The sequence below is a fragment of the Manis javanica genome, chromosome 8 (assembly GCF_040802235.1).
Source record: "Manis javanica isolate MJ-LG chromosome 8, MJ_LKY, whole genome shotgun sequence".
Lineage (NCBI taxonomy): Eukaryota > Metazoa > Chordata > Mammalia > Pholidota > Manidae > Manis > Manis javanica.
Genome location: NC_133163.1, coordinates 121,234,734 through 121,302,475, shown reverse-complemented (window position 1 = coordinate 121,302,475; position 67,742 = coordinate 121,234,734). Strand labels below are relative to the sequence as shown.

The 67,742-nt window shown below is 55.2% G+C and overlaps 1 protein-coding gene across 1 annotated transcript; it reads left to right on the top strand.

The window, feature by feature from the left end:
- Window positions 1-22,500: 22,500 nt before the first annotated feature.
- Window positions 22,501-67,327, top strand: HCN4 (hyperpolarization activated cyclic nucleotide gated potassium channel 4). Its single transcript, XM_037009941.2, has 8 exons — window positions 22,501-24,726; window positions 47,939-48,362; window positions 56,646-56,807; window positions 58,778-58,996; window positions 62,230-62,376; window positions 62,480-62,720; window positions 63,017-63,181; window positions 63,288-67,327. Exons 1-8 carry the CDS (start codon window positions 23,948-23,950, stop codon window positions 64,709-64,711), a joined length of 3,561 nt encoding a protein of 1,186 aa, XP_036865836.2. The 5' UTR covers window positions 22,501-23,947; the 3' UTR covers window positions 64,712-67,327.
- Window positions 67,328-67,742: the final 415 nt, after the last annotated feature.

Here is a 67,742-nt window from a genome sequence, read left to right as displayed (position 1 = left end):
GACCCCAGCTCTGGGCTGCAGAGCCCTGGGTAGAAGCCAATCTTCTGGGCCAGGCTGGCTTCAGGTACCCAAAGCAGAAGCCCAAGAGGTTGGGCTTAGAGGTGGCTGCTCTAAAATTGTCATCACTCAGATGCCCAAGCCAAAAATAATGCCTTTCCTCTGATGTGGGTAGCAGAGCTGATTTTCGGGGAATCACAATGGAGCTCACTGGGCTTTCCTTGGGAGTCCCGGGCCTGGTCAGATCCCTCTGGAACCCGTCAGCCAGACACCCCTCAGGGCCAGCATGGAAGGAATGATGGAAGGGAGAGGTTCAGGGTGGAGAGGGAGACGAGAAAGTGGTACCCTGGGAGAGGCGAAGAGAAGGGAGACAGTGCAGAGGGAGATGCAGAAAAATCCATCTTTTCTTTTGTCAGCAGCTCTCAAGAGATGCTCCCCCCTTTCCTCCTTCCAGCAGACACCGTAGACTTGATTCCCCTTTCAAGAAAGAGGCTTTCTGCTCAGCTGCCAGGAGTTATCAGGAGTATGACGCTGGGCAGCCAGGCTCTGCAATGCTCCTGTGCAGCCCCTCTGGGTCTCAGCTACTCCCCAGGGGCTTCTGGGTCCCAGGAAGGGAATCTAGAGGATGCCCACTTTAGGACAGAAAGAGCTGGAACCTGAGACTCTGCAGCTGGCCTTCCTGTTCATACTGGAGACAGAACTGAATGTTCTGGCCTCAGTATACAGCCTGTGAAATGGGGATGCTATGTAACTGAATATGGTCCCACTGCTGTTATGCTGAGATTCTCTTATTGAGGGTTCAGGGCAGGAGAGAAGACCGTGCCCTGCCAGCTTCTGCACATCCATTACCTCACCCCAGTCTCCTTCTGGCTTACAGTGGACCTTCCCTTGTGTCATGACATGGGAGCATCACCGAAGTCCCCAGGGGAAGGCCAAACAGTAGCTAGCATCCCCGCTTGCCTGGAAACATAAGCAGCCGGAGTAGGAGGCTTACTTGTCAGAACAGCTCAGCACATCCCATAAAACTCTGCTTTGCCCACTGAGCTATTCTGCCTTCTCCCGCGGCCTTGTTCCCACCTCTGGGCCTCCCTGCTACATGGCGCTGCCCACCTGGGCACACATCTTTCACTGAGCACTTCCAGCTTTTGCATTGGGCTAACTTTTTACGTGTTATGTTCAGCCTCTTTGACTACGGTGACCTAGCAGAGGTCTGAGGCTGTGCTTGCCCTCTCTCTGTGCCACTGTCTCTCTGTGCCCCCACCCCTTGCCCTGTCCCATCTGGGGTGGCCCCTGCCTTAGCACCCAGTGGAACTCCAAAATATCAGGGGAAAGGCAGGCTGACTGGTGGGGCTTGAGGTGCTGTGGGAAGCTGCTTGGACCCCACTCTAGCCCCTCTCACTTTCCAGACACTTCTGAGGGCTCTTCAAAGCAGACCAAAAGCTGGTTAGCCCCCAAGGTGCTCGGGAAGTTGGGAGCATAGAAGAGGCTGTTCATTAAAATTCACATAAAAATAAATAACTAATCAGAAGCCATTTGTTGCTTAATTGATTTGGAACTTCAGGAAGATTCCTCATCAGCCTAGGGGTGACCTCTGCAGAGCAGCCCAACTGGGAAAGGGAGAATGGCAGGAGGGCAGAAGAACCCCCTCCCCCAGCTTGCCTCCCCCTCCCCACTTGGACAATCAGAGACCGTCCTGTGCCTGCGGCAAGCTCCCCAGGCAGTCTCCAGCTTTGCAATCCTTCTCTTCCTTCGAGGCCCCCTCTTGCAGGATGCCCCCCCTGATCACTCAGGGAATGGCCCCCAGCCCTGAGTTCCTCCTGCATGTAATCTGTGCCACACGAGCTGGGTACCCTTGAAAGTATTTGATTGTGCTTTCCACCCGGGAACTTCTAGAGAGCTGAAGTTTTCTCCCCTCTGTCCTCGTGCCTCTTTGTCCCCTTGTCTCTTTCCGTACTTCCTCTGCCCCCACTCCTCCTCCCATCTGTCCCTCTGTCTCCTCTTTCCTCTTCATCCCCTCCTCCCATCCACAACCTCCTCTTTTCTTGTTCTCGCTCCTAGTCAACTGCCTTACGTGGCTGAAGGAACCACCAGGTTAGTGACCAGCACCACCGCGTACTAAAGCCCCCCCCATTGTTTTCATCAGCATCCCAACAGATACTTCTCAAGTCTGGTCCCCAGTCCACCTTCCCCCAGATTTCTGCCCTCTGCCCAGGGGTACAGGAGGAAGAGGGCTGGAAACCCATAGGACTCAGAGAGATGGAGGAAGTAGAACAAACTGGCTTGGAGGAAAGAAGGTTGGGGAGGTCATGATGACTGTATTCAGGAGGGGTTAGCTCGGTAGAGCGAACAGCCAGAGGGCAGAGCTAGGGCGCATGCTGGGCTGAAGGCTGCCGGGTGAACAGGGACCCAGATCCAGCATAAGGAAGATGTGTAGTGAACATCCACTGGCTTTCCACAGGCTTCTAGAAACAGCATCCCTCCCTTTGGGGATCCTACACTCTCACGCTCCCTATGGCTCCAATCAGAGTCGCCCATCCTCAGGTCATGTGACAAGGCCTGGCCAATCATAACTGCCCGTGGCCCTGCCCGGAGTGATTGGCATAGGATGGGTATGCGACCCATGACTGGCCAGTCTCGATCCTTCCCTGGGGATTCATGGACGGTCCCGGGAGAAAGAAGCTCTCTCTTCTTTTTCACTAAGATGCGGTAATGTACGCTGAAGAGCTGTCGGCTGCCTTCCCCCCGGTCACAGGAGAGACAGAGCCGACCTGGTGGAGAAGGAAAGCCCTGATAATATTGTTTGGGTCTCTGGAGCCCTGAGGTCGCCTCCCCTCGTGTCCTTCCCAATGTCTTAGACCAGTAAATTCCCTTTTTTGGTGAACCATCTGAGTTGAATTTCTGTCACTTCCACTCAAACAGTTCCTGACTGACGCAAGGACTTTCCCACAGTCAGAGCTGTCCAAACAGAGGCTGGGCCGCTGCAGGAAGCAGCAGCTCCCTAGGCAGAGCTGGACAACCTCCTGCCAGGAGCACTGTAGGGAAAATTTCTGGATCCGGTTGTGCCAGATAACAGCTAGCATTTATCGAGTGCCTGGTGCTTTATAACCATTACTTCAGTTAATCCTCACAACACCCCTGTTGGGAGACATTATTTCCCCCATTTTATAGATGAGGAAGCAGAGGCTCATTAACGTGTCAAGATCCAGGGTGAAGTGTAAATCTTTTCAACAGATCCAGGGCGAAGTGCAAATCTTTTCAACTTAAGGACTCATGCTCCCATCTGCAAGCCCAGAGATTCAAATCTTGGCCACCTCTGGAAGGGACAGATGCAGTCCCTGTCTCTGCAGTCAGCTCAGCAGCTCCTAAATAGGGCAGTCGATAGAGATGTGGCATTGTGTCCAGGTGAGCAGAGAAACACATGACTCCAGGGACAGGAGGCCTATAGAACTACAGGAATGGAAAATACCCAGAGAAGGGGAGGGGGGCCTCAGAGGAGGGACAGGAAAGCAGGAGACATTTCTTCCTCCAAAGATCTGGATGAGGGGCTCTGCACCTTCTTGCATGTCACAGATGCCTTTGGGAATCTGATTGAATCTGAGGACCTTCTCCTAGAAAGGAAGACACATGTGCAAGTTCACGTATTTTGCACAGAATTTCAGGGCCTTCAGAGGCCCCGTCCCTTCCACCTCTTCCCCAGGGCATGCATGGAACCTCAGTAGCCTAGTTAAGAGCTTCTGGTCAAGAAGCATGAAAAGTGCTCTGGGGCCTGCCGCAGGCCAAGTAGCAGTAGCAATGCAATCTCAGAAGCAGACGTACCACTGCCGATTATTTTAACCAGCTGTCTGACTGGAGTAGGTGACCAATCGTCTTTGTCCCGTTTCTTTAGGCTCCTTCCTTCCAGCATCTTGCTGACTCACAGGTCTCCTACCTCCATGGTTGCTCCTCCCCAGGTGAGTGTGGACAGATGTACCTGATGAGCTTCCTCAGTCTGAGATGGGGAGGGCACCCCCCATGTGAATGTCCCCACATTTCCTCAGTCCATGTCTACCCTGACCTTGTCAATCCACCTTCCCCAAAGTTTTGTGAACTTCAGAGTGAGGCCAGCAGCACTTCTCCCCTCTAGGATCCAACAGCCAAAGACCCACAGAGTAAGGCCTAGACCGACGTGGTCCATAGAGTAGCCACATGTGGCCACTAAATTTAAATGAACTCAAGTTAAATGAAGTTTAAAACACATTTCCTCAGTCAGTCACACTAGCCTCATTTCAGGTGCTCACATGGCCGGGTGTGGCTCGCAGGTACTGCCCTGGGCAGTGCAGATATAGAAAGTTCCTGTCACTGCAGAAAGTTCTGTCAGAGAGCCCTGGTTTAGACGGGCAGATTCTGAACAGAGACACAGACAGAACCACAGCCCTGGAGTCAAGCCGCCTTGGTTCAGACAGAACATTCTTTACGATTCACTAGTTGGTGATCAGGGTAAGTTCCTTGAGTTCTCTGAGCTTCAGATTCCTTCTCTCTAAAATGGGGATAGTAATAATATCTGGCTCCAGGGGGTTGCCATGGTTCTTAAACGAGATGACCCATGGCACCCCGCACCTAGTCAGAGGAGCCGGATATCTTCAGTTGACCCCCTCAGATGCTCTCTGCTCTTCTCCACCCATGCTGTGCCTAAGTGGACCTTTATGGGCTGCACCAATGGGTTTCCTTGCCCTCTGGCTTCTGGTTGGACTTGGCCAATGGAAGGCACCACAGAAGATCAGAGGACAGGAATAGAGAGATGTTGGGGTATTTGCTCTGTGGCCTTCTCCTTGCCAGGTCACTGTAGGCGGCCTCTGTTACCCTGTGAGAAGCACAGCTTCTGTCAGGTGGTCCTTTCTGGAGAGCACCTTACTCCAGGTTCCAGTGACTGCTCCTTCCATGTGCCTCGAAGTCAGAGGTGGCAGTGCTTCCCACACTTCCTTGAGGGGGTACTGCACTGTCTCTTGTTGGGTTCCCCTTATAGGTGCTCTTTATTAAGCCCTCCTCCACGATCCAGTGTGAAGACACCTTCCCTGTTCCACGGGGCCCAACTGGTGCAGAGACTCCATCTAGGTCAGTACTACCGCAGCAGTAGGTGCTGGAGGAGAAGGTGGGGAAGCACGGGTATACCTCTCTCTGCAGCTCTGCCTCCGACTCCCAATGTCTCCAAGAGAGACTGGATTTCAGGAGCTACACAAGTGAAGAAGGATGGAAGAAATGATGGCTGATTAGGCAGGAGCATGAGTTGTTAATGAAGAGGAGAGTCGGTAAGTCAGAGGAGGGTGGTGGAGGAGGGGACCAGACAGTCAAGGAGTCGTCCTCTAGGGCCTCCTAGCGAAGCTTTGGCTCCAAAACAAGACAGACTCAAGGTTGAAAAGCAGAACCCACTTTGATTGCCTGTGGGTGAGAAGACCTGCTGAGAGGGTCCTGGAGCTCCGGCCTCTGTCACGGCGTCCACGCCATCCCCCGGGGACCTCTCAACAGGCAGCAATTCCTGTCCTCCCCAAGGCCTCCCATCTGGAGCCTGACACCCCTGTCTGAGGCCTCCCTCATCTGAGCAGCCTGCCTGCTTATCTGTCCCCTTAGCCTCCCAAGTGTGACTCTTATCTGGGTGCCCGAGCCCCTGGAGCCGGTGCTCTCAGGCGAGCAGGAGACAGAGTGGCGTGGGAATGACAGGAGGATGCCCCTGGCGAGGCTCAGAGGAATGTGTGCAGGTTCTGCTCCCCACCCGACACTGCCCCCACCCAACCCTCCCTCCCAGTCTGGACTCCCAAAGCCAGGCACACTTTTCTTACTTAATTGCCTGCCTCCTCTCTTGTTAAGGCACCATCCAGTCCACTGGTGTGTCACCAGCACCTAGCTTGGCACCCAGTAGATTTGCAGCATCTAGTAGGTGCCCAAGCAATATTAAATGGCCCCTGTACCCCAGAGCAGAAGGCTCCAACCGTGCTGGAGAAGAGCCCTGAAGGGCGGGAAGACAAGAGGCTTGAATTATGCTTTGATTTCACCGGCTTGGTGGGTTTGGACACTCCCTTCTCTTTTGGGACCTTAGTTTTCTTATCTGAAACTTGGACATGGTTTGACTTGATAATCTGTGGTTGCAGAGCCAAGGAGAGGCTTTTTTAAGTATCATGATTAATACATAAAAATGATTAATACATAACAATTTTGAATCACAGTTACAAACCTTGGCATCTTAAGCTTTTCTTTTTCATGGCCAAGCACTGTGGGTATTTTTATCTACATGTCCCTAGTCTAAAAAGAGTCTACTTCTCACCCAACCATGTAAGGCTTCTTTGCCCACAAAATTAGGTAATTGATTAATTCCCTCCCTCACTCGTTTGTTCATTCAACAAATATTTATGGAATATCTATCATGAGTCAGAGATGAACCATGTATTTCCTTTACCATCTTCGTGGGAAGCTCAGAGTGAGTTAGTAGGTACCAGAAGTGGCATGGGATCTTCAAGACATGGCCATGCAGGTGGGTCAGGGGAGGCCCCTCTCTCCTCACCTGGCCCGCTTCATTCGCGCTGTTCGGCAAAGGAGACTGGGGGAGATGCCCTGATGCCCTGAGCAGAGAGGCCTGGCTGCCTCAGGCTTCCCTCGGGGCAGGAAGTGACGTTGGATTCAGGGATCAGAAGCTCAAGGGTCTGGAAAGAGTAGGAGGCCAGGAAGAGGCCCCGACCTTTCCACATGGCCCAGTGGAGACCCACTCATACCCACCGACTATGTCCCTACACACACCAGCCACATACCAGTAGGAAGTATCATTAGGCTCTTCTCTAATGGGGCTGACCTGGAGCAAGGCCTGAGCATCGGCCCCTGTTTCAAGGGCTTTTCCTGAGTCAAACCCTCATCCATGGAGGATAGACCAACAGCCCAGGCCTGGAGGAGTGTGCTCACCATTCACTTCAAAGCTGAATATCCTACAGGACTCATCAAGGACTCTGGTTAGAGTTGAGAAGGCCTCCTTCCGAGGGCGGCATTCTGGTCTTGCAATGTGCTTTTTCCCCTTGGTCTGGGTAAAAATAGACTCTCGATAGTTGTCAGCAGGATCAAGAGAAGGGGGAAAATTTCACCTATGTGTCTGGATAGAAGACACAGGCTCGAGGATGGTGGGCTGTATTCAGAGTCCTGGGTGGGGAATGTAGGGCAGCTGCACCCAGATGTGTCCCGTGGGTGACCTCTGAGTGGCACTGGACTAGGTGCATTGCTAAATTGGGCCACATTGTTCTCCCTCCGGAAAAGGAAGATGCTGAGTGTAGCTGGAGAGAGTGCACACAACCTCTTGGATCGTTCCCTGTGCAAATACCCTCTTCAGGCTCAGGTGGGGTCCCATTGCTGCTTGGCAAGTTATTTAACAGACTAAAAAAGCAGTACCAGAACATCTTAGAAAATTTAGAAAAATGAAGGTAAATAAAGAGAAAAATCAACCTTAATTCCACATTCTACCACCCAGAAAGAGCCACTGCTAACTGGCATATATCCTTACAGTCTTATATCTGTCCATATAGAGATACAGTATATATTCTTTTTAAAAAAATCAGATTATCCAGGCACACACCTGATCATCTACATTTACTCTCTTACAGCACTAAACTGTGTTTTCTACCTTTATCTTGTATCTACCTACCACTTCAGCATTTTATTAAAAATAATAATAAAGAGAGAAATGTGGTATCCACATATAAATCAAGTATAAAAATCAAATGAATATTCATATTTGAACTGACTGTTTATAGTTCATAATGCGTGATCAAAACCAAAAGTTTCTGTGATGACTGCCCTTGTACTGTTCACCATGTAACTTATTCACTATGTAAGAATTTGTTCTCCATGTAAGAACTTGTTCGTTATGCTTCAGAAGATTGGAGACTGACGAGAATTAGGCTTGGGGTGGATTAATGATTGTGCATTGAGCATTGACCCCCCTATACAGAATTTTATTGTGGTCAACAACCATTTGATCAATAAATATGAGAGATGCCCTCACGAAAAAAAAAAAAGTACACACTTCCAATTGTAAAATAAATAAGTAACCGGGATGTAATGTATAGGATAAGGAATATAGTCAAAATATTGTAACAACTTGGTATGGTGATAGCTGGTACCTAGAATTATCATGTATATAAATGTTGAATCACTGTGTTGTACACCTGAAACTAATGTAATACTGTCTGTCAACTACCCTTCAATAAAAAATACTTATCTTAAAAAAAAATCAGATTATCATGTTTATACTAGTTTTTCAATTAATATGTCCTGAATATTTTTCATGTCATCAAATTTATTTGTTTTACTTTCCAGTGGTTGCATACCACTCTCTTAAATGACTTTGCTTTATCAAGCTGAGGTATAAATAAGATAAATATTTTATAAATATTCATATTAGCCACTTATACCCATCTGAAGTATCTCTCTCTTGGGCTCATCTGCCCTGAATTGTTGAAGCATTCCAAGGACTTCCTCAAACAGGCTGGTCCCTCCAAAGCCAGGTGACAGATGAGAGCGCTGGAGGCTCTGATTAGCTGTGGCATCTGTGGGCATCCCAGGGTATCCCTGGAGGGCCTGGCCATGCAGACTCAGCATCTTTGTCCTGTCCTCATTAGTCCAGATTTCTAAGGGGTTTCTCTAAGGTAGTTGTTGCCCGGTGGAGGAAGACCCCAACATTCCAAAGTGCCTAGAATAGGAGAGGTTTCCAGCCCCAGACACATGCCAGCCAGAAACCTGTCCACTTTAGGGCCTGGCACTGAGCTTGGACAGTCCAGACCTCATGCAGAACCATCTCAATCCATCAGAGAGGGTGTAACCATGTTGACCCCCAAAGGAAAGTGGCCAGGTGTTTCCAATCCTTTCCTTTTGGGGGCTCTTTGCCCCTTATGGATTTGCCCATCTCCTTCTCAGCAACCATCTTGAGTAGTTACATGAGTTGCCTCAAATTCCTTTCCTGCACCTCATTTGTTTTCAGTTTGTCATGCATCCTATCAGGAGCCCTCCTTCCTTCTCTCCCGCTAGTCTCCTGTCTTCCGTAGTCTACAGATTCTGCTCACTTCCCCTCCTACATCTCCTCTCTTTCCTAATTTTTCCTTCTATATCCTGCATCTTTAATCTTCCCCCTCTACTAAGTCTTTCTTCCCCCCAGCCAGACAAATCTCTCAAGCCTAGAAAAACAACCAAGCCTGTAAACCCTCCACCAGCCTTAATTTCTATCCAGCTTTGACCCAACTCTCCCCTTACATTTCTGGCCAAACCTCTAAAGGAACAATCGACTCTCACTGTCTTGACTCCTCAACCCACGTAACTGGGGCACCTCGGCCATCATCCTCTGAGAACATTTTCTCAGAGGTCCCAGTTTGCCAGGAATAATCCTGATTTATCCCTATTGTCCTGGAGTCTTCTCCACACATCCCGGTTTAAACATAAGGTGCTTAAACATAAGCCACCGTCCTGACCATCCGCAACCAACACAACGCATGGCCCATCACAGCCGTTCTCCACAATCTCCCAGCAGCACTGGCCTCTACTGAGTACCGTTCTTGCAATGTCCTCCTCCTCTGGCCTAGCTGTCACCTCTCTGCTGCTTTCTCACCTCTCCCTTTGGTGTGCTCTCATCCGTACCCACCGAGTTCACCCCCCCCAGAAATGCTGACGCTTGGCAAGGTTGTGTTCCTTTCATTTAGCATTTAAACTCCTTCTGAATTTCACCCACAACCACAGCTTCAGCTCCTCATCCCCGCCTTCACCCTCAATTCAGTGCAAATCTAAAGACTTCTGGGAATCATGGTGGCTTAAATGCAGGTTTACAAATCTACCCTCCCCAAACTTGACAAATGAACAAAAAGAAACAAAAATGAGAGAAAAGGCTGCACCAGGGCTGAAACCATGGCTTGATCTCCAGACACAAAAGAAGCTCTAAATAGAGACAGACCTTCCCCTCGGAGGGGGAGACGCCATGATTTAAAGACATCTATTGCTCCTGAATTCATTTGTAAATCCAGAATAATCCTAATTGAAATATCAAAATGATTTTTAACAAGACCAGATAATTTTATACTTACTCTGGTAATAAATAACTAGGAGAATTCTGAAAGAGATAAGCAGTGGAAGAGAGAGATTCTTTGTCTTTTCTTTTTTTAAAGAACAGTACATTACAGTAATTGGGTTTGGGGGGAGGAGTGGTTTGGGAACAGGAAGAGAGAAGCAAAACATGAAACAGATATAAAATCCAAAAATATATATCTATAAACACATAGAAATATTGTATATGAGAAAAGAGGAATTGCTAATTAACAGGGAAAAGATGGATTATAAATGTATATGAAAGTGTATTTATAGACAAGAAAATGTAAGTGAATATTTCTTAAGGTAGGGAAGAGCTCTTTAAATGTGATATCTAGGTCAGAGATCATAAAAGGAAATGCTGGTAGGCTTCAGTACATTAAAATGAAAAATTTTGCATCCCAAACACTCCATGACAAAAGTTAAATAACAAATGGGATGGGGGCGTGGGGAGTGGGGGGTGGGAGATGAGTATTTGCAGCAATAAATGACAGAAAAGGGAATACTCTCCTCAGTATAGAAAGTGCTCTTTCAACTCCAGAAGAAAAAGATAAAAACTGAATGGAAATGGGGAATGGGGATGAAAAGAGTTTGGAATCATTATTTGCTCAACCAGCCACATTGTGAAAAGGGAAGCAGTTGTCGGTTAGAAGAGCAGAGGAACGCAAATGTTATCAGACCCTCCCAGTCTGGGACTATAAATAAAGTTCCATTAACATCCATTACCCATTGTTCCTGCTATTTGTCTTCTTGCACCTACAGGACCTCTGCCCTCTTTCTCCTCTGCCACAAGTATTTCTGGGCATTCCAAAAAGGGAGCCCACATACGCTAAGGCGTCACCCCACCAGCCACTATCCCCATATGGCTTTTCTGGAATTCTCCCTCTCCAGTCCTAGTTCAGCGCCCGTGAAGCCACTCCAACAGTGACCCGTGTGTGACTGCCACTCCAAAGAACGGGTCCCACAGCCTCCATTCCCTGGAACTAGGGGGCACTGGGCCCCAAGCAGAGGTGAGGAGGATGGCCTTCCCGACCACCCAGCATCTGGCCTCCCTGCTAACATCAAGGCGATAAACCAGGTCAAGAGCAAGACAGAGGACTGGAGAGGTAGGATGACGAGGGACTGTATCAGCTCCTGTTGCTGTCGTGACAAGTGACCACACACCCGTTGGCTTAGAACAATACACCTGTATTATCTCACAGGTCCGGAGGCCAGAGTCAGAAATCAGGATCACTTGCTGAAACCCAAGTGTTGGCAGGGCCACCCTCCCTCCGTACGCTCTCAGAGAGAATGCGCTTCCTGCCTTCGCCAGCTTCTAGGGCTGCGTTCGTTGTGTTCCTTGGCTCATGGCCCCTTCATCCATCTTCAGGCCGGCAGCAGTCATGCTTCAGTGGTCACACTGCCGTCTTGTTCTGTGTCAAATCTCTCTCTGCCTCTCTCTTAGAAGGACACTAATGATTGCCTTGAGGGCCTGCCCACATAATCCAAAATTATCTCCCCATTTCCAAGACCCTTAATCCCATCTGCAAAGCCTCTTTGGTCATGGAAGGTAACATTCACAGGTTCCAAGGATTAGGACTTGATTTTCTTTGGGGACTATTACTCAGACTGCCACAGAGGCAGATGCCTTTTCATCCTCCTCCAAACAGCTCATCTCCTCTCTTCCTAGCTCCCAACCCTCTCCCCCAGTTTAGGAAAATAACCCTCATGCATATTTATAGATGTAAATCAACATTGGTACTTGGGAGGGATCTTGTCTCAGCCCTAGTCTGGCAAGCCAAGTGCCCACTCTGGGGGTTAGGCCACCTGGACATACATGGAGAGTGGGTGGCAGGTCAGTACCACAGAACTAAGCCTCCGAGAAGGCCAAGCACTCCATCAGCTGATCACCAAGAGAGGCACCTGCAAAGAGAGGGCTTGGGGCACCAGCCGGCCGGGGCCGCTCTTCCGCGGTGCTGTCGCCAGCTGTGTGCGCCTCCCCACCGGGTGCTGGAAGCAGCAGCATCTTCACACTGATCGCCTTGTCCCTCCAGCATCGCCACCATTGCCGCTGATTCACCAACATGCTGAGCGCAACTCAAGGCCGGGAAGGGATGAATACTGGACACAGGTTTGGGCTGATATCCAAGAGTCCACATGGGAAGATGGCCTGGGCCCTGAGCGGAGAGCCCGAAAACAAATCCCAGTGGAGATGGTCGGGAGATGGACTTGCCCAGTCAGCCCTCCAGGAGCCAGGAGCCAGGGAGCACTGCGGGATGGGGTCTGCCTCCAAAGGCTGCCTTCAAAATGTGGTGGGCAGTGTTTTAAAGTTACCACCGTATCATCACCATCTCCATAATCACCACCACAGCCATTAACAAGTGTCAGCAGCCCGGCAAACAGAAAGCCTATGAAAGTCCATAGGTGTTGAATGCCAGAGTAAGGCAGGAGCTGGTGAGAGGGAAAGCTGAGGAAAGTAATGGCAGCCAGGCCACAGAGCCGCTTATTTGCCCGGCTAAGGAGCTTGGGCTCTATCCTAAGTCTAGGTGCAAGTCTTAAGCAGACATGGCCAGATTTACATGTTAGAAAACCACTCTGGCAGCATGATGGATAAGAATCCTAGTAAGGCAGGCAGGAGGCAGGGAGCCCAGTTAGGAGGCTGTAACTGTAGCCTAGGCAAGAAATAATCTGGGGTTGTATCAGTGGACATGGTAAGAAGTAGACATAGATAAGAGATTTTTATGAAGGAGAAACAGCAAGACTTTTGAATTGATTGGTTGTGGTGGGCGTAGGAAGAAGGGGTCAGGCACGATGCCATGCTTCTGCCTTCAGCCACTGGAAGGATGGTGGTGTCATTCACTGAGCGAGAAGAACAAGGGGTCCTTGGAGAAGAGCATGTGCAGCGTAAGGTGTTTGCAAGCTATCCAAGAGGCCACTGAACAAATAGGTCTGGAGGCCAGGGACAAGGTCTTGGCTGAGGGCATGGATGGGAACCAAAGCTGAGGGCCTGGGCTAGATGACATGAGAAGAGAAAGGGCGTGTGGCAGAGTCAGGCATGATGCCAAGAGGTGGGGAGCCAGCAGGGGAGGCTCTCCGCCTCACAGGAGGGACACTGAGGACTGGCCAGAGATGTCAGAAGAAAAAAGAGGAGTATGTATTCCTGAAGTCAAGGAAGAGGGTGTTGAAGAAGGGGGACATGGTCCGCAGCATCACGTGATGCTCAGAGGCCCAGTAAGGAATGAAAGGTGGGTCTGGTTTTGCTGAAGAAACGGCTGTGGGCTAAGGAGTGAGCGGGAGTTGAGAAAGGAAGGCAAGCCCGCCCTTCCAAGCGATTAGCTGTGACAGGAGGGAGAGAAAGGGACAGTGGGCTTCAAGGAGGATCCGTTTTGGATAGAAGAGATTTGATTAGGTTTAAATGCTTATGGGAAGGACCCTGTAGGAAGAGGTTGACAATTTGGGAGAAGTGGTAACTGATAGAATGGGATGAAGACAAGACAGAGAGGAAGGTACGATGGGATCGCCAGTCAGCTTGAGACACGCTGGACACATGAACTTGAGGGAGTGCAGCTCTCGGCAGCCGTATAGTTTTTTTTCTTGGGCTATCCAGCTGGTGAACCTTGGAGAGAGGTGCTGGTTGGACTGATCCAGGGCTGGAGTTTCCAGGTTGACAAACAAAAAGGACCACAAGGCCAAAACAGGGGCATAGAGGATCCTAGAAATGAAGGTTGAGGTGGTGGATCTTGGAGTCTAAGCTGAAGAAAGAAGGGATTGAGGTCGGGGGCAGGTGTACAGAGCTTGCTGTACCCTTGAAGAGCAGGGGTAAAACGAAAGCCCAAAGAGGGGAGGAAGGAGTGGAGGCTGGGGTCAGACTGGGAGCCCAAATTTCGGATTATTGGGGTAGAGCAGTTCTAGGTGGTAGCCACGGGAATGGGTGGCTGAAGTTGAGAAAAAAATCTGTGAAAACCGGGAGTCAAGGCCAAGGATCACGTGGAGCCCTCTTTGAGAGTTAAGTGGGAAGGAAGCTGGGTAGGAACCATCCCTGGGTGACAGCGATGAAGTGACTGGCTGTGGGAGCCTCAGAGGAACAGGTAGGTATGGGTGGCAGCGGAGCGAAGGTGGGAGAAGCCCTAGGGAGTAACTACCTCTCTTCCTGACCAGGGGCATTCTGGGAAAATGAGATTCCATCCCTCAGGGACAGCGGAGCAGGGTGTCTTCTATGAAGGGGCTGAAAGGCCCTGTCTTCTCAAGAAGCCTGGTAGAGAATGGCCCCTCTGAACATGACTTGAGAAGGGTGTTGAGTCAAGTGGCTGAGGCCAGGGGAGGAGCCTGCAGATTAGCACAGGAGAGAGGAAGACAATGACCACGTGCGTGGCCCGCGATGGTTGGTGGGAGCCTGACCAAAAGGTGAAATGACAGCCATAGCTCTTGTTACAGCCATTCTGTGTTCACAGCCAACCCTCAGTCCCCAACCTGAGGCCTGGGACAGGGGGCAGAGAGGAGAAGAGTTTCAAAAATTCCCACTGACTGAAGGAATACATCCCAGAGGGTCCTAGACAATTCAAGTGTGAGGACCTCTTTTTCACTGAAAAAAGTTTCTGACATCAAAGCTTCAAAAGATATCTGACATGATAGCAGTTGTGATGGAGAAATCTGCCAACAGTGGGTGAGGCGGAGAGACTGGGTCCGACACAACCGCCGGCACACACTGGCTCTTCTTCTGACTGTGGGGTCCTGGGCAGTGAGGCAACCTCTTTGTCCTCAGTGTAATCGTCTGTAAAACGGGGATAATACGACTAGCTGAGAGGGTTGGCAGGGATGAGACGAGCTACCCCGTGGTTCGCACTTGGCATGGTGCCTGGCTCAGAGCTGGTTCTCCATAAAGGTTAGTTATAATGACTGATTCAGTTATACTTCAAAAGAAATCATTGTTTTATTCATCACCCTGGGGGACATGGTTGCTCATGTACATGGAAGGTGCTCGGTCCACATCTGTGTCTCACTCTGTGGTCTGACCTGTCCCCAGGGCAGGCCTATGGAGGAAACCGAGGCACAGTAGCTTGGCGTGGACATACCGGAATGCGTGGCTGAACCGGGCGGGAACCGGCCCCACTCACGTGCTTGCGTCTCTGGAGCAGCTTCAGCCTGTGGTGTTTCCACGAATGCCTGGGCCTGGCTAGGCCTGTGTGTTTGCTGTGTTGCTGCTGTCACCGCCAACTGCTCTGTCGGCCGTGGGAGTGTGGGCCTGGGCTCAGGAGCTGTTGGCCCAACTCTGACTGAGGATCCAGACTTAGTCACATTTCTGTCCCAGTCCCTCTCCCAGCCCTGTCACAGCCCCTGTCAAAACCCCATCACAGCTCATCACAGTCTCTGTCACAGCCCATCACAGCCCCATCCCAGTCCCTCTCCAAGCCCTGTCACAGCCCCTGTCACAGTCTCTGTCACAGCCCATCACAGTCTCTGTCACAGCCCATCACAGCCCCATCCCAGTTCCTCTCCAAGCCCTGTCACAGCCCCTGTCACAGTCTCTGTCACAGCCTGTCACAACCCATCACAGCCCCTGTCACAGTCTCTGTTACAGCCCCTGTCACAGTCCATCACAGTCTCTGTCACAGCCCATCACAGCCCCATCCCAGTCCCTCACCCAGCCCTGTCACAGCCCCTGTCAAAACCCCATCACAACCCCTCTCACAGTCTCTGTCACAGCCCTGTCACAGTCTCTGTCACAGGCTGTCACAACCCATCACAGCCTGTCACAGCCTCTGTTACAAACCCTGTCATAGTCTCTGTCACAGCCCATGTCACAGTCTGTCATAGCCCCATCACAGCACCTGTCACAGTCTGTCACAGCCCATCACAACCCGTCACAGTCTGTCACAGCCCATCACAACCCGTCACAGTCCCTGTCACAGCCCCGACACAGTCTCTGTCACAGGCCCATCACAGTCTCTGTTGCAGCTTATCTAAACCCGTCGCATCCCATCACAGTCTCTGTCACAACCCCTGTCACAGCCCCATTACAGCCCCTGTCACAACCCATCACAGCCTGTCAGTCTCTATCACAGCCCCTGTCACAGTCCCTGTCACAGCTCCTTTCACAACTTCCGTCGCATTGTCCATCACAGTCATCAGTCTCTGTCACAGCTTCTGCCATAAGCCCTGTCACAGTGTGTCACAGCCCGTCAGAGCCTGTGTTGCCCTCTCCCTGACTCTCTCTCTGCTCTGGACCCTGCAGGGTGGCCTGTGGGCACAGCTCTCATTACACAGCAGAACTGTCTCTCCCTGGAAGGCGTCCAGCGGAAGGCTCATGTAATAGCAGGTTGTCCTGATGTGCAGGGCTTGTGGGAGGGAGGCTGGGCGATGGGGCCCATACAAAAGATGTGCTCTGCAGAGAGCTGGAGAATGGATCCCCCAAACCAGCTGCCCGGCCTTGGCCACGGCTCACTCTGTGCCCACAGAGTCCCGGTCCCTGCCTCTGACAGAGTGACTGAATGGTTTTGTGGCATTACGTTAACCTCCTTGGGCACAAGTGAGCTTCCAAGGGCAGGGACTGTGTCTTCTCCTCCTGTCCCCTCACTGACGAGCTGAGCCCAGGGCCGCGCTCCCAGGCCACAACTCAGTGGTTGCCCCTAAAGCCCTGGCTCGCCCTAGATGGGTCCAGCCGCTCACACTGCCTCCAGAACCAAGCTGCCGCTGGGTCCCTGTGCTCACTATCCCCCAGCCCCCTGGCTGCAGTCTGGGGGGGGGGCATGGGCCCCACTTTGCTGCTCTTCTGCTGACGCCGCGCCCTCAGCCTGCCCTGCAGTTCCCGCCTCTGCTTCTCTGAATCCCATATGCCTTCGGCAAAGGCCGATTCAAGCGTGGCTGCCTTCGCCCACTCCCCTCCTCTTCCTTCTCCTTCCTCTGCTCCCCGGCGTCCTGTCCGCGCCCCATGACCCTTGTCTCTGGCTTCTCGATGAGAGTTTCTGCATCTGTCTTCTTGCTACAGCCTGAGGTTCCTGAGGATCAGGGACTGGATCTCATAGCATCATATAACAGGGACTTCACAAGTTGGCTGAGTAAATAAATGGGTGAATGATTGAGCAAATAAAAGGAATGCTGTGAAATTGGGGGAAAGGAATGTAGGGGAGGGGACAGGAGGCATGGCCGGAAGGACAGCGTGAGCAAGGTTTGGCAGAAGGGAGGAGCCCTGTCTGAGGGGCTGTGGGCTCCGGGTTCCTGGGTAAGGCTCTGCCCCCTCCTCCTCCCTCCGTTGCCCACCGTCCCCCTGGCCCTGTTCGCCAAGCTCCTCTCCTCTCCCAGGGTGTCTGTCTCTCCCTTTCCCTCCCTAACACCTCCAGCCCCGGGGCCCCTGTCTGAACTCACTTCGGCCCTGATACAGGGTGAATTCCAGACTTGGGACAGAGGAGTCCCTGGTCCTTACTTCTGGCAGCTCAGCTCAGTCAGCACCTCGGGGGCCCTCCCCCACCCCAAGTGCCTTGCTCTCCAGTCTGGCTCCGAGTCCAGGCGGTCCAGACGTCCTGGAGCCCCAGCGGGACACAGAGACACAGTCCAGGCCCAGCTGGGCTGTCAGCACATCTTTCTTCTGCCTCCCCGAGAGGAGAGGGGCATGGTGCCCCAACAGCGCCCTGGCAGCGTCCCAAGGGAAGAGCCAGGAGCGCAGGCAGGGGAGAGCGCAGAGATCAAGGGCAGTGGAGCGGGGCTGGCCTGCAGATGGAAGGGCTTTGGGCTCTGCTGGGCTCCGGGACTCACAGGTGGGCCCTGCCCAGAGGCAGGGGGCAGAGAAGAGGGGAGTGCAAGAGCTCACACTCTCAGATCCTAAGGAAACCAGGCAGAACTGAGGAGAAAACAGGTGGCAAGCCCGACAGGAGCCTGAGCCTGCGGAGCTTTCTTTCCTTAGTGATTGAATGTCATCGGGGGCAGGCGGCCATGTGGGCTCCCAGTGGCTTTTGCAGACACACTCTGGGGGTGAGGGCACTGGGAGGAGGACCTCAGAAAGACGGAACCCCCTCCTCTGGGGACAACAGACTTTCTCTTAGGACCAGCTTAGTGCAGCAGTTTAGCTGGCCCCCGAAGGAAGACCCTTACCCTAGCCCTGCTCTCTGGAGAAGCCTCATTGGCTCTGCTGAGAAACTGCAGCAGGCCTCACCCCGTCAGGCTGCTCTGCTCACTGTTTCCCCCATGAGAAACACACACCCACACTTACACACCGTAACCACTGCCAGAAACCCAGTTCACATTCCATCTCTTCCGGGAAGCCTACCTTAACCATAGGCAAGAGCACCGCTGCTCTGAGCCTTTGAACACTTACTCTGACTCTTGATTACCAACCCCTGGGATGTTTTTCACTTCTTCGACCAGTCTGGGAACTGCCCAAGCTACGTCATCTTTCTGCCTTCTCGGCCTCCGTGCCTGTGGGCTCACAGGCACCCAATGGCTTGGTCAAGACTGGGTGATCGATTTTTTTCTCTCCATACACCTACATCCAACTGGGCTTGTTCCCTCTGTGCCCCATCCCCCATCCAGTTTCTTCATCAGGAAGCCTTGACACAGGAAACCTGAGGGAATGTAGTAGATTCCAGAATTCCTTCTTGGGGGGCCTAGTCCCCAGACAGGACTCACAGCAGGAAGCTTCTGTGTCCCTGGTTGCAGCCCTCAGAGCAGACCTGCCTTAGAGCAGAGCACAAGGTGCATCAAGAAGATGGTGTCTACCCTAAACAGAAAGATGAGCCACACTCTTGGACAGTGACTGTAATGGGGTATGTGGTGGGGACTAGTAACCAGAGCGGATCCCCCAAACCAGCTGCCCGGCCTTGGCCGCGGCTCACTCTGTGCCCACAGAGTCCCGGTCCCTGCCTCTGACAGAGTGACCGAATGGTTTTGTGGCATTACGTTAACCTCCTTGGGCACAAGTGAGCTTCCAAGGGCAGGGACTGTGTCTTCTCCTCCTGCCCCCTCACTGCCGAGCTGAGTAACCAACGGGGGGAGTCTAGTAACCATCATGTCGCTCCTGTAATTGTACATTAATGATACCAAAATAAAACAAATAAAAAAAAAGGAAGATGGAGAGGCACTTGTGCATGGCGGGGGCCTTGAGTCAAGGGTGTGACTTGTGACTTGTGACTCTAATCCTGTTTCGGCAAGTGCCCATCCCGGAGAAAACACCGCCAGGGCTCATCAGGGATGGAGAATTCAAAGACAGCCATTCTTTGCAGCGAGACATCTCTTTTGTCCCAACAGCAATTTTTAAGTTGAATATACTACCTAAATCAGATTCAAAGGCCAACTATCTTCCCCTCACCCACTGGCTAATGCATATTTCATTCAATATTCCATCATTCAGTGTTTATGAAGGACTTACTACAAATGAGGCGCCATGCTCTGTGCATTCATGCCATCCTGCAGCCTTCATAATGACTTAGGAGGTACATATCACTCAACCCATTTTCAGATGAGTTAGATTGAGGCATACACAGGCAGTAAATTACAGAGAACTATTTAATTTAACAGCTTTTGTTTTCCAGTCTCATGCTCTATTGTTTATAGCGGGGGCACCCAGACTTTTGGAATTCACAGACCAGTGTAACATTTCAAAAATGATTTTTGGGAACAAACACAGAAACCTATGCCAACTTTTTATTTGGCCAAGGACTCAAAAAATACAATCTCCTAGCACTACGATTTCATGAAAGGGCATTTTAACACAGAAAATGTGGCAAGGATATGTTAGAATAAAGGCAGCCTTCTAAGAAAGGACAGTTTTCCAACCTTACCCTAAAATATCCTAAATTGAGGGCTCAGGGCTCTCTCTTTTTAAATTTCAAGCTGAACTGGCAAAACCTTGGCACTACATGGTGTGGGAGCTACTACCCTACCCCAGAGCGGCCTCTTTAAGCAAGAACAATGCCCTCCACCTGTAAATAAACTCCCAGGATTTCCTGTCCCTCTCTGCTCATCCAGATCCCATCAAGTAAGGCCTCAGGTTGATATGTAATAATCAGCTACAACTCCACCCCACTCCCGGCAGGTCTTCTGAACCCCACTGACATTCAGTATCCCTCCCAGGAAAGGAAGCCTACCCTCCTCAGCCCCTTCTCCGTAGACCAGATCTTTTCTGGGTGTGCATTCTGGGAATATCAAGGGCCCCCTGCAGCCCTGCAGAAGCACATCTGGCTCCCAGCGGTACACAGTCCCCACCAAAGCTGACAGCCACAGGTCTTCTCTCCATCTCAGTCAAGAGGCAGGGCCTTCCCCTTGCTGGGGTCCCCAGGTCCTGGCTACTGTGGTACCAGACTAACCAGAGTGGACCCTAGGCTTTTTAGGCAGCTCTGGAAAGGAGAGTGGGGAGACCTGGGTGAAGCACTAGGGAGAGCACAGAACGTACTGCATCCTTCTCCTTTCTCTGCTTCAGCTGTGCCAGACTCAGAACTGCCTCTCTGTCCTGCACCTGTGTCTGCCCGCCCCCCACCACCACCTGGGTGAGTCAGCTGGGCAGCAGAGAAGAGCCTGGCCTGGGCAGCCCTTGGCTGGAGTTCAAGCTCCACCATTTTCTTGCTGTGGGACATTTGGCAAGTCACTCAACTTCTCTGTGCTTTAGTTTTCTTGCTTGTGTATGCGAATAAGAATGTTAGGTTGAGCCATGTGAAACTGCAAAAATTTGATCATAGTTGGCCCACAAAAATTTCATGTGGTTTAACAAATGAAGTGTAAACTATAGAATTGGATATATGTCTGTCACTGCATCTGTCCCCTTCCTCCAGGAAGTCCTCCCTAGCTACACCAGCAAGGTCCTCATCCTCAAATCTCTCATTGGTTGAGGCATGATTTAGTACACACTCCTTTCCTGTCTTGTTTTCTCCTCTTTCCTGAGCATGAGTCTAGACTCCCCACAACTTGGAGCCCATTAAGGGCAAGACTTGGCTCTCCCTCTCTGTCCCCCAGACTTGCGGTGTGCCACAGCTGTCCTCCACTAAGGTTTTTACACAGAGGAGACAAGAGGCCACACCCCACCAGGGGTACTGCATGCTTACTTTATCTAATGGTTCTTTCTACACCCAAGGTGGTCCTAGATGGTCCTGAATAGGTGGAGCTATCCCAACTGAGAGTAGGTGAGGTGCTGGAGGGGAGGAATTAAGGGGCCCTGTGACCTTGCCAACCTATGGCAGCAGCATCCCAACACACAGAGCCTTGGTGTGACCAAGGATATGTCCTCTCTCTACTTAGGGATCCCCTTCACAGCTAACTTCCAGGGTCTCCCACTTACATGCAGACTTGATATGTATTGATCTGCTCTCTGTCCACCCTTGTGCTGGAGCTGAGGTCCCCGAATTGAGTCAGATCTGTCTTACCCTCAGGGAGCGCAGTCCTGAAGGCGACACAGACGGCACTGTGTAATCAATGCTCAGGTTGATAGTAGCTCATGCACCATGGGAAACAAAAGGGAAACATAGACAAGATTTCCGTGGCCACGGAAGGGTTTCTAGAGGAAAATATGCCCCTGCGGCGGGTCACTAAGAAGAAGCCTGTTCGGGCTCACTTCCTGAAGCTGGGGTAGGGCAGAATCAGCTCCCAGGCTGTACACAGAAGCCCGCAGAAGTGTATTAAATGGATGTCTTTCCCCTGTGGCTGGCACACAGGGCGGCAGGGCTCACAGCTGGTTAAGAACACTCCTTCTCAAGGAGACCCAAGGACATTCAGGGATTAGGCCTCCCAGCATCTGTGCAGAGAACTGTCAGCTCAGAGCTGCTCAAAAGTAGAAATGCCAGCTAAGGGTGATGTCATTACCCTAATCATTCCCTCCCCATGGGAGGTCCTGTGGACCAGTGGGTAGAGCAGAAAGGCCCCTGCTAAGTTGTTCCCTCATCTCACTTCCGAAATTTCTGCTCTGAATGGAATGGGGGAGGTGGTCACAAGTGGGCTAAAAATGAGAATAAGAAATCTTTTGAAGAGAACTTCGTTATTCCTCAGAGAGAGGGCAGGGTGAGGGGACTCTTTGCCTCACCCCTGCGGGACTTGGCTGAAGATCCACATCAGCGTTAACCCGACCCCACCCTTCCCTGCTCAGCGCTTCCCTCTGACGCCCCATCCCCACTCCTGCGCTAATCTGGGACAGTGGCCCTGGCAGGATCTGAGTAACCCCTTGGAGGCTCCCAGGCCAGAGAGAGGGGGGAAGGGGTGTGGCAGCCCAGCCTGTGTGGATGGTGGGGTGTGTGTGTGTGTGTGTGTGTGTGTGTGTGTGTGTGTCAGACTGTCCCGTGGTGTTATAGAGAGGAGTGGAGCTATATCTCTGGCTGAGTTGGTGGAATTTGTCTGTAAGCCCGGAGACTGTACACGGAGACTGTACACAGCTGGATCACCGGCTGGCCTGGGGGTGGGGGTGGGGAGCGGATTCAAAGGCAGTGGGGGTTGTGCAGCTGCTTGGGGGTAGGGGTCCTGGGTGGAGCAGGAACATCCCTACCGTTGGTCCACAGAGGGGTGTCACACTTTGGATGGGAACCCAGGGAGAAGGTCCACAGCTAGCCCAAGAGTGCCAGGTAGCCAGTGAAACCCGCCTGCTGGCTCCCCGCTGCAACCCGCTGGACTCGGAAACTCCCTCGGAACCACCGGGCGAGGTGCGTGCGGGGATCGGCCCCGGGTCGGTGGCTGCAGCAGGCGCATATCCTCGAAGTTTTACCTCCAAGGGCTGGGTCTCACCTGCGCGCCCTCTGCCTCGCGGAGTTTCCCCCACGTCCCCTTTGCCCGGCGGCGGCGAGGTTCTGCGGAGGAAAGACCCGCGGGGTCTCGTCCCCGCCGGGGTCCCAGGAAAACCGCGGGAGCAGCCCCGACGCAGCGCGTTTCCCGGAAACCCCTCTGCAGACGCTTTGCGGGAAGGCCCGCGGCTCCGCGTCTAGGCTCCGCGTCCGCCGCCCAGACGAGGGTCGGAGACCCAGCTGAGAAGCAAAACCGCCGGGCAAAGGCTTAGCCGAGAGCTCGGAGAAGGACGGGTCGGGAAACCCCGCCCCGCCAATTTTGGGGTGGCGAATTCGCAGCCCAAGCTGGAACCCTAGACTTGCGGCGCGCTTCCAGCCCTTGGCCGAGAAAATTTATTTGAGAGTTTAGGATTCAGGACACCTCTCTCCCCATCCCCGAAGGTCCGGCTAGGGTCCGCCCTGCGCCCCCGCGCCGGGCCTGGCTCCCGATCCCCGGCCCGCACGCCGCTGCTCCTTTAAGAAGCCCAGGTAGGCAGGCCGGGCTGCGGGAGCCGCTCCTATGGCAACCCGCGAGCTGCGGCGGCTTCATGAATATTCCGGGGCGCGGGAGCCCGGCGCAGCCCGAGGGCGCTCCGGGGGAGGCGGCCACTGATGCAAGCCTGGAGGGCTGCTGGGCTCCTTTCGGCTGCAGCGGGAGTCCCGGGACGGACCGGCCGGGCTCAGCCGGAGGAGGCGAGGCGAGCTTGCGGGTGGCCGGGCACAGAGCCGGGGCGGCGGGACTGACCGACACCCCGCCTGCCCCCGGGACGCACGCCCGGGAGGCGCGCTGGCAGTGCGTTCTGCGCTCCGGAGCAGTTCTCCGAGCGCCGCGGCCACAGAGCCGCTTCGCCCCGCGCCCATTGTTCCCCGCCGGGGCGGGGCGCCTGGAGCAGCGCCGCGCTCCGCGCCCCCGAACGCGGGAGGGAGAGCGGGAGGGAGCGCGGGGTCCCCGCGCCCGGCCCGGCCCGGGAGGGGGCGCAGCGCGGCACGCCCGGCCGCCCGGAGCCGGACCGGGAGCCTCCCCAAGGCACGCAGCCTGCCCGGGCATGGGCGCCTGAGGCGGCCAGGCGTCCCCGCAGGCGGACCGCACGGCGGGCGGACCTGGAGCAGGTCAGCGGCGCCGCCCCAGTGCCCCTGCCCCCGGCCCGGCCCCGACCCCCGGCGCGATGGACAAGCTGCCGCCGTCCATGCGCAAGCGGCTCTACAGCCTCCCGCAGCAGGTGGGGGCCACGGCGCGCATCATGGACGAGGACGAGGACGCGGAGGAGGAGGGGGCTGGCGGCCGCCGCGACCCCGGCCGCAGGAGCATCCGGCTGCGGCCGCTGCCCTCGCCCTCGCCTTCGGCGGCCGCGGGCGGCACGGAGCCCAGGGGCGCGGCCCTCGGGGCGGCGGACGGCGAAGGGCCGGCCCGAGGCGCGGGCAAGTCCAGTACTAACGGCGACTGCAGGCGCTTCCGCGGGAGCCTGGCCTCGCTGGGCAGCAGGGGCGGCGGCGGCGGCGCCGGGAGCGGCGGCAGCCACGGGCACCTGCATGACTCCGCGGAGGAGCGGCGGCTCATCGCCGAGGGCGACGCGTCCCCCGGCGAGGACAGGGCGCCCCCAGGCCTGGCGGCGGAGCCTGAGCGTCCCGGCGCCGCGGCGCAGCCCGCAGCCTCGCCGCCGCCCCAGCGGGCGCCGCAGCCGGCCTCCTCCCCCAGCGAGCAGCCCGCGGCGGACACCGCTATTAAAGTGGAGGGAGGCACGGCCTCCGGCGACCAGATACTCCCCGAGGCCGAGGTGCGCCTGGGCCAGTCTGGCTTCATGCAGCGCCAGTTTGGGGCTATGCTGCAGCCCGGGGTCAACAAATTCTCCCTGAGGATGTTCGGCAGCCAGAAAGCAGTGGAGCGCGAGCAGGAGAGGGTTAAGTCGGCCGGGTTTTGGATTATCCACCCCTACAGCGACTTCAGGTAAGGGGCCAGACGGTGATCGTGCGGGTTCCCCGGCTGGGCGCAGGCTTACTTTCTCCCTCGGCGCTGTCTCTCAGCCAGAGTTAACTTTCCTTCCTTGAGCTGGAAGCACAGAGAGAAGTGGGGCACCTCTAGGCTGTGAGACACCCCCAGACCTCCTCCTGCACCGCGCTGGGAACTTTCCTCCGTGTTCCAGGCTGTAGTCCTCGTCCTCTTAGGGTCCGGACTCCATTAATAACGGGCTGGAAACGTGTTCTGTGCTTGATCTAGCCCTGCTGCCAGTCAAAATAAGGCTCTGCACCTTGAGCCATGCATCCCACCTCCTCGTTCTGGACTGCAGAGTCAAGTTGGCCATCATGAAGCCTGCAGAGCAAGGCTAGGAAGGGAGGCAGACCTCTTGGCAGCTGGACCAGCATCTTGGGTGCTGACCCCAGGCACTAGTATCTACGTCCTAGTGCCCTGGGAAGCCACAGCTGAGGAGGGAGAGCTGGGCCTCTAGAGGACTGAGGTCACTGGGATCTCAGATCCAGGATAAATGACCTCTGTACCCACCTTAACCCAGGGCCAGACCACTCATGCCAAGTGGTGGGCTAGGAGCAGCTGTCATCCCCACTGGCAGGACAGGATGACCTTGCTCCTAGTGGTCAGTGAGGATACCTGGTGTCCTAACTGATGAGCAGCTGTCCTGTGACCCCACGCTTGTCTAGGGCCTCATCCTTCCCTAGTGGCCCAAGCTCCAACAGCTGCTAGGTCCCATGAGTCAGTCATGGGACCCCAGACAAAGGGTGCGACTGTCAGTCAGGGAGAGAGACCTGGCATCTTCCCCATTACCTGAGTCAGACGCCACTAAACAGCAAGACTCTACTTTGGTATCTGTGCAAAAAGGAAGATTGGTGATTATCTCTGGAATTGGGATCAGAGATGCCCCTCCCAGTGAAGATCTTGGGATTCCCTTGGTGCCCCCTTGAACTTTCCTGATACACAGGATTGGAAGGTCTGAAAAATGTTCACCCTTTTGAGCTGGGTTTAATTCATTCTCTTTCTCTCTCTCTGGGCCCTGCCCCCTATTTAACTCCCTTCCCTGCCTACCCTGTTTGCCTGCCAATATAAATGAGTATTTTGCCAACCCAGAGCCCTCTTTGCAAACACCAGGGAAGCTAGGTTTGTAATGAGAGCAAAGCCATTTTCCATCCAATGAGAGAGATTTCTCGTCCTGGGGATGACCAGTCAGGCAACACCCGATGGCTTAAAATAGGTGGTGAACAGAGGGCTGCCCCTTTTCTTTTTTTGAAGGACTGCCCTTCCTAACCCTAGTGTCCAGGGTTCCCATTTCCAGGGCCTGTGGGAGGCCAGAGGACAGGCTAAACAGGCAGCTGTAATCTTTGAGTTGTACAAGCAAGTATGGAACCCTTCCATCAGGAGCTGTGGCTGGTTTCCAGTGCCAGGTTCCTAGAGTGTGACCTCACCTCTGGTCAGTACTAGGACCAGAGGAGACCAGCCTGAGCTAGGGAGGAGTGGGCAGGAGCTGTGTCTTCTGCACCCCCTGGATGTCCTGGGCTGTTTCTCTCTCTGCACTCCCTAGTGGTGGTGGCAGGTAGGCTATGCCAGTATCAACCGTTTGAAATTGTTGAGGGGCCCTCCCTTCCTTTGCTCCTTTCCTCGCTGCCCTTGTTGTCTGAAAGCCTCTTATATGAAAGGGTTCTCATCTCCAACCTGGTGGGGAGGGTGGGGGCGGCAGCTGCAAGGGGCCAACCCCAGGCATGCCTCAGCTCACAGACATCGATGGAGCACCTTCTGGGACTGGGCCTAGCCTTCGCAGTCTTTCTGGTACTTTGGGTGGTGGAGGGTTGGAACTGGGCTGCTTGCATCAGTGGGAACCTCCCACCTTCCTGATCTTACTCTGCCCATCTTGGCATGTCTGTCTTCAGTCCGCATGCTGCAGAATCTCCCAGTAACTGCAGGCAGCTTGGGGCACAGCAGAGGGGGAGGGTGGTGGGGATAGGGAGGGATGGATGCAGCAGGGCGATGCAATGGGCAACAGGAAAAGGGTCATACTGGACTTTGAATTTGGGTTTGTACAACTAGCAACAGGGATGGCTAGCTGGAAGCACACATACTCTGTGGGCAGCCTTGTAGCTGTCTTGTGCTGGGTAGGGTGTAAGGAAAGAAATCCAAGAAAGTGTGTGTGTGTGTGTGTGTGTGTGTGTGTGTGTGTGTGTGTGTGTGTGTGTGTGTGTGTGTGTGTGTGTGTAAATCCAAGAAAGTGTGTGTGTGTGTGTGTGTGTGTGTGTGTGTATCTTCACAAGGTCAAAGAGGCAAGGGCCTGGCTAAGGGTTGTAAGCTTAGAAAACCCACCACTCAACCTGGCCTCCCCTGCACCCAGCACTCCAAGCCTCAGTCGCTCAACTTTTAGCTGCTGGCCTTGGGCCTCTGTGTGGAGCCAATCCCCACTGTCCAGCTCCGGCTTCACCAGAGTTTCTGCAAGCATTGCTCTGGCCAGTTGAGGATTTATTCATCATTTTGACGGGCAGAAAGCATTGATCCAGCAGAACTGGTTTAATAAAGAATAGCCAGCAAACCATGATAGACTGAGTTTGTGGTTTGGAGTCCAGGGCTTGCTGTCGTGAGCTACCTCTGGCACCCCCTGTTGGGTGCCTTTTCCAAGGACTGGAGTGGGCAGTGCTCTGAGGGACCCACGTAACCTGGGCCCTGTGTAATAAAGGCTTTTCTTGGCTGCCTCTGCTCCTTCTCACCCCATCCCCACAGCGCACACGCACATGCACACCATGTCCCGGCTGCCCCATGGCTCCTGGGGCCCCACGGGTCTGTCTGACCTCCCCTCCCCTCCCACTCTCTATTTACCTCTGGTTTGGTAAGGGAAGAGGCCAGGACCTGCAGCCCCTCAGGACATTGCTCCAACTCTGGCTGGGCTCTTAAGTCCTGGGTGAGTCCTTCCTTCCACGTGAGCCATGTCTTAGAAGCCAAGCATGGCAGTGGGAACCGGGAAAAAATAAAACATAGTATCTGTGTGATCCTGTTTTTCTAAGAGGAGAGAAAGAGGGAGACAGGGAGTGTGTGTCTGGAATGGTGGTGGTCATTGCCTCTCCTGTCTCTAGGCCAAAACATCTGGTCTCATCTTCATAAGGTCAAAGAGGCAAGGGCCTGGCTAAGGGTTGTAAGCTTAGAAAACCTGCCGCTCAACCTGGCCTCCCCTGCACCCGGCCTGCTGGTGAAGGCTTACCTGGTTTTGTTCCCAGAAGCTGGGCAGGCTTTCAAGCATGAGGCTCAAAGGGTTGGCCTGGGTGTGTGAATGTCTAGGTGTCTGTCTAAGAAGATGTCTTGGGGCAGCATGGGTGAGCACTGGGGCTGGCAGGGACCTCCCCTAAGTGGGATGGCAGTTCTGGGGCTACTCCTGTGCCCCAAACTCTACCATGGCCTTGAGAGTAGAGCAGGCGCGTGTTCAGTCCTTCTCGCCCTTCTGCCCCTTCCCTCTCCTAGCCTGAGCCTCCTGAAGCTAGGAAAGGAAGGGAGGGCCCTGACGTGTCCTTTCCCTGGGGCAGACACAGCTGGGCTCTAAAATCACTGGCTTCCTGTGCTGGTCCCCGGCCCCAGGCACTGCCGCCGCCCACCTCGCATCGCCTCCCCAACCCTGTCTGCTACAGGGCCCTGTTTGGGTTTTGAGCCTTCCCTGAGCCTTAGTCTTTCCTTCTAGAAAGATGGGAATCCTGTTTCTCAGGTCAGATGCTAATTGTACAACTGTGGTCACCGTGTTGAGATAAGAAGCTCCGGTCACTGCCAGAGCCCAGTGGTGCTGTTGTGAACCACACTCCCCCTGCGGGCACTGCTTCTTTCCCTCCGGCCTGGTGGACCAGACAGGCCTCTGTGCTTTTCTCAGACAAGTGATTCTGAGACTACTGGACATCTCAGAACCTGCTGGCAAATACAGAGTCTCTTTCCAGAAAGCTACACATACATCCCAGAACATATAATATGACACTCAATTTCTGGGGTCTGTGGATCCCCCCTAAGACCATCTAGGTTGTAAACCCCACCCTAGGCAATCCCAGTAGAGAGGCCTGGCCTGGTAGAGGCAGGTGCTAGCCTCCTAGACACAGCCCTCCCTGGGGTCCTCTGTAATCTGAGGCTTGGGCCTCCCATTGCCCACATTCAGGAATGAAATAAAAATGGTGGCGGCAGAGGTGATGACGCAGACTTAGATGCCTAGAGAAGGAAAGGTACTCTTCCTGGGGACAGGTTACTTTTCTGTTTCCTCAGTTCCACACCCGTCTCTCCCCCTTTCAGACTGTCAGGTGAAGACGGTGAGGAGGGAGGGGGCAGCAGCCGGGCTCTGGGCCTGGCGGGCTCTGAGGCCCCTCCTTGGGTGGGCCTTCCTGGGGGCCATTGCCCAGGAATCCTGCTGCTATCATGAATCTTGATACTCACTCTGTCTGCTGTAGTGTGGAAAGCCAGGCTGAAAGGAGCTGCAGGCCTGGGTGGCGCCAGGGGAGGGGGATGGGCACCTTGGTGCAAAGGGGAATTCCAAGGTGAGCCGCCTGGGCAGCGCTGTCGGCGGGCACAGTGGGCAGCAGGGTCCTCCGGCTGTGAGGCCATGCTCACCCCAGTGAGATGGGGGCTGGTGGAGAGTATGCTGAGAAGGCCGGCACCTGCTCCCAAGATGCTAGGGGTGCAGGGACTGCATGGGGCCTGGGGGCCAGGACCCTTATAGGGCCTGGCTGGGGAAGCCTGGGCCCCAGGCTTTCCTACTACAAGGCTTCAGTTCTTGGTCTGGCTGCTACATGACAGGCGGGGACCTTTCCCCTGCCCAGCCCTGTCCCGTTTGTTCCCGCAAGACTTTGGGGCTGTCAGCTGGCCTGCCTCCCACAGTGCTGGGCTGTCTGCCTGTCCATCTGCCCTTTCTCCCATGCTTGGGGCCCCCAGGCCTTGTGGGATGCCCTCTCAGGCCACTGCGGCCACCGCGATCCATCTCTCCCCTCCTGACGGCCTCGTGGCACTTGGGTGGAGCTCTGTGTCACAGTGCGGTGCTTCTCATGCTGACATGCCGTCCGGCTCACCTGGGGATCTTGTTAAAATACAGATTCTGACTCATTAGGCCTGGAGTGGGGGCTGAGATTCTGCATTTCTGATAAGCACCCAGGTGATGACAGTGCTGCTGGTGCCCAGCCCAGCACTTGCTGGAAGTACTGAGGTTCGGATCGCATGTTGTTCCGTGCTCAGCCTGGGCTCCCTCTGCCTCCCTGGGGGCCGAGACTGTCTTCTCTCCTTGGCCTCCAGCATGGCCTGGCAAGGTGAATTCTGCGAACTGGGCTGAGCAGTCCTTAGCCACAGAGCTTGGCCACAGACTTGGGAGCATCAGATTGATTCACAGCCTTCCTCCCTTCCTGCACTGCTGCTTGGAGCTTGCTGGCCCTGGAAGCTGGCTGTTGGGCTGGGGTGAGCATGGGGAGGCCAGGGGGCCAGAGGGCCCTCTCAGTCATGCATCCTAGCCCATTGCTGTGGCAGCTTCTCTTCCACTCCAAGGGCCAGAGGGGCAGGCCTGCCTGGAGGAGAAGGGCAGGGAGTGCAGTGGCCACCGTGCTGCAGGGAGAGCTCTGGGAAGGAACAGGTGTCAGTGAGAGTCAGAGGTGTGGGGCGGCGGAGCCCAAGTGAGGAAGCTCTGCCAGTGGTCCGCTGGCAGGAAGACAGAGGCCCGCAGGAAGAGCAGCCGCCTTGGTACGTTGAAGTTGTGTGTGGGAGGGGAGGGTTGGAGGGGTGTTGTCTGAATCTTAATGTCCCCTTCCCTGCCCCAGACCTTGCCTAGCAGCCTACCCGGTGAACTAGGCTTGCGTGTCGCTTCTCTCTGCGCCCTCCCAACCTGAAAGGCACTAGTCTACATTGCCGATGAGAGGTCTGACAGGTGTCACTGCAGCCTGAGTGACCCTTGTGCCTGCCGCAACAGTGACCACTGTGGGGGAATTCACCCAGAGTAGAAGGTGGCACCCCAGCTCCCAGGGGGCGTGTCATGTAAGGGAGGAGTCAGCAGCTTCAGCACACACACTCCTTGGCTCAAGGTCTCTTACACAGTTGCCACTGCCAGTTGCTAATTAATAGAAGGGCTACTGAGGCATGCCAGGCAGTCCTGTCTGGGCCCAGGGGATGCTGAGGAATCCACATTTCCCAGCCAGAGCAGGCCATGGGGAGGACAGGGGCATTGCCTTGGCTTCAGAGAGGTTGTTTTGTGCCAGCCAGGCTTCACTGAGAAAGCATTGCCAGGGCGCTGGATATCTGTGATCCCCAAGTCTAGGAGGCCACTCAAAGATACTCTTTATGATCAGCACCTGCCCAGAGCTGGGACGGGAAGCAGCACAGAGAGGTGATGAGCTCCCTGTCACCAAGGGTGCTCAAGATGAGACAGCAGTACTCAGACCAGAGGTTGCTAAGCAGCATCCCGAGGACCAAATGCAGTACCCAGATGTGTTCTGTTTGGCCAGGAGAGTGTGTCATAACAAATCTGAGGCAATGGTTTAAAATGGAAAGATGTAATGAAAAAATTTGGCATTTGGGTGTCTCTTGAAAAACTGGAAGCGCTGCAGCTCTGGCCCCATGTTCCCCCTGCAACAGGAAGCTTTTGTTCTCCAGTTGCCCACAGACCCCACCTGTCCCTAATGATCGTCTTACACACAGCCAGGTCGATCATGCGTTCAGCTGCCGGACCCCTGTAGGGTTCTGAGTCTACAATCCTAGATTCATACCAGTAGAGACAAGCCAGGTGGATTCACTTATCGATACACCACGTATGGACCATCTACTAATATGCCAGGCTGCTAGGAGCTTTAGATTTTGTATTTCATTTACTCTTCATAATGACCCCCAAAACAGAGCCTATTACCCCCAGTCCACAGATAAGGAAACTCAGGTTTCAATGGGGAAAAATTTTTTTTCTCAAATCACACAGCTATGAAATACCAGAACTGGAGATCGAACCTGGTCTCTACGACTCTCATACTTGCCCCTTCTTCTCTCACTTCCTTCCTTCCTTTTTTTTTTTTTTTAGCAAAAAAAGTTAGATTACAAAGTAGTTCAAGAAAACATTCTCCTGCGAATTAAAACTTTGCCGATAATGTTTGGCCACACTTCATCAGTGAGGAGGGGCTCTGGGAGTCGGGCTCGGCTGGCATGGGAAATTCAACAAGTCTCAGAACGTCAGATCTGGACGGGCTTTAGCAGCTTCTGACCTAAAGCCTTTATTTTATACATGGGGAGCAGAGGACCAGAGAAGAGACGCAATTGGCCCAAGATCCCAGAATAAGTCCCTGTCATAGATGGCACGAGACTCCAAATGGGTTATGAAACATCTGGCTGCAAAGGCCTTAAAGTTCTACAATCTACCCCGAGACCCCAGTCAGAAGGGTTCTAGGAAAGCCTTTTCCTGAATAGTCTTATCACTGAAAGTTTTTCCCGTCTCCCTAGCCCCATGCCTGAATTTTGGAATGATAGGTATTTTCAAGAGTCCTGTCTTCATGTGAGCTCATCCAGGGAGAAGGGGGTCATTCCGTAACTGGAGAGGCAGCATTTGCAAGTTGCGACAATCCTGTCCTGACCCCCCACTCTGGGGCTGCTGCTCCTGGGAATGCTGATCCGATGCTTGCCCACCTGCTCCTCCCCTGGCAGGTCCTGACTGGTGTGGAGATCTCTGGGAGTTTGGAAACACATTCTGATGCTGTTGATGCATCTGTTCCTCAATAGGAATGATTGGGGTTCAGAGGGGAGGGGGACAAGTAGCCAGTGGTATCTATCTGTGTTCCCTCCACCTGAGAAATAGGTAGTCATGTGGTCTGTTCATTACACCCTTCAGAGAACTGAGGAAGTGGAGTCAGTCTGTGGTTTAGGGTTCCATGTGCGAGCAGGGCCAGAGCTGTGTGTGTGTCCAGGGTCAGGTCTTCCTGTGTGGTCAAGATCCGGACTCAACCTGACGGCATGGTCTGGGTTCACACTTTCTGGGATCAGGGTTCAGCCTGGGACCAAGATAAGGCCTTGGTCTGAGGTCAGGAACTGGAGTCCTGGAACAAAGCCTTTGAGCCAACCCGGTGCCTCCAGGAGGCAGCAGGCCCTGGGGCGCGGCTGGCGTGTTGCCCTCCCCACTCTTGTGCCTTTCCCTTTAGGCAGCCTTCCCTTCCTGTAAGCTCCCTGAGCTCCTACACCTTTCAGCATCTGAGCCAGCTGCCTCTGGTCTTCTTTGGGAGGTAGAGTACAAATTATAAACAAACAACGGTGCCATTGCTGCCAAAGCCAGAGCCACCGAGTCTCACACGCGACCACACCCTGCCCTGCTCAGCTTTCTCATTGTTCGAGGCCAGTGTCTGTCTTCCCAGCCACGGCCAGCTCGTGGCTCCTGCAGAGCAGCGCTCAGGTCTGGGCAGAGAGGTGTGCTAGCTTGATAGAGGGAGTCCCTACACCCCACTGCACCCCCAGGTCTGGGCTCCCACAGATTGTGGAGCAAGCAATGGGGCCTCCAGGTCTGCTCCTGGCAGCTGTGGGGGCCTGATAATTGGCTGCTGATGATTTTGTGTCTGTCTAAGCATTTACCCGTGTGGGTGGATGTGTTATGTCTGCATGAACAAGGCTTTCAGAAATTAATACATAACAGGGGGGCTGGCTAATACATTGCCTTCTGGGCTTGAGGTGGGGCAAGCTAAGGGGGTGTCATGCCCCCTCAGAGACCAGATGGTCCATCCCATGACTTTTCACCCATTGTGGAAGATGGGGGTCACTGCCCATCTGACGAAGAGGAGAGTAGGATTGCCATGCCTCTTAGGTTCCCAGGGTCTGGTTTGGAGGAGAGCAGACAAGAGATAGACCAGTATGGGTGGGTGGTCAGGGAAGGCTTCCTGGAGGAAGCAGATCTGAGCTGGATCTGAAGGAGCAAGAGACCCATTCTACACACTTTCTTGGAAGCAGGTGTGTGGGAGTTTGAGCTAAGGGGCCACCTGGCTGGGGTGGGAGTGGGCAGGTACTGAGGGCAGCTTACTCAGAACCTGTCTCTTTAGACCTGTACTCCTTAAGCTCTGCCCTTGACCCTTGAAGACTCTGACCCTATAGCCCCCAGTCTTGCCCCACATACTCTCTGAGTATGTGTGCATGTGCATGTGTGTCTGTGACCTCTCACCGGGGTCCTGGCAGCCCCGAGGAGCTCTCCCAGGCCCCTGGGAAGATTCCCTTTTCCTGCTGTACAAGGCTTGGAAGGCAGGTGTTCCCACTGCAGTAATGTCACTGAGTGTGTGGCCTGGAGCCCAGAAGTAATTACCCTGCAGTTTCCCATTGCAGGATAGAGCAGCCCCTGTCAATGATTAACGTAAGCCACTCCACGCCAAAGCCAGCCGTGGGCTTCTCCGACCGAGGGTTGGTCAGAGGATACAGGGCATTTTTTCTCTTCCCCAGGGACAGGAAAGACCCTCAGGCCCACAGGTCTCATCAATGCCATTGTTTTAGAAGAAATTTGGTCCAGCAGGGGAGACTGCCGCTGGGGCCTGTCTATGCCACAGCAGGACTGGCCCCTGGAGCCCCGGGGCCTCTCATCTGGGGCTTTCCTTCCTTGTAATACCAGCCCTCCTACACCGGGTTTGCTCCCTGACCCTCTCCCTGTTTTGCTGTGCGCCCTCAGAAGGAAGGGCCATCCTTTCCTCTCTGTGTCCAGTGTCAGGGCTCAGTCTGAGGCTGAGAACAGAGCAATGCTAGCTGGCCAGATAGGTATTGAACCCATAATCCTGACCCCAGTAATACAAATTGAACCAGTGGGGCAAGTCCACTAGCACCCTGACAAGTAGAGCTGACGGACTCTCCCTTCCTTTTTCTGGGACTCTACGGAGGCCCAGCCAGGTGCGATCCTGGAGTTGTGCAGCCCCTGTACTCCCAGAGCAGGTCGGGGGTTCCTTACCTCCGGGCCTCTTTCTACTGAGGCTCTGCTAGCCCTTAGGCCTGTGGGGCAGACCAGGACTCCCCAGCATGTCGTGTGGTATTAGTGTGGTCAGCTGAGACCCTCCATGAGATCACGCCCCTTGAGGGAGGGGCAATCAGGCTCTCTCTGCTTTGTTCCCTGGGCAGGGGCCCCAACTACCTTCTGCTTCCAGGCACCTCTCCAGGGGCACAGCTGCTGGCCTCCTGTGGCCACCAAAGAGTTCAGATGTGAGGCTCCAGGAGACTGTGGTTAGAGGCGTCCCTGGGGGCAGGCCAGCAGGACATGGACTTTGGAATTGGCAGGGGAAGAAAATGCGACAAGCTGTTCATCCTCTCCCAGTGGCGCCGGAGAGTCGTCATCCCACCATGTTGCTCTGAAGCTTCTGGGACAGAGCCTAGGGGGCAGCCGTGAATAAGAAGCCAGCTGAAGACTTGGCTGTGCCCCCCGCAGCTGTGTGGATGAGCCGAGGCCTCATGTCCCTGGGCCTTGCTTTCCTCATCTGAAAGTGGGACTGCAGAGGGCTGGAGAGGGTTGGGTTTCAGCAAGACACCAAAGCCAAAATGGGCGGCTGCAAAGTCACCCGGGAGCTTTATGCAATTACGGATGCCTGGGCCTCCCTGAGTGAGGCCCCTGTGGGTGTGATTTGGGAGAGCACCTTCACTTCAGGAGGCAGTGAGCTGGACGCCCCTAAGGTCTGTCCATGTTGACAGTCTGCAGCTCTCTGCACTACACTTGCCTTGGCCCTTCTGGGCTCCTCAGAGCCTGGGGGTGATACTGCCACCAGCCTGGCCCCCAGGCCCATTGTGGCAGACCCCTCTCCAGGGAGCCATTCCCATTTTCTTTCTTGCAGGCTGTTAGCAGTCCGAATCATAAAACTCTGGGGCCGGCAGGAGCCCAGGGAACATGGGCCTTGCTCAGCGTCCTTGTGAGACTGTGATTTCCGGGAGGGAAGGAGGTCAAGTTCCATCTGGCTTCTGTCTGCAGAGCCCAGGCACCTCAGACAACCCCATCCCAGCAAGAAGGGGCCCTTTAGACCCTCAGAGTCTATTTAACTACCCTGTATGGGCAGCCCTCCCACGGCATTCTCAGTAACCTCGTTGGTCACCGGTGCTGTCGGCCTTGGGAAGTTCTGCCTGAATCCACCTCTTTGCCTCCTTCACACTGGGTGCCTTCCTGCAGGAGCAGGTGAGCTCTCCTGCCTAATTCCCCCTGAGGTTGTGCTCACGTGTTACTCCACAGCAGTATTCTATTTTTGTTTCAGTCTCCTGAGTGGGGAGAGCTGTGTTTGAGTCTTTTTTGTTTCCTGTAAGCTGGGTAGAGAAGTTTTCCAACTGGTAGTCCCTTCCCCAATCCTCTCCAAATGGTCTTGTCAGTTAGGTAAAGCTCAGGGGTTAGGCCACTAGCCTAAGGGAACACAGTGACCCAGCAGCTTGGGGCAGTGGAGAGCAGATGACCCCTGATGTCCAGCCTGGGGCTTGTGTGTATGCATACCAGGGTGTGCATGTGTGTCGTAGGGTCTCCAGGTCTCAGAGGAGCAATGGGTCGATACCTTGGTATCCCTTATGGCCGTGCCTGTGCTCAGCTTTGCCACCGAGAAGGTGCAGTTACAGTCCCTCCCCCTGTGCAGGCTTCATGGCTCCCCATGTCCCCAGAAGAGTCCTGACCACCCAGTGTGGCATTCAGGACACCCCCATCTCCCTTTCAGGAGTGCCAGGGTCGGGTGCCAGAGTTCTCAGATGTGCGTTCTTCTCTCCGCAAGCTCTCTGCCTGGCCAGCTCCCTTGGCTGGCCTTGCTGGCCTCTGCACTGCAGAGATGCATAGAATCAGCATGTCTTTCGAGATTTTTCTAGCTCTATCCCTTCACTGTACTAATGAGGAAACTGAGGAAGGGATTGTGAGAAGCGGAGACTTGTTCAAGGGCACACAGCAAGTTACAGATGGAGATGGGACCAGAACCCAAGACCCTCAGGCCCCTGGACTAAATGCCTCCCGCGGCGTAGCACGGACCCACTTCCTATAACCACACTGCTGACGCACTCAGGCTCCCTCCTCTTTGGGGCTCCCGTACCCAGCAGGCAATGCTGCCCCTGCTCCTGTCTGTTCACAGTCTCAATCTTGGCTGAGTTCCCATCTGGCTATCCCCAAACTATGGCCTGCAGAGCAGACAACCCCCTCACACCCCTCTCCCCAGCTTATGGCCTCGTCTACCCTGGGAGCTGGCCTGGATCATCAGCTTCCCGGTGGGAGGGGCTGTCCACCCGCCACACTGATGGCTCCTTGAGGTGAGACCGGCCCACACACTTTAGGATCCCCATAGCCCTAAGGCCAAGACCTGCTTCTCAGAGCTTCTCAAAGAATAATATGTTCTTATATATTATTATATACAAGCATGTATATAGCCAGCATGTACTGAGTAGTATGTAATATGTTACACAGTGTAACATATTATAAATATTATCTCATTGAATCCTCCCAGAATCCTGTGAGGTGGGATTAATGGTCTCATTTTCCATGGGAGAAAACAGGCCCAGAGAGGTTAAATGATTTGTCCAAGGCCACACAACCAGGTATTCAAACACTAGAAGGCCCGACCGCTGTACCATCTGCTGCAGCCTGGCTGCTCGGGGTGGTCCCTGGACCAGCAGCCTCAGCATCACCCCGGAGCCTGTTAGCGGTGCCAATGGCAGTCCCTGCCCTGCGCCTAGTGACTCTAGTCCACATCTTGGTAAGATCCCTGGGTGATTTGCATGCATATTACGGGTTGAGAAGCACTCTGCTATATGTCTGAAGGCCCACAGAAAGGGAAGGGAAGACTCGCCGCTGGGGGCCTCGCTCACCTTCTCCCTGGGGAGTGGCCTGGACCAGCCTGCAGCAGGCGGTGAGGGGCCGGGGCCTCAGCCCTGGGCAGGGAGGGTCTGTGAAGGAGGCAGGGGCAATGGGTCATCTTTGTTTAGGTCTTCAAATTTTGCTCCTAAAGTAATCGATAAGCATAGAAAAATTAGAGAATAAAGCTATGACAAAACCAGACAACCCATCAATAAACCAAACACTAGAGGCCCGGGGCTCTGAATCTGTCCCGGGGGCAGCGCCGGGCTGCTGAGGGGCAGCTACCTGGGAGCCCTGTGATGCTGAGTCAGAGAGTTTGAGGTGAGTTAAAAATAGAGCCCTAGTGGCCAGGCGGGGTGGGAGGAAGAGAGAAATCCATCCAGTTTGGGGGGAGCCCCTGGGTCCAGGAGGAGCAGCAGGGGAGGCGGGGCCAGAAGGAGGGGGTGGGGGGTGGAATACCCTCCGAGGCCTCTGCTGAGGGCCCTGCCTGCCCAGGAGATTGTAGGAGGAAGGGGCAGGGCTTTGCAGGCGGAGCAGGATGGGGTCTGAACTGTCAGCCAAGACGGGCACACGCTGGGAGGACCCCCAGGCACCCCATCGGGGAGGCAGCCAGCAGCTCCTGGGGCCGTGCAGAGGCATGAGTGGTCACCAGTGGCTCTGCCTCCCGGACTGAGAGCCCGGAGCCTGTGCCAGCTGAGAGCAGGGAGGGGCCGGTTGGTATTTTCAGCTTTTGTGGTTGTGAAGCAAGGCGGCCCAGGTGCGCGCTCCCACCTGGGTGTTGTGGGCAGGCATGTGGCCTCCCTGGCCTATCACACCCGCCCTCGGATCGCCTCCCTCTCCCTTTGTCTCGACCTCCTCCCAGTGGTCTGCTCCTCCTGACCGCCCTGTCCCCCAGCACCTTTCCTGCGTGTGTAACACTGGCTGATGGGAGTGTCCCCAGGACCCAGTGTGTCTCTCTCCTGACTCTTCACAGCAGGGGATGCTGGTCATTGGTGAAAGGTGACCTTATTTTTCTTATTATAAAGGCAACATTTGCCTATGTTTTATCAAATAATAGAATTTAGAAATAGAATAGAGTTTAGAAAACAGAAAGGTGTGACAGATCGAACAAAAATCACCCATAACCCCACCGCTTAGCGGTGATGAGTGCTAACATGTCACCATATTCTCTTAATTTTATTTTCAGCGGTCTTTTCTCCCCCTGGCAATGGTCTTTAATTCACCTGTCCATTTAAGAATAAGACCATTTCACTGAGACCCCCGCCCCACAGGGCCCAGCTATGTGTTCACATCTCAGAAAAGGAAAAGAAGCCATTTCTGCTCTTGAGGGGCTCATGGCAGGGTTGGGGAGATGAGGCTCATACTGGGTCTGCAAAGGGGGGCAGCAGAGGGGGCAGCTTGGAGCCAGATGGAGCTGCATCCTTCCTTGCCCTGGCCCACACCCCACACCCCACTGCCCCACACCCCTTCCCCACCTCCCCACACCCCACCGCCCCACCACCCCACCTCCTGGATCTCTTTGCTAGGTAGGCCTATCTGGGGAGAAGGGAGAATCCTTAAAGCCCCACTGAGCCTGTGACCAAGGGACATGCTGTGTCCTGCCACTGCGGGCCTGTGTCAGTCAGGCCGCAAATACAGTCATGACCTTAGTTGAAGTCTTCGGTCTCAGTGTCCTCCACCAGCCCCTCTCTCATCCCACTCCAGCAGGACCCCCCATACCCGTGCTTCTCCTGGCCTAGCCCCTTCCAGCCCCTCCCCTTCTCCTCTGTGACTTTTTTACCATCTTTCTCAGCTCAAGGTGGGGGCCATTTGCTGATGGTTATTGCTGAGAGTCTTGGAGGTTTAAGACAGGGTAAGTTCTTCCCTGATCCTCAGAGGAGTGTGAAAGCTTCCTGGTCAGGAGTTGGGGTCATTTCATGCAGCTCCTGCTGGGGCCACTGGCACTCAGGCTTTGGCTCCCAAGGTGTGCGCACATTCATTCATTCACTCATCCACCCATTCACATATTTAGTAGGCCCTACCGTGTAGGAGGCACTGTGCCAAGGTCAGAGAGTCAAGTGACCACAAGAGAGCCAATCAGACGTGCAGGATCACCATGGGGTGATGAATACTCTGATGGGGCAGCACATGTGAGGGGCATGACCCAGGTTTCCTAGGATACAGGAAGGCTTACCAGGAGAAGTGATGCCTCCTCTGAACCAAGGGGGCTGCATGGAGGGTTCCAGGCGGATGACAATGTGTAGGAAAGCCCAAAGGAGAAAGGAAGCATGTAAGTTCGGGGCACTGAAATTTGCTGAGCGTGTCTGCAGCAGCGCGCATGAGGCAGGGGGAGGAGGCGGAGTTTTAGTCGGGCTTGGCAAGGTGTGGCGATGGATTGGTGTGAAGATCTGGACCCCACCCTGGGTCCTGAGGTTTGTGGGGTCCTGGGAGAGCCAGGAGCCATTAAGCAAGCTACTTGAATGGTCTGTGTGGTGTGTTGATGAGGCCAGCTGGAACCCATGTGGTTGACTGTTAGTACGTGAGGGAGATGGAGGATTTGAGGATAACTCCTAGGCTTCCAGATTAAGCACTTGGGGGGCTGGGGGCACCACGTGCTGGGGGCACTGTAGCTTGTGGGGGATGCTGTTAAGTTATATCTGGCTGTGTTGAGAATGAGCTTCCCCTGGGACATCCCGGTGTTGATGTGTGGTCAGCAAGTAACACATGGGTATAGAGCTCAAGAGAGAGCTCTGTCTGCTTTGAAAGTCAGAAGAAAAATGAAGCCTTGGGAGCTGGAGAGGTCACCCAGGAAAAGTATGTGGATAGAGAAGAGGCAAGGACCAAAGGCACAAAAACATTTACAGGTCACGCAGGGGAATAGGAGAACCTCCACGGGAAGGGAAAGGAGAGGCAGAGAAAACAAAGAGAACTCAGCAGAAGGGTCAGATGAGGGCCAACAAGGGCCAGACCGGACAGCATCCCCTGATGTCGCAGCAGAATGCGGGCTGGCAATGTCTGAAGGGTTGAGAGGGGCTCAGAGATGGCAGTGGAAGTGAGAGAGTGGCGACAGGGACACCTCGTTCAGGAAGCTTGGTTCCAAGGGCAGAAGAGATAACACAGTGAGGATTCAGGGAATGATCTCATTCTTTGAGTGTAGAGAGCTTAAAAGAAAACATTGATGGGAAAGGATAGTGAGAGAGAGACTGAAGATCTAGCTGAGTGGGGGGTAACCTGAAGATCAGGGGTCCTGAGGAGGAAAGGGGGTGGTGTTAGGAGGGCAGGTGCCAGAGTCACCAACTCCCTTGCGGCTGGAAGAGGGGAAGGGGATCAGGAGAAGCCGGTGAGGTGAGAGTCTGGCAGCAGAAGGACAAAGGGGCCATTCTGGTGGTTTCTCTTTTTTCTGTGAAGTAGACGGTGGTTTATCTGCTGAGATGAGGTAGAAAAGTGGTGGTTTCAGAGCTTTGAGGACAGAAGGCATCATTCAAAATAGCTGTACAGGGAGAATGGGAAGGAGAGTTTACCAGGACGGGTGGGCAGAGGTGAGGGCTCAGCTGAGTGTAGAACCCTTGATGAGGAGATCGGGGCACAGAAATGAAGGCACTGGATCCTTGTAGGATTCGTCTGAGGTGGTGGATTTTCTGCACAGTCCCCATGTGAACACAAAAGGGTTGGTGGTGGCCCTCACCCAGGGTGTGATCTTGTGAAGTGGTTGCCAGAAAGCTGGGGCAAGAGAGGTGATGATCTGGGCAGTCACGTCTGGGTGGGGGAGGAGGTGGGAGGGGTCTGATGGGAGAGTTGGAGGGTCCAGGCTACTACTGGGGGTTCCCGGGACACTAGAGAACAGACTTAGCACGATTCGATGAGAGAGTGGGAAGGAAAGGTGGTTAGGGTGAGAGAGGGTGTCGCTCACCCGAGACTAGATACAGAACCACTGGAGGTGGGCACGTGGCCCGGAGTGGGCCGTCGGAGTGGGCGTCAGAATTGGGGCGTCAAGCCGCTGGGGGTCTGGGCTGTCTGCAGTTGGTGCTGGGGAGTGGAAGTCACCCAGGCTGATGGCAGGAGTCAGAGTGGAACAGCAGGTTGTGAAGCAGGTGCCAGCTTCGCCAGGGCCCCCCAGGGTGGCAGATGGAGGCCGGAAGGATGGCCAGCACATGACAGGATGCTCCAAGGAGCGTACTGACATTCCTAACATGGCAGGAAGGGCATTGGTGTGGAGCAGAGGATGCTGACCCTGCTGGGGACCCTGAGGTGTGTGGGGTTTTGAAGAGTGACACTCTCAGGACAGGACTAAGATCCACTTAAAGAAGGAGGCAGAGGGGCCAGGGAGTGAAGAAGTCGAGGGCGAGGGTGCCGTGGAAGAGAGAGCAGGTGGAGGTTTGGGAGGGAGGGGTTGGGGGAGGCACAGAATGTGGGAGAGAGAAGACAACTACCAGCCGGCTCCACATTTCTGCAGAGTGGTTAGAAGTGGGGCTTTACAGTCAAATTTGGGAGTTTGAATTCTTCACCATATAGAGCAAATTTCTCAACCAGCTGTGCCTCAGTTTCCTCACCTGAGAAACAGGCCGAGTCATGTTATCTACCTCACAGGGTTTTCATGAGGAGTAAAGGAGGTCCCCCCCAAGGCATTCAGATGACTGCCTGGCACACAGTGAATGCCCTGCCAGTGTGGCCTGCTGCCCTGCTCTGCTCTCACCATCCTCATTACCACCTTGGGTGGTTATTGTGCCGGGCCTGGAAAACCAAGGGATAGGTCGGGAATGGAGGGGCCATCCCCAGCCCAATCTCAGGCACAAAGGCTCCTGGGTTCCTAAGTTCTGCTTTGCTGGAGGGTTGGAAGGAGAGTTAGGTGGTGCCCAACGACGGGGGCAGGGTGTGATGCTGACATGGACTCCCAGCACATTTAGGCGCAGTTCATGGAGGACGACGCACCTGACGGGGGCCTTGGATGAGGGAAGGGGTTTCAGAAGATGGAGGCCCAGGAGGCTGGGGCGGTCCTCAGCAGGAGGAGCTGGGATGTGGACGGAGATGCAGCCAGGGTTCGGGTGTCCAGCTGGCTACTCTGAAGGAAGCAGGAGTGAGAAGTGGGAAAGGAGGACAGGGGATGCCAGACTAAGGGGCTGAAACCTTCTTCTCTCATCGCTGGGGGGGCGGGCACCAAAAGGGCTCAAGCAAGGGTGGTGGCATAAACACCATGTTTGGAAAGATAACCCAAAGACGATGCGAGTTGGAGGGAAGGAGAGTGGCGACTGGATACCAGGTAGGTGGCAGGGGCGAGGGTCCGGGTGAGGTGCCATTAGGGCTGCATTGGGACAGAGCGATCAGGGGCAGATTCAGAGGCCGTCACTGAAGATGCTAGACAAGACTTGGTTACCAGTTGGGCAGCCGACAGGGGTGTGTGGAAGAAAGAGAAAGCGGCTGAGGGTGGCTCAGAGATTTTGAGCACAGGTGTTTAAATGCTGACTGTGCCATTCAGCTTTAAGGAGGAAGATGCCCAGTTCCACCTTGGACTTGTTGGGTATGGGAGCCAGCGGGGCCTCTAGGTGGCAGGTGGGAATGCAAATCTGGTGTTAGGGGTGGTGTCCTGGTGGGAGCTCTCTGCGCAGAGGGAGGGAGTAAATGGTGGGGGTGTCCTGGGGGTGCCACTCACCTGGGAGAAAGCATGGGGACCTGGGCCTGCAGTCAGCACTGCAGGAACACAGGCGTACCTGGAACCAGACCACTGCTGTCAAGGAGCCCACGGTATTTCGGGAGATCTGAAACCAGGGCTTAGGCTGGGCGGAGGCTCCATCAGTGAGATTAAAGAGGCCTGGGGGAGGTAGTGCTTCAGATGAATCTTGATGGGAAAGATTTTAATGGGCAAAAAAACGACAATCTCTTTCTTCCAGCTGACAGCATTCCCAGTGGATAACATTTGTGTCCAAAGGTATACAAGTGACACAAAGTGTATGCCAGTCAAAATGTGTACAAGAAAGTATGCATGTATGAGAATGGATGTGTGTACAAGGGCAAAACTTAACAGGAAGGCATAGACGAGAGCGTGTGTCCAAAATGTATTTGTGAGCCTGTGTGTGCATATGCGTGGTGTGCCTGGGTGTAGGTATGTGCGTTGTGTGTGTGCATGCACATGTGTGTCGGCATATGTGCTCAAAGGCAAGCATGAGCGTGTGTGGATGAGAGGAGGCTTAAGGATGCCACACCTGTTCTGGGGCTTCCACTTCTGCCTGAATTTTGCCACCCTTCACATGTTCTTCAGCCTCCAGGGAAGAAGAGGGCACTTGGAAGCGCCCTTGAGTCTGAGTGCAGGGTCAGGAGCTGCTTGTCTTCTCTCGCCTCGGTTCCCTGAAAGCCATACCCTTCCTCTCAGACCAAAGCATAAAATGTTCCAGGTGTCAGTATAAAAGGGCCGTTTGGCTTTTTGCCTTCTCCCATTCCTTCTGCACGTGGGACCTGATCCTACAAAGCAGGCCTATAAGGCGGCGTCCTCCTGCTGAGAGGCCACGAGCCGGTCAGGTTGTTGGTCCAGGTAGGAAGTAAGGTCCAGGACTGAGGGACGGCAGGCCCGGGCTTCTGTGCTGAGCCTGGGGCAAGACCTCCAGAGCTCAGCTGGTGTCTTGCTGGCCGGGGGTTCCTCTCAGCTTAGAGAACATTGGGATGGGGAGAGTCATCTGCTCTTTGGAGAGAACAAGGCCTCTAATTCAGGCTCGGGCCAACTCTAGCATGCCTTAGTCTGGCTGTCCATTCCTTCCCTGCCAGGGCCTTCCACCTACCGCCATGGATACCCTAGATTGGGGAATTATTCATGAATGACCCTAGGAGCAGTGGATGCTAGGGGGCATGGGGCCTCCAGCTTGAGCCTTTGTATGTCAGAAGGCTCCAGCACCACGAGGGCAGGTCCCCTGGAAACCCCTTTGCAACCGTCTCCTCTCCTTTCTTGTCTCTAGGGCAGGGGCTGTGCCTGCTGTGTTAGACTGCCTCCCTGGCATGGTGCAAAGGTGCCAGAAGGGCTTGTCTACTTCCCCACATTCCACTGAGATGCCGAGAATCCTGAGGTCAGGCTCTGAAGTCCCACACACGTCTCTGAATCTCAGGTTTACTCCTTGCTAGCTATGTAGTCTTGGACAGATGCTTCTCTCTAAGCCTCATTATCACCATCTGTAAATATGGATGATAGCAGCCACCTTAGTGCTGGTATGAGGGTTCCATGAAGTAAATGCATGGAAAGCACAAAGGAGATGCTCAATACATGTGAAGTGTTTTGGTGTCTATGAATATGCAAAGGTTTTTTAATCATCAAGGAGCCTCAAGTGAGAATGTCCAGTAACATTAAGGAATGACTTGACTTGGGGGTCACTAGGACTGCAGGAGAAGTGAGGCCAGGGAGCTGAGTGGGGAGGCTGCAGTGGGGGGTTCGGACACACGAGAGCTGTCCGTGGTGCTGAATCAATCTCTCAGTCTCTCTCTTTGCGGACAGGGGCCTCTCACTCAGCCCTGCTTTCAGAAATCTGTGCAACCATCTGTTCATGAGGCCAAGGGCAGCTCCCAAAGCCCACCTCCTCTCATCCAGCAGCACTGTCTGGTGTCATGCTTCTGGGCCAGCAGGAGCCCACCTTTTCAGATGCCTGGGCTGCTGCCTGGAACGGGTTCTTACAGCATTGCCCGACTTGTCTTCTCTGTAAGCTTTGTCCTCTGACCGGACCGTGAGCTCTCTGAAGTCAGGGCATCTGTCTGCCAGGGTAAACAGATTCTGTCCTCTAATTGTTCAGGTAATACTGTGGCCCCTGACTCCCACCACTGACTCTCTTGAAACTGTTCTATGTTCCCTTTCACTCCCACCCCCAGTAGAAGCTTTGTCTGGCTCTTCCCTGGAAGATGTTATCTTCATCCCTCATCTCTTTCCTGTGAATTTGTTGGCTTGAATTACTTATTTATTCATTTAATAACAGCATAAGTCATAGCATTTAAAAAATGTCAGTTCATTTCCTTCTAACCATTCTGCTGGTTAGGTACTATTATCATCCTCATTGAGCAGATGAAGAAACTGAGGCATGCAGAGATTAAGTGACTTGCTAGTAAATGGTGGGTTTAGGAAACGAACCCAGACGGGCTCTGAGAGCCTCTGCTCCTTTCTTCCCACCGCATCAAGCTGCCTTGTGCGTAGCTGTGATGCTGAAGGAGAGGGGTGCGAGGGGAGGAGTGCTTCAGTGTTCGGACCCCAGCTCAGATGAGGCTCCAGAAATATCCCTTAACATCCGAAAACTCATGATTGAAACAATTAGTCAGAATGCAAGGAAATGGGTGTTTTTGCCTCATGTAATTTGGTTTTATGAAGACACTAAATGCAAACATTCTCCCATTAATTACTGTCTCAAATTTGGTCGGCAGTTGAAGGAACTAGAGCTGGGGAGAATGTAGAAGCTCGCTGGAGTGGCAGGCCTGCCCAAGTCAGCATTCCCAGCTGTTTTGCTCCCACTCTGTTAATTTTAGAAACTCCTCCAGCCAGGAGGTATTATTAGCTTTACGTACAGAGAGCCACAGGGCCCTCAGTGGCCTCTCTGTGCCATAGTTTTTTTGTTTTGTTTTGTTTTTCCGAAGAGATTAAATGAAGAGGAATGATGGCCACGTGTACATAAGGGGGTTTGCACATGGTGTGTGTGAATGGGGATACCTGTACGTGCCATCCAATAAGTGTTTGCAGCTGTCTTTGAATGACGTGCATGAGGCTGGTTGGAGAGTGTATACAACTCAAGAGGACCCCGTAGAAGCTGAAACCATTCTCCAGGGACCTACAAGTCATAGGCAGGCTGTGCTGTGTTCAGGGCAGTGGGTCTGAAGGCTGAGATGGTTTCCTGGGTCTTCGGCTGGGTCCCCAGATGGCATAGGGGGCTTGGGGCTGGAGAAGTTGATCTCCTGGCACCATCCTTAGAATGAGAAGCCTTAGCCCACAGAGCTCTGACTTGAGGTCCTGAAGGGCTTGGCTTCCAGAGATGCTGGCCAATGCTGCCTTCCTGGAAAGCGCCCTTCCCGGAGCTGTGTGACGGACAGTTGTCTCGCCCACCTTCACTAAAGCAGGCCCTGCCCTCTCCTTGGCTCATAGCACCGCTCTGAGTCTGGCAATCTGCTGTGAGGTGGGTTTTGTTTCCAACCCAGAACTCAGTAGGCAGGGCGCTTGGGTTTTGTTACAGGACCCAGTGAAGAGGAGCAAAGCTTCTCTCTTTGTCTCTTACTCTGTCCCTCCTGGCTTCCCTGCAGGAGAGGATTAAAGATGGCTGAAAGCTTATTTCTCTTGGGAAAAGACATGCTGTTTCATGTCTTAATGTCTTAATCTGACTTAATATCTTTATCTGCCATTGTGTAAATGTCTAAATTAATAGCAGTGGGAAACAGCTCTATAGTGCACGTTTTTGGTCTTGGAGCCAGGCCTGGGGTGGCTGGTACTTGGGCAGGGTCCATGGAAGTGACTGGTCCTGCCTTCTAGACTTGGGGTCTGTGCCTGTCTGTGCTGTCTGTGCACTCCAGAGGGGCCCCTGCTGGGCCAGGTGGGAGGCCTGTGAGTTGAGCCGAACCTCCTTATATTGCTTAAACTCTCAGAGGCTTCGCCCTGAGGATCCCTGCACACCTCTCGGGAAGCCCTGGAAGTTGCTTTGAGACCTTAGGAGAAATGGTGCTGGAAGCCCTTGCTGGTCTCACTCCATTGCATTGAGGGGCACCTCACTGGTCCCCCCAAATCCACCCATTACACTACCTGCCTTTGAGATATCACTGCCCTAGTCGCCTCTGAATTAGATGCGAACCTCTGGGGGAGAGAGAGAATCAGATAAAGTGGGATCTCAGAGAGCCAGCACGGGTAAGGGGCAAGATCAGAATTACAGGACTGAATGTTGAGGCTCCACCCCTTATTGCATAGTGGGGAAACTGAGGCCCAGAGCAGGGAGGGCACCTGCCTGATGTCACTCAGCATGTCAGTGACAGAGCTAGGCCTGCCTCCTGGGCTTCCTACCTCCCGGGTGCCTGCTGTGTGTCTGGACTCGCCCCTCTCTCCGGTCAGCCTGTGGCGTGTCTGCCTGTCAGCCTGTCTCCGGCCACCGCCAGCCCTCACGGAGCCTGGGCTGGTGCAGGGCGACCTACTCCTGCTGCCAGAACAGCCTTGCAGTTCTCCCTGGATGCCACTTTTCGGTTTGCTTTTCAGCCTGACTCTCACTGAGGCATGGGGCTGGGGGTAGGAGACTTTGATTGGGGAACTCATGGAGGGGAAGGCAGAGGGTATCCCTGTGAAGGAAAAGCCTCTTTCTGTGCCATCCTCCACATCTTGTCCTGGTACCCGTGTGCCCATCTCCCATAGTGTCTCAGAGCCTCTGACACCTCTCTCCCACATTTGTTCTCCTTGGGATCTTTCTCTCTTGATCTGTAACTCATTCCCTCTGCCCTATTGGTGACTGACCCTGTGTCTCTGGGCAGGTTTTACTGGGACCTGACCATGCTGCTGCTGATGGTGGGAAACCTGATCATCATTCCCGTGGGCATCACCTTCTTCAAGGACGAGAACACCACACCCTGGATCGTCTTCAATGTGGTGTCAGACACGTTCTTCCTCATCGACCTGGTCCTCAACTTCCGGACAGGGATTGTGGTGGAGGACAACACAGAGATCATCTTGGACCCACAGCGGATTAAGATGAAGTACCTCAAAAGCTGGTTTGTGGTGGATTTCATCTCCTCCATCCCCGTGGACTACATCTTCCTCATCGTAGAGACGCGCATTGACTCAGAGGTCTACAAGACTGCCCGGGCCCTGCGCATTGTCCGCTTCACCAAGATCCTCAGCCTTCTGCGCCTCCTGCGTCTCTCTCGCCTCATTCGATATATTCACCAGTGGGAAGAGGTGAGTGGTCAGACCCAAACCGCTTCTGGGAAGGGTTATCTTCTCCCCAGGGGGAGTGAGAGGCCAGCAGGTAACCTCAGATAGTTGGATGTGGACTATCAGATTGCAGCAGATATACCTCATCCAAGAGGACAAATAGTAGTAATTTCTTGACTTCTTATGTGTGAGATACTGCACAGATCACTTTACAGGCAGTAAGTCTATAACAACCATAGAGGGTACCAAATACGTACATAGAGTTCCTCATTTTTTACATGAGGAAAGCAAGAGACAGAAAGATGAATGGATTTATACAGGGCCACAGAATTGGTAATTGCTGCATTTGGACTCCAGGGCCTGCACTGTCAACCCCTGCACCATATTAAAAGGGATGCAAATTCATAGACCTGTAGGGGCCGGATAAGGAATGTGAATGGGTGAAAAGGACCAATGGGAGGGCCACAGGGAGGGTGGTAGACTGGGGAAAACCTGTGAACACATCTGTTCATATCAGACATCCTCGACTCAGCTCTAGCCACTTGTTGCCAAGTGGGCACGAACCCAGAGTTGCTAGATGTAAAGATTTATCATGAGAAGCAGAAATCTGGATTTTTGTGCAAAATTTGTTGGCAACTATCTCCAGTTGGGTTCTCCTGGAGCAGACTCTGAGATGAGCAATTGCATTAAAGTGATTTTTTTGGAGGCGAAGTGTTTCCAGGAAAATCTGGTAAGGGATTGGGGAAAGAAAGGAAGTCAAATAAGCTGACACCATGGGGAGTGCTGGGGGGCCAGTGTACACCACACCACAGAGTTATCCCAGGCAGGGCAAAGTAGTTGGACTTTTTATATCCCTTTACCTGTCAGTCATTGGTTCAGGGCACTCCCAGCCTCTCTGGTACTAGCAGGCAAAGAAGTCTCTAGCAGCCTGGGACAAGCCTATGACAAAGAGCCCTCAGGTGCTGGCTGTAGATAGGAAGTTGTGGAGGGAGCTCTCTCTCCTGCGGAACCTGGGGAGCCTGAAGCTGTGTGTGCACAACTGTGGGGCTGTGGGCAGAGTACTGGCTACAGAAACAAAATAAAAAATTGTAGAAGAACCTGTGGGGGGCAGCCAGCACCATTCTGAAGAAGCCCGCCATGCATGGGCTGAATGCAGTCATCTGTGGGAGAGCCAGGGTTTGAAAGAAAAGCAAGTGACCTTGCAAGCGCTTCTGCCTATGTCTGCCACCATCCAAATGACACCCTTTGGCAGCAACAGCAGGGAGGCCAGCCTGGAGGTACCAGGTCTGGGGAACACTGCTCTGTGAGACTGCTCACCTCTGGAGCATGCTGTGGCCTGGGAGCTTCTGCAGAGGTGCATTTCTTGCCATGGCTCACTGCCGGTCTCCTGGTCCCCAGGACCTCTGCTTTATTAGACAGGAGTTCCTGTGCTCAGGATATGAAGCCCCCACCCCACCCCTGGCAGCAGCCTGGGCCCTGGGAAACAGCACCCCTGGCTGATGGCTGGGGCACTGGCAGATTGAGGTCAGGGATAGATGGACACCTGGGCTGTGCAAGTGGCAGCACCGGCCTGGCAGAAGTACTCTGGTGCAGAAATTCTGACTTAGAAAATGTGTATTATTCCTGCTGATAGAGGAGGGGCAACAACTTGCCCAAGGTCATGCAGCAGACCTCTGGCAGAGCTGGCGCGGCACACAGCCCACTTGCCTGCCAGGAAGGTGGATGGTGGAATGCTTGTGGGCCTGGAGTTTCAGTGACCCATGTCATGATCCAAGCTAGAACCCAGCTCTGTTACCGCCCAGCTATGGGAACACCTTGCCTCTCTCAGTCTCAGTCTCTTATCAGCAAAGTGGGTGTCAGTAGTCCCTTCTTCGCTGAATTGTTGAGCGGATTAAATGAGATGGTGTTTGTAAAACCCTTAGCTTGAAGCCTGATGTAGAGAACCATTTAATAAGTGGCCCTCCCCACCCGATTGTCTTAGTAACCCCCTATGCTTCTAGAGGGTGTTTATTTCTCTCAAATAGTTATTACCCATTAATTCATTGGTTCCTCACACCTAGTTGGCAAGGTAAGTGCAAGGATTTATTACCCTACTTGTCAAGCAGGGAGACTGAGGATTAGAAGGGTCAGCTGCCCCAGTGGTAGGATTTTTGACCAAGGCCCCCTGACTCTGGTTTCATGGACTTCCCACCTTCCCAGGCAGCCTGAACAGAGATGGCTTTTGGGGTGACTGCCAGCGAGACTGGGCAGGCAGGTGGTGCAGCAGGTCAAGGGGGTGGTGGTAAATATTTCATGCCACAGCTTGGGCTTGAGGACCTGTGGGACATCTAGGTGCTGAGAGATGTTGGCATGTGGGTCTGAGTTCAGGGATGAGAGGGGACAGTGCCTATTGGGGTGATGGTGGCCGTGGCTGGAGCTTCCGAGTGGCTGCAGAGAAAGGACAGAGGCATACTTCCCAGGGTGCCTCAGCAGGCCTGTCTCTTGGTTTCTGCCCCAGGGGGAGGCACAGAACCATGCTGGCCCCCTCCCTCCCCATGAAATCCCCAGCCTTTTGATTGTCTTGGACTTAGAGCTAGACTGCCATTCTAAGCAGAGAGAAGTACTCGATCTTTCCCTTTTCTGACACTGGTCTGGCACTGGTATGTCCCAGCCCCCAGGGGCCAACCTTGCTCCCCGTATGCCTGGGCCCTGGGGGCCATGGAGCTTGGGGTAATTGGCCAAGTTACCAGTGGCTGGGCAGGGTAGGCCCTGGGACAGGGGCTAAGCCCTTTTTTCATGTCCCACACCATACAGTCTGGGACCTCAGACCAGAGCTCCTGTCCCCACTACCCGTCTGGCCTCACTACCCTCTGGGTTATCCAGAACAGCTCAGGCGGGCCCTGGTTGGCCCTGGCCTTTCCCTGGGGTACACGGTCCCCAGGAGGCCTCAGGTCAAGGTTTGGAACCGGACAACACTATCCAATCACGTGGGCAGGAAGGGAGACTCCAGGAGGTCAGATGGCCACCTCCCTGCCCCCTCCACACACACCCTCAGGTTGCCTCCCAGCTGGGAAGGAAATTGCTTTGAGCTGGTTTCTGCTGGGCACATAGCCCCACCAAGAGCTGGACCCCTGGGATTGGATCGGGGTTTCCCAGCTGGCCCCAGGAACCCTGCCTCTAGGTCCTCAATGGCCTTCCCCAGCTCTAAGGCTTCTCCAAGCCACAGCTAGGCAGCCTCAGGGGCGCCCTTGGAGGTGCCAGGTCTGTATGAGATGGGGGGGGAGGCATTTAGTAGAGAGAACCAGCCACGTCTGCCCCCCTAACTCCCTGTGTGAACCTTTCCCTCTGTGGGCCTCAGTTTCCCTGACTGACCTCCCAGGCTAGGGCTCGGTCTCCACTCCAGCCTCCTGTGGTGAGGATCTGGTGAGCTGACCTCGAGGACAGTGCCCTGGCCTGTGTGGGGCTGGGATTCAGCCTCCCTTGGGGAGGGCCAAGCTTGCCCAAGACCCTGGTGGAGCTGCAGAGATGCCAGACTCCCGACCCCAGGCTTCAGCCGCCTCCCCAGCCCAGCCCGGCCGCCCAGTGGGAGAGCTGCCAAGCGCCGGCAGCAGGTCCCGAGGGTTGGGGTAGGTGGGAGGCCTCAGCAGGTGCGGGGCATCTCAGAGGAGGCTGGTCTCTGCCTCCATCCTGGGCGATGTAGGTCAGCGTCCTCCCTCCCAGCCGAGCCTCTTCCCTCCCTCGGAGGTGCGAGCTTGTTACAGTCTTGGAGGCTATTGTTAGAAACCATGGTCACCCCCCTTCAGATGTTCCCCTGCAGGCCCAGCACCCCAGCGACCCGTCCCAGAAGCCTCTTCTCTCCTGTGCAGCCAGGAGCGGCAGGAGGAGGACTGGAGACCGGAGGCCAGGCTGGGTGGCTGGGGAGCCCCTGCTGCATCCCCTCACGCGTGAGCCTGGATTTCTCCCTCCCCCCCCAGAATTGGGGGTTCGGGAAGACACAGAGGAGTGATCCCATGGGGCCCCATGTGACCCCCCGGCTGGCCACCTGCAGGCTGTGCTCAGGACGCCCGTGCAGCACCCCCAGAGGCCTGGGTCGCTGTTCTTGGGGCAGCCCCTTGTCCCCAAGACACAGGGAGACGTTTGTTCTTCACTGAGGAGAAAATGAGTCCCCAGGAGGCAACTCAGCCAGGCCTCAGGAGGAGGCTCTGGCAGAAACTCGTGTCTGGTCTCTGCCCAGGACCAAGTAATCCTTTGAGGCTGGAAAAGAGAGGGAAGGAAAGGAACCAACATACCCTGGGTACCTACTGTGTGCCAGCTGTGGCCATCTCTCCTGGTCCCCGAGTCAGCCCTGGTTGCTGGCAGTTATTGACCCATTACACAGCTGGGGAAACTGAGGTTCAGAGCAAAGAAGGTACTTGCTCAACGTGGAAGACATGTCGCTCTGTCTTGTTCTCTGTGGTTGGGAAACTACAGGAAGGTGTAGGAGTGGAGTGCCACCCAAGTGCCAGGCGGGGCTCAGAGAGCAAGCTGCCCAGCTGCCCACTCAGCGAGTCTTTGGGGGACTGCAAATGAAGGTACTCAATCCCCAGAATAAGACCCAGCATCATAAAAAGGGGGCTTAATGAGGTATAAGGAACAAGACAAATATTTGTGTAGTGCAGCTGACTTGTGGGTGGCCTGCAGCCCCCACAGCGGCAGGGACACAGGAGTGTTCTCAGCCTCTCCCGGCAACATTCAGCCTTGCTCTCAGCCACCACACCTGGGTGCTGGGAGTGCTGGGGGTGAGGGAGTGTCCTCACCATCGGGGTACCCTCCTAGCCTGAATGGATGCACCACCAGCCCCCCACCAACTCCTGGCAGCAAGCTCAGACTTTGCCACGTTGGTGCCTTTGGCTCACCACACCGAAGGCCCCCCCAACCACCCCAGGCGCCCCTGGCATTCGCATCCTTGTTCAGCCCGACGCCGGCACACCACCGCCCTATGTCTGTGGGGCACGTGAGTCCGTGCCCACCTAGAGGAAAAGGCACCTTCTCTCTTCCTGCAAAGGCAAAGGTGGCTGCCTGTAGCTGCACTTGCCCAGCACGGGCCTTTTTCAAATGCTGCTCTGCACCCTCGTGGCAGCCCCGATCCCCCTCAGCCCCGTCACTGTCACTGCCACCTTCACCTTCGTCACTAAGCACTTCTCAGTTCCTGAGACCCTGCCATGTGTTCTGCCATATTCATTGCTGAGATCACGATAAAGGCAAAATTAGACAAGGACCCAATCTTGGAAGAAAATTAGTTACAAAGGAAAGAAAAACATAGGTGATGAAAAAGAAGAGAAGCCAAGGCCTAAAAACATGCCAACCTGGAAACTTCCATTCCAAAGACCCAGAGGGATTCACAGAGAGGAGAGGGTGCTGTGGGCTGCAGCGGTCTGGGATGCTCTCCGAAGTGGTCTGAGGCGTCCTTTAGCCCAGTGTGGTATCCAGCTCAAGCTGTTATAACAAAATATCACACACATAAACAACAAACATTTATTTCTCACAGTTCTGGAGGCTGAGGTCAGGGTGCGGGTATGGTCTGGTTCTGGCAAGGGCTCCTTGCCTGGTGTGTAGATGGCAGCCTTCTTTCTGTGTTCTCACATGGTGGGGAGGAAAGTCATTTCTCTGTGCTTCCTCTTATAAAGGCACTAACCCCATTCATGGGGGATCCACCCTCCCAGCCAGATCACTCTCCAAAAGCACCGTTCCCTCACACCGTCACACTGGGGGTCAGGGCTCCAATATGGGGATTTCGGGGGGACACAGACATTCAGGTCATAGCAGCTGGAAAATGAAGGAACTTAATAATAATGCCATCGCACATGTGTTCAGGGCTCAGAGCACTTTTCTTAGTTCAATTCTTCCAGCCACCCTGAGAAGTGGGGACAGATGTCTAGCTGGGGGAGGGGAGGCTGGGGGGCGGTGGGAGGTGAGAACAGGTGCTGGCCATCTCTGAGTCTGGGTAGTCCCACCTCACTTGCCCTCCCCATATCCCCAGAGTAGAGGGAGCTGGTTGGCCAAGGACTTTGAAAGGTTAGTGACTTTCCCAAGGTCAAATAGCTGTTGTTTTTACATCATCGCTAAAGAGGCAGTTGTGGGATCTTCCCTAAGAGCCATATCTGGGGTGGTGGCTCACAGGACTTGCTATGTGATCATCAGAACAGGCTGGAAGAACCTCCTGGTCTCAGGATCCAGGTCCTGGGGCATGGCCAGCAGTGGAGAGATGGCAAGAGGCACCCATGTCTGAGCCCGGCTCCCAGTCCCCAAGTGCCCTGTGGCCACCACTCCTTATACTGAGGTGTGTCAGTGGAGCTGGGGGCTGGTCTCTGGGCCTCAGTGGGGCTGGGCTGCTGGGCACACAGCTCTGTCTACAGCACTACACGGTGTTGTAGACAGCTGCTTGTGAGCATTGCATGCCAGGCAAGATCCAGCGAGTTCCCCCTGGCCCTGGGTCCAGCGTGCTGTGTGAATCTGGACACATCGCTCAGCCCCTTTGGGTGTGTGGTGTTTTATCTGCAAAACAGAACTACTGAAAACCACCCTTCCCTCACTGGGCCAGTCTTATAATCTGCAGACAGCTCTGGATTCAAACCTTTCTTCTTCTACTGCCAGCATGACTGTAGGCAAGTCCCTTTACTTCCTGAGCCTTGGTGTACAATGGATTAGCAACATCTTTCACAAAGGGCTGCTGTGAGTTTAAATGGGATGATGACTACCTGGTCCCGTGTGAACAACCCGGTGTGGTATTATTGTCTCTCTCTTGCTGGGGCCGTGCCGGGTGTGGGACATGCTGGAGCTCCATCCTCCATGACTCTTTCCAAGGCCCAGTTCATCTTGAAAAGATTCCATAGCCTTTCAGCTGGTACATCCAGGGTCATGCAACTAAGGGGGTGACAGGTGGGAGTGACCCTGGGAACGGTGGACAAGTAGTATTCATCTTTGGTTTTTCAAAGCCTAGACCCAGCCCAAGCCTGCATTTCAGAAGGGGGAACTGAGGCCACTAGTATCAGCACATCCTGCCACCAGCTACAGGGCTGCAGCTAGACCACTAGATGGGGCTGAAATATCTAGGGCCTGTTCCTTTGGGCTTCATCTGACGTGGGCTTAAACCAGGCCTCTGTGGCACTTGACAAGGCTGTCATTTCGGCCTGAAGGCCCTCTCCAGGAAGCTGGCTCTGTGTGGGAGCAGTATGGAGGGACCAGAACTAGGCTTGGGGGCACCTCCAAAGTCTCCCAGGCCAGAATCAAGGCTAGAACTTCCAGTGACCTCCCCCTAAACCTCCTTCCTTCTCTCTGCCCCTTCACCACCCTGTCACCATAGTGATCCATCTCTGTGAAACTGGACTAAATGGCAGCTCTGGGAAGAGGGTGGTGGGGTGGGAATGCTGGGATGTGCCCACCCTTGTCCCTGTTCGGCAGCACTTCAGCCACTCCCTTGGAGCCACGGGAGTGAGAGGGACAGGTGGCTGTGGTCTGGGCTTGAGGGTGCTATGCTTTATTAAACTGTACGGGAGAGCATTACTACTAATACATATTAATTAATCATAAAGATTATTAATAACTTATCAATTAGTCATAGTCTGACATTTATTGAACACTTCTATACACAGTATTAAGGCCTTCATATGTATAATTTAATCCTTTTGACAACACACTCAGGTAAGAATTTTAATGGCCGTTTTCCAGATGAGGAAACATGATCAGAGAAGTTCAGGGACTTTCTCAAGGTCACACAACTAGGCATTAGGTAGAAAGGAGGCCTGGGATCAAGGTCTGGGTCCCTTAGAGCCTGTATGTCTGTGCTGTGCCCCTGCAGTTCCATGGAATCCATAGGCAGAGCCCACTGCCCCCGGTTGGGTCCTTAGAGGCCAGTGACAGATTTAGGGAAGCACCGTGCCCTTGGCATGTCTACAGACTGTGTCCCCTGAGGAGCCTCAGGCTGGCTGGCTCTTCAAGCTGTGGTCCTCATGACCTAGGCAAGCTAATGCAGTGGCTTCTCTGCCCACCTCAGAGCTGCATGGGGCTCCGGGTACCCTCTCTTCACGTGTCCAGCTGGACTTCCTTTGGGAGTCCCCCACATCTGCACAGACCCCAAAAGGCGGACTTCTCGGGCCCTACAGCCTGCAGTCTGTTTCTTCCACGGCACCCCCTGACACCATCACTGCCCAGGCCACAGCCTTGGCCTGCACCAACCTGGGCGCCCTGGCATGTAATGCCCACAAGCAGCTGCAGGGGCTGGCTGGAAGTGGGCTGTCCCATTCCCGGTCCTCCACCTATCTGGGCCCATTCTGTCCCTTCTGCCTGCAGATCTTCCACATGACCTATGACCTGGCCAGTGCTGTGGTGCGCATAGTGAACCTCATCGGCATGATGCTGCTGCTGTGCCACTGGGACGGCTGCCTGCAGTTCTTGGTGCCCATGCTGCAGGACTTCCCCGACGACTGCTGGGTGTCCATCAACAACATGGTGGTGAGTGCCCTGCCCGCCCTCCCTCTGGGCATGGGGGCAGGGGGCTGGTGTGGCACATGGGCAGAGCAGGCCCACCACTGAACTCCTGCGTGCACCTGTGGTGGGAGCCTGAGGTGCCAGCCCTGTGCCCGGCTGTGCACTGCTGCCTTGGCCTTCTTACAGGGGGCCTCAATATTTGGCCCTGATTTCACCCAGGGAGACTAAGACCTGGGCCTTTTCAGGTTGTAGGAGGTGCGGCAAAGCCAGGCTGGTGACTCCTGCCCTCCTACTCTGCTCCCCAGAGGCAGACCAACCCTTAAAACCAAGCCCCCGAAAAGAGCATCCTGTGAGGGGCACGCATAGACTCCCAGGCAGCACCGGCTGCCACATGATGCCCTGGCCCGCCAGCTCCTGCCCCACATGCGCACACCTCCTGGTCCCAGGTGTGGTCCTCAGCTGGCAGGGAGGCCAGATGGGTCCCTGATCCCCTTCTTCCCTCCCCGTCCAACCCTGTGGGTAGGTGAGAGAAGCGGAGCTTGGGGCCAGAAGCAACACAGCAGTCTCCAGGCCGCTGCCCGCACGGTGGGCTCCAGGCAGGGCAGAGAGCCCTGTGCACCTGCAGGCCTTTCTCTGGGTCTGGCAACCCCCTGTCCCATCTCCCCTTCACAGTCAATTTGGTGTGGTCTGTGAGCAAATCCCCAGGGCCTCGGGGGAGGATAAATGGGCTTTCAGAGAGGTGAAGGAGACCCTGAGGCATCTTTCAGCATCAAATAGGCCTTTACAAAACAGCCTTTTGATGAGCAGAGTGTAAATGAATCCGCCACATGGACTGAATTCCCCAGCCTCCCGAGGCTCCCCAGTAAGGCCCGAAGACCCTCCTGGAGGCAGCTGGGGACCAGCCCTGCCCCGCTGGGGAGCCTGGGCCCCTCCACCCCTGGAGGTGAGCTCTGTGGGCCTCCCACCCTAGTCTGGATGGAGTGCCACCAGGCTCGCCCAGCTCTGTCCAGGACGGTCTGAGGGACCTTGAATGGGGCACACAGCTCCTGTGACTGAGGAGTGCACGGGGCCCTGGGCATGGCTGCTGTGGGTCCTGCGCCAGGGTGGGTTTCCATCCTGGAGCAGAGAGGCACTGGACTGGGGGTGGCCGGTGCTGGGGTTCATCTGGCAGGCCCCCCACTTGGGACAGTGTCCTCTGTGTGAGGGTGACAGGCCCACACATGCGCTAAGTTCAGAGGTGGCCCTTTGGAGCTCTGTGTTCCCACAGGGGCTTCCTTGAGACATTGACTGGTTCTGGAGACAAAAATAGCCCAGAGCCTCGCTCCCTCCTTTCCTGCTCCACCCCACGCACTGTGTGCCCCAGACAGTCCCCCTTGGGGGCAGCTTAGCTAGTGGCCCCCGCCGAGGACGGCTGCCAGCAGGCTGCACAGGACGCAGTTAGCTGGGCAGCGAGTGCTTTGACTTTTGTCTGCCCCGAACGAGGACTGCGTTTCTGGCTCAGTCTGCCAGGGTTTGTCCCCCAAGGGGAAGCGTATCTGGTTTTATAATTGAGGTCAGTGGGGAAATGGGCCTCGCTTGGCGGTGGTGTGGGGCTAGGTCAGAAAGCTGGGGCCGGCAGGCTGCGTTGGCGCGGGGGCGTGTGCTGCCCAGGAGGCCCCAGGCTGCCCCACCGGGGCTGAAAGGTCAGACAGGAGAGGCTGCCCCCTGCCCCTATGCTGGGGCACCCCATCTGATCGGTGACCCCACTGCAAGAGGAGGGCCTAAGTGGGGGATCGCTCAGTCACCACAGGTTGCCAGCAAAGGCCTCCCTGCCCCTGCCCCGAGGTTTGTAGCCAACTGCAAGGTTGGGACCCTGGGCTCAGCCGCTGGGAAGGAGTTAGGCTGAGGGACGGGAGGTGGTGAGGACTTCCCAGGGGCGAAGGAGAAGGCCCGCCCCCTCACTGATCTGGCCCGTCCACTACCATGCCACGATCTGTCTACCTGTGTGTCCACAGAACAACTCCTGGGGAAAGCAGTACTCCTACGCCCTCTTCAAGGCCATGAGCCACATGCTGTGCATCGGCTACGGACGGCAGGCGCCCGTGGGCATGTCAGATGTCTGGCTCACCATGCTCAGCATGATTGTGGGGGCCACCTGCTATGCCATGTTCATCGGCCACGCCACCGCCCTCATCCAGTCCCTGGACTCCTCCCGGCGCCAATACCAGGAAAAGGTAGGGCGGCAAGCCGGGGTCCACCATGGGCTTCCTGCTGAGGAGAACCTGCCCATTGGTCCCTACATAGCTCCACCAGGCCCCCACGTTTAGCCCCCCACCATCATCCAGCTCCAGCTGCTCTCTTTTCTGTTGCCTGCGTCCTTTTCATGAACAAACTCCTAAGGCGAACAAACAGCAAACCCACCGTGTTTATGGTCGCTGGACCCATGTCTCAGCCCCCAACCCCAGAGCCCACCAGCACCTTCTGTGGGTGGCAGCCGGCAGGCCCTTTGGGGTCCTCCTGCTTGTGTGGCCTGGCGTCTGACAGGGCTCACCCCCTCCTGGCTTTGCCCTTGGTGTCCACAGCTGCCCTCCTGGCTCCCGCCTCCCTCTCTGGCCCTTCTTGCTCCCCTTGGCTGGCTTGTCCTTATCACATGTTGGGTCCCTGGTGGCTCGGGCCTTAGCTCTCTGCACCTGTCTGTCTCCTCTCAGGGGCTGCTGTTTTACCACCCCCACCCCTGCTCTGTGTCCATCTCCACTCACTGGGCCCCAAACGATCAAATCAGCTCCAGCTGATTTAATGCATCCCTGGACACCTCAGCCCCATCATGTCCAAAATGAGTACAGTCTCCCTCACCCTCCCCGTGCCATCAGTGGACAGAGTAGCGCAGACACCCAGGCCAGAACGGGAGCCATCCTTGGTGCCTTTTGGTCACTAATGCCTACCTCGAGACAGTGTCTCCTTCCCCCGCCAACCTCGCCTGGGTCACTGTAGTGGCTTCCTAGCCAGAGGGCTGGGCCTGGAGTCAGGCCACCTGGCTTCCAAGCCCAGCTTCTCCATTTGAGGTTGCCAGGTCACTTCGTGGCTCTGCGACCCATTTGCTCACCTGTGAGCTGGAGACAGTCCTCATCACGGGGTTGCGAGGTGGGAGTGATGCATGTCAGACCCTTCAGGCTGTCAGCCCAGGGTGAGCTTTTCAATGTTTACCAGCAAAGTGGACTCCACTCTGCCACCTTCCACACCATTCTTCATGCAGCACAGCAGACAGAGTTGGCATTTAAAAAATACAAATCTGATCGTATCACTGTGCTTAAAACTCTTCAGAGCCTTCACATTACTGCTAGATGTAGATCGACTTCTAAATGTGTCTTTTCAGCCTGGCATTTCAGGGGCATAATCTGGCTTTGGGGGGCCCCACAGCCCTCCCCTGTGGCCTTGCAAGCCTCCCTGCATGGCCCCTCCGGCCTCAGGGCTCTGGCGCAGGCTCTTGGAGCTCTCCTCTCCTCTTTGCATCTGATTACTTCTCCACTTCTCAGCCTGAACTTCACCTCCTTGGGGGAAGCCTTCTGTGATCCATCGTGTGACCCTGTGACAACCTCTAATTCTCCTTCATCACCCTTTGCACTCCTACCATTATTTAATTAATCGCATGTAGCTGGTTGGTTAATGTCTGTCTTCTCTATCTAGGCTGTGGCTCTGTGAGGCGGCATCCACGTCTGTCCCTCCCCATTGAATCCCCGGTGTCTGGCAGTAGTAGGGCTCAGCGTTTGTTAACTGACTGCCTGCCTGCCCCAGGTGCTGTCCCCTGGCAGGGTAACTGGGAGATGATGGCCCAGGTCCTATGACTCCAAGAGAAAAGCTCAGGAGAGCCTGCAGAGCTGGGGCAGATGGGAGGGTCCGCTGGGGAAACAGAGGAAGGAGAAAGCAGAAGAGAATTCTAGGCCAGTTATCAGGATGAACATGAGCAAGTGTGTATGGGTGGAAAAGGAATGAGCCTGATTAGAACACAGGGTTCTGGGGGATACGGACAGCAAGGAGGAAGGAGTCAGGTTATAAAGGCCAGGGCTTCATCCGGGACCAGGTAAGAGTTCAACATGGCCCAGCGTCAGGGCCCAGCCTGTGACCAGGTCAGGGGTCACTGCATAACAAGGGCCAGAGCCCAGCGTGCGACAAGGATGGGGGCTCAGTCTGGGACTACAACCAGGAACAGTTTGGAAAAAGCATCAGGGTTTATTCTAGGGCAGAATGAAGCTGCTTGGGGCCTTCCATTTGAGAGTTGTCTTTATTTTGTCCTTCAGCTGGTAGCTCTCCGATATATGATCCACCAATACATCTCTCTTAAATGGATCCCCTCCCCTTGGTCCCTGCCACTGCCGCTTACCTGGACCACCTGAACAACCTTCGAGTCCTGCCCTGTCTCCAGACCCTTCCTCCCCGCCTCTGTGACTGTCCATGCAAGGGGAATTCTCTAAATACAGTTCCAGCTGTTCTGACTGCCCGTCCCCATAGCCAGCTGCTTGTGTCCTCTGGAGGTGGGCACAGCTTGGGAGGGTGGGGGCCCGATTGGCAGGAGGGATGTTAGGAGACATCACCTCCTCGCCTTCACTTGCCTCTTGGCATGTCCCTGCAGCGGCAGCGTGTCCCCATCTCTTTGGAGCACTTGTAATGAGACCAGGCTCCTGTTCCAATGGTTGCTGGGGCTTAGGACCTGCCCTTACCTCCCGGGGTGGGGAAATCCATTACCGCCAGCCGTGCTCCTGAGGACCCCCACTCTCCACCCACAACCCAGGGATGGTTAGAGCAGCAACCGCTCTTCCCCCCTTGGGGGGCAGGGGCATTTCTTATTTGGTTTAGTTGAATAGGTTCACAAATATCTAGTCCCCAGACCTCTGTTTAAGGTCCCTGCTGTACCCAGCAACTCCTCCGGGCTGTAGTGGCTCTTCAACAAAATGCCATGGACACGTTCGGATGAATGCCATATGATGGGTCAGGTGTCCATGTCAGCCTCCAGCCCTCCAAACGCACTGCAGCCCAGTCGTGCTGCCGAAGCCAGTTTGTTACCAGCTGGTAGGAAAGAGCTCCTCTCAGAGTCACGGAGGTTTCTCCTTCTGCAGTGTAACCAAAAAAAGGCTGACTTGCGGAGGAAACTTGAGCGACCTCCTGTAGCTGGGCTTTGGACCGTCCCCAGCGTCCCTGCATCTTCACAATATTGAGCACGGTGTGGGCCGGATGCTCTGACGGAGGTGCCCTTCTACCCCAGGCAGTGGGGAGTCAGGGCCTTCGTGTGGGGCACATGTGACCACACCCATGCCAAGGACCTCAGTCTCAAGGAGCCAAGGTTGGCCAAGAGGGCCCACAGGGTCAGCACTGTCGCTGGTCACCAGCAGGGCCGAGGCCGGCTGGTGCCAGCAGGGGCGGTGGGGTTGGCTAACTAGGAGGTGACACCCTCTCCCCCTCTCCTGGGACCCAGTACAAGCAGGTGGAGCAGTACATGTCCTTCCACAAGCTTCCACCCGACACCCGGCAGCGCATCCACGACTATTATGAGCACCGCTACCAGGGCAAGATGTTCGACGAGGAGAGCATTCTGGGGGAGCTGAGTGAGCCGCTGCGGGAGGTGAGCTGGCTGGTCGTGGGGCTGCGAAGGGGGCCAGGTCTTCCTGCGGGTGGATTCCCCCACCCACGTCTCTCTCTTTCCCAATCCACCATCTGGGGAGCAGGAGATCATCAACTTTAACTGCCGGAAGCTGGTGGCCTCTATGCCGCTGTTTGCCAATGCCGACCCCAACTTTGTGACGTCTATGCTGACCAAGCTGCGCTTCGAGGTCTTCCAGCCGGGGGACTACATCATCCGTGAAGGCACCATCGGCAAGAAAATGTACTTCATCCAGCACGGTGTGGTCAGCGTGCTCACCAAGGGCAACAAGGAGACCAAGCTGGCAGATGGCTCCTATTTTGGAGGTGAGGTGGCCAGGAGGACATGGGAGGATGGGGAACGGGCTGGATGATGACATTGCAGTCCCTTTGTGGTCACTGCCTGGAGGTGGGTGTCAGTGAGCCCAGCACAGGGTATGGTTCTAAAGATGGGCAAGGCAGTCCGGCACCCACGCAGTGGGGGCACGTGGCATCCAGTGTGGTCACAGCTCGGGGGCGGGGCCTTGTGAGTCCGTCAAGCTTCTGGAGCAGACGTGGAGACCCAGGTCAGGGTCGGGCAGGGGGGGCTTTGGAGCCCACCCTGACGCCTGCTGCCCCGGCAGAGATCTGCCTGCTGACCCGGGGTCGGCGCACAGCCAGCGTGAGGGCCGACACCTACTGCCGTCTCTACTCGCTGAGCGTGGACAACTTCAACGAGGTGCTGGAGGAGTACCCGATGATGCGGCGGGCCTTCGAGACCGTGGCGCTGGACCGCCTGGACCGCATCGGTGAGGGGCCGGTGGGAGGCTGGGGTCCCTCCCGCACGGGCAGGGCGGCCCCCCCCCCCGCTCCCGCTCCGGCCTGAGCCCCCGCCTCCCCCATTCTGTGGCCCAGGCAAGAAGAACTCCATCCTCCTGCACAAAGTCCAGCACGACCTCAACTCGGGCGTCTTCAACTGCCAGGAGAGCGAGATCATCGAGCAGATCGTGCGGCACGACCGCGAGATGGCCCACTGCGCCCACCGCGCGCAGGCCGCCGCCTCTGCCACCCCGACCCCGGCCCCGACGCCCGTCATCTGGACGCCGCTGATCCGCGCGCCGCTGCAGGCCGCCGCCGCCACCACGTCCGTGGCCATCGCCCTCACCCACCACCCGCGCCTGCCCGCGGCCGTCTTCCGCCCCACCCCGGGGCCCGGGCCGGGCAGCCTGGGGGCCGGGCAGACGCCCAGGCACCCGAGGCGGCTCCAGTCCCTGGTCCCTTCGGCGGGGGGCCCCGCCTCGCCCGCCAGCAGCCCGTCCCAGCTGGACACGCCGTCCTCCTGCTTCCACGTCCAGCAGCTGGCCGGCTTCTCCGTGCCCGCCGGCCTGAGCCCCCTGCTGCCCTCGTCCGGCTCCTCCCCGGCCCCCACGCCGTCTGCCGCTGCGGCCGCCACCCCAGCCGGGTTCGGCCTCTTCCACAGGGCGCTGGGTGGCTCCCTGTCCTCGTCCGACTCGCCCCTGCTCACCCCGCTGCAGCCCGGGGCCCGCTCCCCGCAGGCTAACCAGCCCCCGCCCCCGCCGCCCGGGGTCCGCGGCGGCCCGGGACCCCTGGAGCACTTCCTGCCGCCCCCGCCCTCGTCCAGGTCTCCGTCGTCCAGCCCAGGGCAGCTGGGCCAGCCTCCCGGGGAGGTGTCCCCGGGTCTGGCCGCGGGCCCTGCAAGTACCCCAGAGACACCCCCGCGGCAGCCCGAGCGGCCGTCCTTCGTGACAGGGACCTCTGTGGGGGCTTCTCCTACAGCCTTCACTCCCCGAGGCGGTCTCAGCCCCCCTGGCCACAGCCCAGGGCCCCCAAGAACTTTCCCAAGTGCCCCACCCCAGGCCTCTGGCTCCCACGGTTCCCTGCTCCTGCCACCTGTGTCCAGCCCGCCCCCACCCCAGGTACCCCAGCGCCGGGGCACGCCACCCCTCACCCCAGGCCGCCTCACCCAGGACCTCAAGCCCATCTCAGCCTCTCAGCCAGCCCTGCCCCAGGACGGGGCGCAGACTCTCCGCAGAGCCTCCCCGCACTCCTCTGGGGAGTCCGTGGCTGCCTTCCCGCTCTTCCCCAGAGTCGGGGTGGGCAGCGGGGGCCTCGGTCCTCCTGGGAGGCCCTATGGTGCCATCCCTGGCCAGCACGTCACTCTGCCTCAGAAGACATCCTCAGGTTCTTTGCCACCCCCTCTTTCTTTGTTTGGGGCAAGAGCCACCTCTTCTGGGGGCCCCCCTGTGACTGCTGCTCCCCAGAGGGAAGGGGGGGCCCGGTCTGAGCCAGCGCGCTCCAAACTGCCGTCCAATCTGTGAGCTGGAGCCCCTCCCTCTCCTCTCTCTTTTCCCCCCTTTCCTCTTTCTTCCTTCAGGTTTAACTGTGATTAGGAGATATACCAATAACAATAATAATTATCATTAAAAAAAAAAACCACACCAGAAAAACAAAAGACAGCAGAAAATAACCAGGTATTCTTAGAGCTATAGATTTTTGGTCACTTGCTTTTATAGACTATTTTAATACTCAGCACTAGAGGGGTGGGGGTGGGGAGAGCAGGCAGGACCCAAATGCAAAAATCACAGGAGAGAAGGTGGGTCTGTGGGGCTTGGCAGGGGTGGGGTGACCCATGTTTGGGGTTCCCAGAGCAGACCTGTTATTGTACTTGTTTTAGGGCAACAGTCACCACCAGCCCCTTAGCTGTGAACTTGGAGCCCCGCTCTGCTGGGATTCCCCTTGTTCCCTCCTGAAGGGGCTGCCCTTGGGTGTGTTCCCAGGGAGTGTCACTCGCCTGAACCCTTGGGACAAAACAGGGCCAGGGCCCTGAGAGTCTTGCATTTTTTCTACTGCAAACTTAGTAAGATATGTATATGAATATGTATATGTATATGTATGTGAGATGTGTATATGTATAGCTGTGTAGCCCTCTGTAGAGCCATGTAGACAGCCACTCACATCTGTGCAATCCGGTTTAACCCCATGTTGCCAGGACACCCAGGTCACCTTCCATCCAACACCCCACCTTTGCCTGTAGGCTGGGCACCGCAGGGTCTGGGGACACGTTCTCTCCCGTCGTCAGGGAGGAGGACCCAGGACGCCTCAGCAGGTTCCCTCTCTCCCTGTCTCTGGTCTCCATCCCGTCCTAGCCTGACCTCTCACGACGAGGAGGCGGAGGACTCTGGGCTGGGCCTCTCCTTTCCTGTGGGGCCTCGAGCTCATCCTGCCTCCCCCTGGTCCTCAGCTTTCCCGTCTGTGCAGTGGGAGGTGAGAGGGACTTCTGCTTATTGCGTCTGCTGCTCTGCGCCAAGCACTGGTGTGCAGCACTTGACACATATTAACTCCTTCAGTTTCACGAAGGCCGTGAGGTAGGTCCTTGGATTCTCCCTATGTCACAGATAAGGAAACTGAGTTTTGGGTAATTTTTCCAGAATCACATAACCAGGAGTGGCCAAGTTGGGGCTGATCTGAGATTCAAATTCATGCCTGCCTGAGGCCAAAGTCTATGTTCATTCTATCAGAAAACTGAGTTGAAGGGGCTGAGTTAGTCCCCAAGCTTGGACAGAGGGAAGAGACCGGATTTTGGAGGTAATCAGACCTGGGTTCGAATCCTGCCCCTGCCACTTCTTAGGCAAGTTATCTGACCTTTCTGAGTCTGTGACCTCATTTGTAAAGGGAGGGTAATTGTGGTACTGCCCACGAGGACTGCTGAGGACCAGATCAGAAAGGTAGTAAACGGGGAAAGCCCAGCCCAGTGCCTGGCACATGCCATAGCAGGTGCTCAATAAACCATGTTTCTTATGCCCCCTCCTCATGTGCCCAGCCCGTAAGTCTGGGCTGTGGTGAGAGCCCAGGGAACTGTGGCTGAGGGCTCAGGACTGCACAGCGGCCAGTGTGGGAGGTGCCCATGCCTCCTGAGGGGCCTATGGCATGGCCAATGGTGGGCTTGAGCCAGGCCTTGAGATGTGAAAGAGTCAGGGAAGAGGAAGGAAGGAAGGGGCAGGGGGTGGGGTGGAGTGCACACTGGGGACACGACCGAGGATGCGGAGCTGAGCGGTCGGGCTTTGGAAAGAGACCCCGAGGCCACAGTGACCTTGGATGACAGATTAGGGGACTGGCATTGATCCTGAAGGGAACCAGGAGCGGGAAGGAGTAGGGGCCACTGTGAAGGCAACTTAGATGCCTCCTGACGACGATCACCCTCCCCAGCGAGGTCCTGCCAGTGCTAAGGTGGGTGCTCTGCCCCTGCCTGAAGGGTGGGAGCAGCTTTGGCTGCCAAGACCTGGGTAATGACGAGGGCTGGTCCCACCTTGTCCATCCAGAACCTTCCTCAACGCTCCAAGCCAGAATGTTGGCAAGGTTAGGCTTTGTCCTGAGCTGCCTGGGGGTATGGGGCAGGCTAGTTTCTCCACAGATGCGCCACAGGGAGTGGGAGGCAGTAATCCAGGGGCTGAAGTATCCTGGGATTTTAGGGAGAGACTGGGAGTCACCTGGCCTGGGTCTCTATTGGGGCAGGAGAAGCCTTCTCAAGCCCAGGCAGTTCTCAGAGCTGAAAGGACTTAAACAGCAGCCCCAACCTGAGTTCCGCATGCAGCCCTGTCCCTGCAACGAAGGCAGCAGGAGTCGATACAAACCCGCAGTCTGTGGTTCTGGAAGTGGCAGCGAGGATGGAAGGGGAGAGTGGTAGGGGTGGAGGGCCCAGGGCACGAGGAATGAGGACCAGCCCCCAGCCCCGCTTGCCATCTGAGCCTAGCCTCATTACCCTCTTCTCTGCACACACACGCGCGCACACACGCACACATTTTATAAAAGCTCTGACCCAGCCCAGCCACTCCTTGGAGCCTGGGGAAGCTGGGTCCAGCCAGTGAGCACCCCCATCCCCAACCCCCCACAAGCAATTTTCAAATCTTCCACTTTTGAAACAGAAAGCGGTAAATGCGCCGTGTTGTATATTTTATTTAAATAAAAAAAAAATTCCAGCAGGTGCTGCCTTCTTCTAGGGGCTGGAGAGGGGGGCAGGGGGTTCAGGCTGCTGGGAAATACTGGGGGCTCAGGAGCCAGGCTGTGGAGGGTGATGGCACACAGCCCCTGGAGCACGCGTGAGCCCTTGTGTGCACAGACCTGTGCCCCGAAAAGCAGGAGGGCAAAGGTGCACTGGAGCAAGCAGTCTGGCTGTGGGTGCCAGTGTGTGCTGGGCGAGCTGGTGAGAGTCATTAAAGAGGAGGGTGAGAACGTGTGTTCTTTGTCTGCTAGTGCAGGTGCGAGACCCTGGCTGAGCTCCTTCCCGCCGCAGCTGCCAGGGCTGGAGTCCGTGCGACTGCTTGGTGCTGCCTGAAGGAGACGGAGGGGAGT

What these genes read in the sequence shown, in the direction of transcription:
- HCN4 (XM_037009941.2), top strand. Translation starts at nt 23,948, where the DNA reads ATGGACAAGCTGCCGCCGTCCATGCGCAAGCGGCTCTACAGCCTCCCG. An exon ending in TGAGTGAGCCGCTGCGGGAG is followed by an intron (nt 62,377 to 62,479) that starts GTGAGCTGGCTG and finishes TCTGGGGAGCAG; the next exon opens with GAGATCATCAACTTTAACTG. An exon ending in AGATGGCTCCTATTTTGGAG is followed by an intron (nt 62,721 to 63,016) that starts GTGAGGTGGCCA and finishes CTGCCCCGGCAG; the next exon opens with AGATCTGCCTGCTGACCCGG.